At 38.8% G+C, this 69,871-nt stretch overlaps 1 protein-coding gene across 1 annotated transcript; it reads left to right on the plus strand.

Moving 5' to 3' along the window:
• The first annotated feature begins 3,768 nt into the window (after positions 1-3,768).
• On the plus strand, positions 3,769-45,810 carry ZNRF2 (zinc and ring finger 2). Its single transcript, XM_081345099.1, has 5 exons — positions 3,769-4,681; positions 28,167-28,262; positions 38,240-38,345; positions 40,450-40,531; positions 43,066-45,810. The coding sequence occupies exons 1-4, from the start codon at positions 4,207-4,209 to the stop codon at positions 40,505-40,507; spliced, it is 735 nt and encodes a 244-aa protein (XP_081201225.1). The 5' UTR covers positions 3,769-4,206; the 3' UTR covers positions 40,508-40,531; positions 43,066-45,810.
• The last annotated feature ends 24,061 nt before the right edge of the window (positions 45,811-69,871 follow it).

The raw sequence follows: 69,871 nt of genomic DNA on the forward strand, positions 1-69,871 counted from the left end.
AAAGGAGGGAAGCAAAAGGCAAGGGAGAAAAAGAAAGATACCCCCAATTGAATGCAGAATTCCAGAGAATAGCTAGAAGAGATAAGAATGCCTTCTTAAATGAACAGTGCAAAGAAATAGAAGAAAACAATAGAATAGGGAGGACCAGAGATCTCTTCCAAGAAAATTGGAGACATGAAGGGAACGTTTCATGCAAAAACAGGCATGATAAAGGACCAAAATGGCAGGGACCTAACAGAGGCAGAAGAGATTAAGAAGAGGTGGAAAAATTACACAGAAGAACTATAGAAGAACGAGCTTATATACAAGAACTATACAAGAATGAGGTGGTCACTGACCTCAATCCAGACATCCTAGAATGTGAAGTGAAGTGGGCTTTAGAAAAGCTGAGCAACAACAAAGCTAGTGGAGGTGACAGTATTCCAGCTGAGCTTTTCAAAATCTTAAAAGACGATGCAGTAAAAGTGCTACACTCAATTTGCCAGCAAATTTGGAAAACTCAACAGTGGCCACAGGATTGGAAAAGATCAGTTTACATTCCAATTCCAAAGAAAGGCAGTGCCAAAGAAAGTTCAAACTATCGCACCATTGCACTCATTTCACATGCTAGTAAAGCTATGCTTAAAATCCTACAAGCTAGACTCCAGCAGTATGTGGATCGAGAACTACTAGAAGTACAGGCAGGATTTCAAAAAGGCAGAGGAACTAGAGATCAAATTGCCAACATACGCTGGATCATGGAGAAAGCTGGGGAGTTCCAGAAAAACATCTACTTCTGCTTCATTGACTATGCTAAAGCCTTTGATTGTGTGGATCACAACAAACTGTGGCAAGTTCTTAAAGAGATGGGAGTACCAGACCATCTTATCTGTCTCTTGAGAAACCTATATGCGGGTCAAGAAGCAACAGTGAGAACTGGACACGGAACCACTGATTGGTTCAAAATTGGGAAAGGAGTCCGGCAAGGCTGTATACTGTCACCCTGCCTATTTAACTTATATGCAGAGCACATCATGAGAAAGGTAGGGCTAAATGAATCAAAAGTTGGAATTAAGATTGCTGGGAGAAATATCAACAACCTAAGATATGCAGATGATACCACTCTAATGGCAGAAATTGAAGAAGAACTAAAGAGCCTCGTGTTGCGGGTGAGGAAGGAGAGTGCAAAAGTTGGCTTGAAACTTAATATTAAGAAAACCAAGATCATGGCATCCGGCCCTCTCAAGTCCTGGCAAATAGATGGGGAAGAAATGGAGGTAGTGACAGATTTTATTTTCCTGGGCTCCAGGATCACCGCAGATGGGGACTGTAGCCAAGAAATTAAAAGACGCTTGCTCCTGGGGAGGAAAGCCATGTCAGATCTAGACAGCACAATAAAAAGCAGAGACATCACCCTGTCAACAAAAGTGCGTATAGTCAAGGCTATGGTCTTCCCAATTGCAATGTATGGCAATGAAAGTTGGACCATAAGAAAGGGTGAGCGCCAAAGATTTGAGGCCTTTGAACTATGGTGCTGGAGAAGACTCCTGCGAGTCCCTTGGACTGCAAGGCGATCAAACCGGTCAGTCCTAGAGATCAACCCTGACTGCTCTTTAGAAGGCCAGATCCTGAAGTTGAAACTCAAATACTTTGGCCACCTAATGAGAAGGAAGGACTCACTGGAGAAGAGCCTAATGCTGGGAAAGATTGAGGGCAATAGAAGAAGGGGATGACAGAGAATGAGATGGCTGGCTGGAGTCACTGAAGCAGTAGGCGTGAGCTTAAATGGACTCCAAAAGATGGTAGAGGACAGGAAGGCCTGGAGGAACGTTGTCCATGGGGTCGTGATGGGTCAGACATGACTTTGCAGCTAACAACAACAACGTAACAGAAAGATTTTGGATATGAATTTTACTTTAAGAGGGAGGAGACCCTCAAATAACATAGTACTCTCTCTCTCTTCTCTTTTCTTCTCTTATTTCTTGATATGAGTAATATAAGAGTTAGAATGGCATATATATATATATATATATATATATATATATATATATATATATATATATATATAATATATATATATATATATATATATATATATATATATATTAGATATTTAAATGTGATTGATTTTAAGAAAATTACAATGGATTGAAAAAATATTTTGAATAAGAGTTAAAATACCAGATGACTAGATTTATTAAATGGAATATTTAAATATTAAACATATTGTTAATTATGGCAAGAAAGAATGGAAAATTTTTGGAAATAAATATGTATTAGCTTAGGGGAAACATGGGACTTTCAGTAGTATACTATCTTTTTATCCCTCTTGTTCTTTTTTCCTTTTTTTAGTCTTATTTATTCCTTAAGTAAGGTAAAAGTTATGGGATGGTTTACATGAGAAAAAATAGAATCAAGTATTTAAATGTAATTAAATTTGAGAAAATCTTAACCAGTAAGAATGTCTTGAATATTGTGGGAAAAACAAATGTAAAAAGAACTGTAAACGGGATCTATGGTGAGGCAACCAGAATAACTAGATAGAAAAGAAATATTATATTTATGTGATTATTATTTGCAGAATTATTAGAACAAAAATTATATTCAATTGTTATCTATCAAAACAATAAGAATTGTATTAACTTAAGATTGGTAAAAGAGAACATTATGGGAAGAAGAGGAAATCAAGTAAAGCTATTATGTGGATTATAGACCATAGAAACCAATTGTTAGCGAATGTTTTTTAAATGTAAGCCCAGACAACCCACCGTTTACCGAATATTAAGGTGACCTATTAAAAAAAAAATCATTAAAAAAGAGAACTGTAAAACAACGATCCCCTCCACCAAAGGAAATCACAGTGAGTGACGTCACTACCCGACACATTATTGCCCTCGCTGCTTCTAAAAATTAAAAATAAAGAGAGAAGCTTCCAACTGGCAAAATATTTCCCAACAGCTTTTTTCACTCTGGGATCCTCCAGAAATATTCTAATCCTAACTTCCAACATTCCCAGGAACATGGTAACATGCCTTGGAATTCTGGGAATTGTAGGCCGATTATTTTGGAAAAACACCGGGCCAGGTAGAGCCCCGTATAAAGAAAATAAACGTGCCCTTAAACTTGTGTACCTTACATTTCACTCCTCTTGCTCACGACACCTGTTGGAACTAAACGGAGCGGAAACACCCGCTTTATTTTTCAACTTAGAACCGTGGGTATTTTTTCCCCGGGACAGAAGTTACGTGCTGTACCCTTTGCCCTCCAACCCAGGCACCCAACGTTAATCCGTTTGAACGAGTCTGAACGGATACGATTAACACCTCAAGGCTCGCGGGTGAACAGGAGAGATTGACTGACAGGTTCCTTCCGCTCTCTAACACGCTTCCAACAGAACACTGTACAGATTTGGGTTTCTTCCCCCCCCCCCCCCCGCCGCCGATAACGACCATTGCCAGGCAGAAACTGAACTACCCCTGTTCAGCACCGAGAAAAGCTTAGCCTGTTGATCGGCCGGCAGCGGCTTAAAAGCGCAAGGCCGGCGAAGGAGGGAAGGAGGCAAAGAGAAAGAGAAGCGGAAAACGCGCGAGTCGGATGGGTCGGTGCTTGCCTCATCCCGCGGGCCGCAGCACGTGTTAACCTGCTTTCCTACTCCACCCGTCGGAAAGGGCCGGGTGTGTTATCTCCGGGACTGGCAGAGGGCGGAGCAGGAGGAGGCCAGAATTTCCCCGCCTCCCGCCTCCCTCCCGCCATTACGGCGACAAGGCAGTACAAAAAGAGCGAGCGAGCGACCGCGCAGCGGTGCCGCCCCCTTGCCTCGCACTTGAGTGAGCGCTGGGGAATCGGGCCGTGAGGCAGGGAAGCGGCGTTACGGGCGAGCGGCCGGCTGCGGCCGCTTTGCTCGCTCTCCTTTCTGCAGGGAAGGATGGCGGAAACTGCGGGGCTGAGCTTTCAAGCCGCAGCTGCAGCGGCGCCGTCATTCCGCGCCGCGGTTATAACTGCTGGAGCCTTCCCCGTCGCTGCTTCTAGGGTCCCGCAGAGGTGGAAGCACATTCGCAGCCCCGGGGCCGCTAGCTGAGCCACCGTTTCCTGGTACTTCTTTGGCGCTCGGCTTAGACGGGCGAGCGGTGGATGTTTCGTTCTCTACTCCGTTTCGCCGGCGGGTCTCACTGAAAGGAGAGGCGGGAGAAGAACGAGGAAAAAGAAGGTGGTAGCGAAGGAAGGACCATGGGCGCTAAGCAGAGCGGCCCGGCAGCCACCAACGGCCGAACGCGGGCTTACTCCGGGGGAGACTTGCCGTCCGGCAGTAGCAGCGGCGGCGGCGGCATTAACGGGACGGGCGGGCGGCCGATAGGCGGAGCGATGAGGTACACACACCTGGCGCCTGGAGCGCACCACGCGGCCTCCGACTCCTCGACGAGCAGTGGGGCGGCGACGGCGGCTCCCCCTTTGGCAGCTCCCAGGAGTAGGTCTCTGGGCGGGCCAACTGTCTCCGGGACTAGAGCGGCGCATTCTGCCTTCAACATCCCCAACAGCAGCGGCCTCTATGGCTCCCAAGACTCGGTCAGCAGCACTCCCGAAGAAGGGGGGCGGGAGCGAGCCACGGCGAGTGGCGGCGCAGAAGGACCCGGCGAGACGAGCGGAGGACCCCGGCTGGTTATCGGCTCACTGCCCGCGCACCTTTCGCCTCATCTTTTTGGAGGTAAGGATTCCTGCCAGGCCATAGTGAACAGGGCCTGTGAGAGTGGGGAGTGGGGAACTATACCGTTTGGTAGGGGACAGTGGTGCTGGGGAGTCACTAGAAAAATGTGGGTAGAAGGAAAGGGCAAAATTTTCATTGTTAAATCTCCAAAATGGGCAAAATCTTTATAGCGGTTGAACAGTTTTAGGACGGGATCAGACTCTTCAAAAGTTTGATCTTGGGACTCCTAATCTCCTCCAAGTGGAAGAGCGATATATATTCCCCTTCAGAGATAACAGCAGTTTTCCTTGTGGACAGTGGAGCTGCTTGTACTATTGATTAAGCCGCGCTGTTAATAAAGTTAAGCTACACTGTGTTCAGGAGGTTAAGTCTCCTGTTTATAGCTACATAGCTTTATACACTTGACTATACAAATCTGTTCAAAGTAAGAATGTAGTCAAGTGGGAGTTACTCCCAAACAAGTCTATCTGAATACAACACAGACTTGGAGTTACATTATTAAAGGTGGTAGCCTTTATACATGCAATTTACAGCTGCTGTTGTCTTGCTCTCATAGATTACCATTGCTTATGCTACAGGAGACCACTTCCTAAGTGGTTCACTATAATACCTGACCAAAACTAATGACACCACTGGGATGTAAATGATCAACAAGTGGTTTTGTGCTAAAGAGTCCTACTTATTTCTAAACAGATTTTTTTTTCTTAAAGTGGCAAAGCCTGGATTTTAATTGCTAATATATAAGGAATGGGTAGGACATTAACTTCTGTATCAAAATCACCCAGGATACCATATTAACAATATGGTACTAGTACACAATAGCTATTGATTTCTTCAGCAGAAAAGTTCAAGTGCCAGTGTGGTCTCATAATGGCTTTAGACAAGAAACACATAGTTAAAATGAGAATATATGGAAATTATGTTAAAGTTTCTTTCAGATACTTCTGAAATCCAAATTGACCCCAGTGACTGCAAAAGTATGTGTACTTTAAGTCACTATGATCAGTCATCACAATCTGTTACTTTTCTGCTGACTAAAGAGGTCTAGAGAAATACAGTCTCTCCAATATCAATTGTTGATGCTGTCCATTCAAACATGTCATATTCTAGGTGATTCTATGGAATACTATTCTCCACGTTTTCTGATCTTGTTATGACTTTATCAATTGTTTTATGCTCTAGATGGTGTTGGCTTTGATTGTGTCTAGCCACTATGTTTTTTGGCATCCTTGTTTCCTTTTACTGCTAACCATTTCAGGCATAACTTTCTTTTCCAATGATTTTGATCACATGACATGATTAAAATAAGGAAGACAGAATTTTCCAGCACTGTGTTCAGTTTTATACATTCCAATACTTAATTGTCATCTTTGCTATCCAAAGAATGTTCTTTGGATACCTTCTTGTTGCCTTCTCCAACAAGACAACTTGAATGACTTAATTTTCCTTGTGTCAAATTTTTTCATGGTTCAACTTTTGCAAGTGTAAGCAACTATTGGAAAGCACAATACTGCAGACTAATCTGCATTTAATTGCCATGCTGATGTCCTTTTCCATAAATTCATATTCATAATTGCTGTGCAACTCAGTGTGATTTGACTCCTTTTTCTGGGCAGTGTTCACTTCTTTGATCAGTTGGTAATCTTAGGAAAGTAAATTTTATCACACATTCACTCTCTTCACTGTTAATTGTTCTTTTGGAATATTTTTATTCCATTCCTAACAGTGATCATGAATTTAGTCTTCTTGAAGTTCAGAAAGAGGTCACATTTCTCTTTCTCCTTTTGATTAAATTTTTTTCAGATCTTTTTTGGTTTCTAAGAGGAGAGTTTTGTTGCCAATTGATTGAAGAGGTTGAATAAGGAAAGTGAAAGAATGCAACCTTTCACTTCTTTTTCTGTCTTGAACCAATCAGTGTCTCTATGAGGTGTAACTTATCTTCTGCATTTGGGCATTAGGGTTTAACTTATTTTCAATTTCTGTATTTGTACATTTGTGATATTTATGTCACTGTTCACCACCCTGAGTCCTTGGGGAGAAGGGTGGTATACAAATCAAATAAATAAATAAATAAATAAATAAATAAATAAATAAATAAACTTGATCAGATATCTTCATATCCCAGGCCTTCTAGGGCTTTCCACAGCCTGTCATGATTCACACAATCAAAGTGTCAATAGATACTATTTTGATATTCTTGATTTTGCCATTATCCAGTGTAGATTTACAATATAGTTGTGAGTATCACAATCTTATCAATTACTTTTTCTAAAACTTTCTTATAAAGAAAACTTCAACTGTTTAATTGTTTCATGGTTGCATTTATTTTGTTTGCTATAAAATTGAGTAATTTTCTCTGAGCTATTGGTGCATTGGAAAAGGTATATTTCTTACAATAGTTTTATATTATTTTATACTATACATATCATATATGTAACATTTCTTATGTCCTGGCTCAGATATACTTAAGTATATTTACGGTTGAGGGAACAAGTTTGGACGACACAAGAACCCATGTATAGGGTTTATCAGTGAAAACTCCAGTTTAAGCTTACTGGTTCACTCCAGTTGGCTAGATAGAAAACATTTGTCTTTTAATTTTATGGTGCTGTGTACTTCTGGGCAGTATTAATTTTCAGCCTCAGGTGGATTCTCTGATAAACTATACTTCTGGATTATTGGGTTCTCATGGGATTGATGTCTTTAAATAGCTTTTGAGCACAAAATGAAAACAAAGTTATCATGAACAGTAGGATATGAAGAAACAATAAGAAAGTCTCCCCAGATTTTTGTGGGACAAATGTGATTGAGTTTCAGTCTTGTTAATGCATGCACAAACAATGTAAATTAAAAATTGAAATATGTGTGTACATAGCATTTATGCTATTAGTAGACACATCAACAGTGTAGAACAATCAGCGGAAAAGCTTCTCTCCAGATGTTGTGGGTGCTCCACCACTGGAGGCTTTCAAGAAGAGACTGGACGGCCACTTTTCTAGAATGGCACATTTCGAGGGTCTCCTGCTTGAGCAGGGGATTAGACTAGAAGACCTCCAAGGTCCATTTCAATCCTATTTTTCTATGTTCAATATTCTAATAGGGACCTATACTTTTCATATGTCTAGCTAGTGGAGACTTGGATACTATACTATGGTGGGTGCTTCAAGAAAAAAACTGACAAAAAATCATAGTTGCTCCAAATAAGAGGAAGAAATTGAAATTACATTTATTGTTTTAGATCAGACATGTCAAACACAAGGCCCGGGGGCCGGATCTGGCCCGCAGAGTGGTTTCATGTGGCCCGTGAAGCCATCCTGGAAACAGTGAGGGAACGGCCCCCACTGCCTTGGCCCTGGCCCAGAGACCCTCCTTCTGCCAGAGACCCTCAGATCTGTCCCACTCCTGCCCAGGCCCCCATAGGCACCCTTGATGCGAATGATGTAGAGCTGGCCACGCCCACCCAGTAGGCCATACGCACTCTAGCCACACCCACCCAGTAGGCCACACCCACCCTGGCCATACCCACCCGGCCCCTTGAGGGCAACTGCAATGCTGATGCGGCCCTCAATGAAACTGAGTTTGATACCCCTGTTTTAGATCAATGAACAAGGAACATAATTAAAGTGGCCAGCTTCCTAGCAATGAAAGAGAAAGCATTTGAACTAGTGTGCAGTTGTTTATTTTAGTTATTAATTGGCATTATTAATTTTTTAGACTATATAAGGCTCTATATCTTTTTGTAAACAATATATAACATTCCTTGATGTAATTTACAGTATAAATTGTGAATAAAAATACCAGGGAAGCAATGTTGTAGGATGAATTAATTGATCTTTTGTAATATCTGGAATTAATATACTCTTGACATTATTTTTGTTTAGGTTCTCCCATACCTGAAGATCAGCTATTGATATTCCTTCATGTGGAATTAAAATAATAATAATGTCCCCAAATGCTTTTCCAAAAGGTACTTGGACTTCCTTTGGGGGTTTTTTCCCCCCTTGAAAATATTTCACTTCTCATCCAAGAAGCTTCTTTTGAATTAGAAGTAAAATGTTTTCAAGGGTGGGGGGGGGAAACAAGAAAGTCCAGTCAACTTTTGGAAAATCACCTTTGGGACAACAATGACCTGGATAATTGAGAATCTCCATAGACAATAAAAACTAATGTAGTTCTAAGAAAGTGGTTTGGGGAAACCATTAGCCTAATTCATTCCCAAAATATTCTATGCTTTGTCTTGCCATTTGGCATAAGAGATGAACTTGGAAAGTCAGGAACCTACAAGTCCTAGCTGAGGCTGAATTATCAACTCAACATTAAATAGCTGCTTCCCTTCAGAAAGCTATGAAAAGAACAATCAAGTTTCCCTTGTCTCATAAAGTCAGGAAGGAAAGATTTGATATGTACACATAATACATAAATATAATAAAACCTATTTAATTTCAATTCTGCCAAATCATAATCCATCTAGAATGCTTTGATAGGACTTCCAAATTCCTTTTGGGTTTAAAACATTTTGTCACGTGCATATCACATAGTAATGATACCAATTGACCAGTACTCATAGAGCAACCCTCATTAAAAAAATAGGCCAAAAATAAAATAGTATTTACTGCATCTAGAAATACTTTTGTTCTCTTCATTCTAATCTGTAATTAACCGAATCGTATTTGTGAGCATTCTGTCAAGCCAATTTATGTGTGGTGGTGGGGGTCTAGAACAACTTGGCACAGGCAGCTCACCATCACCAGCTTGCCACTGCCAAGTTGGTAATGACTTACAAAGCCCCACATGGCATGGGTCCGGATTACCTACGGCAACACCTGCGGCCGGCGTCAACTTCCCTCCGTCCAGTGCGCTCCCACAGAGAGGGCCTCCTCAGGGTGCCTCCCATCAAAGAATGTCGACTGGTGGCCCCCAGGGGGAGGGCGTTCTCTGTGGGCGCGGCAGACCTGTGAAACCGCTTGCCGGTTGAGCTCCGGATGGCCCCGGACCTTCGCTCCTTCCGGCGCGATCTAAAAACTTACTTATTTGAGCAATCCGGCCTGGTTTGATGGGTTTGGGGTTGGGGTTTTAACATGTTTTTTAATTATTGTATATATCGGGCATAATATTTAATTGTTTTTTAACTTTTGTACTTTGTCTTTTAATACTTATTGCCCTGTACAACGCCCTGAGTCCTTCGGGAGAAGGGCGGTATAAAAATTTAATAAATATAATATATAGCCAATTTGCCCTAGGCAGAACTGGCTGCAGACGGCTGGAGAGAGAGCTTGGCAGGCAAGTGAATGGGTGGACAGAGGATTGACGGCTGAAGGCTTCCCATTTTCACACACACACACACACACACACACACACACACACACACACACACAACCACCGTCTCTTCAGTCCAGAGCTTGGTGTAGCAGCAGTAGTGTGTGTATAAAATGGGATGCCCTCAGCTGCTGCCCGCCATCTGCCCTACCAATTGCTGCTGCCACTGTCATCCCTAGCCTCTTCAGCCCCGAGCTCCACGGTAGCAGCAGGGTTGTGTGAAAATGAGATGCCCCCAGCTGCTGCCCCCACCCTGCCTACCAGTGCTCTGTCACTGGCCTTTTTGGCCTGGAGCTCAGCAGCAGCGGCTGTGTAGTGTATGAATATGGGATGCTGCTGCCACCATTCTACACTCTGCCCACCTGCTCATTCACCACTTTGTGGTGCATTCATAACAATCTGGAACTGAGCATGCTTAAAACTGTAGATATGAGAGTGGGTTTTAGGAGGAGCCCTTTTATTCTACTTCCTCTTATTACATACAACAGCACAATATCAGCAGTAGAAGCCGTCAGGTTTTTGGGTTCTGTAATTTCCCAGGACTTGAAATGGACACTTAACATTAGAACCATCATTAAAAAGGCACAATAAAGAATGTTCTTCCTGCATCAGTTCAGAAATTCAGACTGCCCCAAGAGCTGTTGATACAATTTTACAGAGGAATTATTGAATCTGTCATATTTACTTCTATAACTGTCTGGTTTGGTACAACAACCAAACAGGACAGGTACAGACTCCAGTGGGGTCTGCGTAGTCCTGGAATCTAGTATTTTTGCTCTTTCATGGGATTATTATCAAAGTATAAGAACTAGGAAGTTCTTCCATAATCTCACCCAGTTTTCAGAATATGATCAATTGCTCTGTGAGAGATATCCAGACGCATAGAAGCTTAAGAAAGTAATTCTAGTTCTGCAAAACATATAGCAATCAAATTATTGTCTTAAAACGTAATATAATAGGAACTTAATAGGAGGAGGAAAGTAATCATACAGAGTACACAAACATATTGGAATGGAATTTTTGAAACATTTATCTTGTAGAATCATCCTTCAAGTTTTCCAATAACTTCAGTAAGTTATAACAGAGCTGTATATAATTAACTATTGTGTTATAATATACTGCTGGAAATTGTGATACAAAATCAGGAGGAAGAATGTTATCCTGAAAGTAGTATCTTAATTGGCAATTTTACCTGTTTGCATAGACCAGGGGTAGGCAACCTTGTCTCTTTTATGACTCGTGGACTTCAACTCCCAGAATTCCTGAGCCAGCACAGTCATAAAAGAGACAAGGTTGCCTACCCCTGACATAGACCCTACTGTCTATTATGATTCAGGTTTTTCTGATTCTCTGAGCTTATGCTTTCTAAGTCACAATTTTGACTGAGGCTGCAAAATGTTCTGAGAGTGAACATGAAATTGGCTCATGATACTGCCAATTTTGTTTGTTGTTTGATTTGTTTATAGTGGTGAGGTGAGGGGGTAGGTTCCTTTCATTTTTTGCTAATGGGAAATGAATGTCAATTGCCAACAGTCTTAGTAGAATATCTGTGTTGCTATAACTGCCCAGCCTTTTTATAAATTTGTGTGTACTACTTGCAAGTATGACACCTTAACGAGTCCTACTTGTGATTGCTTTGAGTATAACCTGGAATTTCCACTTTTATGATTTTGAAAGGATAATCTGAATTTTAAACAACAGTAAACTCTATTGTGGTACAAGTTATGTAAATATAAATGTTCTCTGCTTAAGGTACAGTCACTCATGCGTACAGTCACTCATGCGCTCGTGACTTCTCGTCTAGACTACTGTAACGCTCTCCACATGGGGCTGCCCTTGAAGTTCACTCGGGGACTCCAACTGGTGCAGAATGCAGCCGCGCGAGTTGTGCTGGGAGCTTCCCAATACTCCCATGCTACACCTTTGCTCCGCGAGCTGCATTGGCTGCCGGTTGCTCTCCGGGTGAGGTTCAAGGTGTTAGTGATGACTTACAAAGCCCTACATGGCATGGGTCCGGATTACCTACGGCAACACCTGCGGCCGGCGTCAACTTCCCTCCGTCCAGTGCGCTCCCACAGAGAGGGCCTCCTCAGGGTGCCTCTGATCAAGGAATGTCGATTGGTGGCCCCCAGGGGGAGAGCGTTTTCTGTGGGTGCGCCAGACCTTTGGAACCGCTTGCCGATTGAGCTCCGAACGGCCCCCGACCTTCGCTCCTTTTGGCGCGATCTCAAAACCTTTCTTTTTGAACAAGCTGGCCTGGTCTGATGGGTTGGGGCTGGGTTTTATAATTGGTTTTAACTTTTAATATGTATTAATTTATTACGGGCATTGTAGTTTAATTACTTTTTAATTTTTGTATCCTGGTTTTTATTATGTATTGCCCTGTTCACCACCCTGAGTCCTTCGGGAGAAGGGCGGTATACAAATTAAATTATTAAATTATTAAATTAAATTATTAAATTTTTACAAGGTTTGTTCAAAATAAAATAGAAAAGTTATTTGGGTTTGGCTAAACCAGGGGTAGGCAACCTTGGCTCTTTTATGACTCGTGAACTTCAACTCCCAGAATTCCTGAGCCAGCCATGCTGAGGGGAAAAGGAGAGGTTTCCAAGCTGAGCCATGCTGAGCCATGAGTCATAAAAGAGCCAAGGTTGCCTACCCCTGGGCTAAACAAAGCTAAGAAAATATTCTATATGGTCTCTGTGCATGTATTTATTTATATTCTCTAGCAGGGCTTGAAAATAAGAGTTTGTACTAAGTATTTGAAAATATTGCTTGTCACCACAATTCAGGCTCTATCCTGCAAATATGTGCATCTGTAATTCCTATATATTTTCCTTTCATATAGATATTTGCTTTAATGTTTATTGCATATAGAAGATTGTATCTGAAAAAAGTCAGGAATAGCCACATTCCTTGTGAGTTAATCTACCTTTAGGGCAAAAAAGACCTAAGTTAATTCAAAATCTTCAGGGCTCTTTAAAGTAGTGTGAAGTCTGTGATCTGTGAAGCTATAACTTGGCAGTAGCAATGGTAAAAGGGATTCTAAGAAATAACTTAGCAGTAATTTAGTTTAGCCCTTAGGTTTATATACTTCATTCCATTATACATTTTTTTACTGGAAGCCTCTGTATAACTGAATATTACTATTCAAAAGGAGGTAACACATGAACCTTATAATGTCCCAGTAGGTTGATGTTTTGTAATTATAGGCTATAGAAATTTAGAATGTCTGTAACCATTTCGAAAATATTTCCTCTGTTTTAGAAAAGATATATGCTATACTATTCTTTATATGTTTTTACAGCATTATGAACTATTTTCACATATAATTCTATCAAATTTGGGGAAAATTTGATTTACAGGTTATTAAAATGTAGGTAGGTAATATTTATATAAATCAGTTACCAGATTATTGAAATATAAATATTGTAAAAATCTAAAAAGTTTGTCTACAAAGTGAATTTAAAATTGTTATTAATAATGGAATTAAATTTGAATTTTAAAGAAATATATGATCAGTTATATATCTAAATAAATCACTTTCAGATTAATTCTAATTGGGAAACTGCACTACTGTTTCAATTCCCAGAATAGTAATTTTTATATTAGTAATAGTTTATCATCAATAGTTCATCATCAATAGTTCATCAACTATATTTAATTATGAACCATTATGGATTATAATCCTTCAGATGGATTTGTTCTGTTTCTGAAGTTCGGGTTTCACTAAACATAAAATTTTACAATATTACAGTAGATCTTGTCTCTTTAAAATAAGAATATATCTTTTCAGATTATATAGAAATGCTAATTATTAAATGAAGATTCTTACTATATTAGTTCTCTTGATTTGAATAAAGTTTTTAAGGTGCAAAATTGATATAAGATCAATTTTTTATGAAACACTCATTTAATATTACTTCAAAAACTTTTATTCAATTTTGTACGTATAAAAGGAAATTTTATTTCCTTTTTGCTGTGTTGTTTTCTAGCTTTTCCTGCCCTTTTTACTTTTTTTTTTTAAAAAGATTGCAGTGCAGATATTCACTCCATTCATAAAACGTGCTTCCTTTATATACTGTATTTTAAAGCTTGCAAAGCAACACATTAACTTCCTCAAACTCATTCATTCACAGTATAAATCCTTAGTTTAAAGCATCCATGTATTTGCAGCTGTACACACATGTATAGTATAACTTATGTTTAAAATGGTACTTTAACTAGTAGAATAAGTCATATTAGAACAGGGGTGTCAAACTCAATTTCATTGAGGGCCGCATCAGCATTGCGGTTGCCCTCAGGGGGCCGGGTGGGTATGGCCAGGGTGGGTGTGGCCTACTGGGTGGGCATGGCTAGAGTGCATATGGCCTACTGGGTGGGCGTGGCCAGCTCTACATCGTTCGCATCAAGGGTGCCTATGGGGGCCTGGGCAGGAGTGGGACAGATCTGAGGGTCTCTGGCAGAAGGAGGGTCTCTGGGCCAGGGCCAAGGCAGTGGGGGCCGTTCCCTCACTGTTTCCAGGATGGCTTTGCGGGCCACATGAAACCACTTCGCGGGCCGGATCTGGCCCCCAGGCCTTGTGTTTGACATATCTGTATTAGAATGTTGTACAGCAGTGGCCCCCAACGTTTTGGGCACCAGGGACCAGTTCCATGGAGAGAGGTTTTTCTGTGGACTGGAAGGGATGTGGTTTCGCTTGTTGTCTGCAACCCATGGAGGAGGCTTCGCTTGTTTGCGCAGACTGGTTTCTGGCATGTCGCAGCCTGGTGCCAGTCCACGGATCTGGGGTTGGGGCCCCCTGTTGTACGATGTGCTTACATATTTATTAAATCAGTTATATGACTTAGTTATTTTATTCTAGACTGCATGCTAAAAATTATTTACATCCGAAACTTCATGAAAAAATCCTTCCTAATTATTATTTTCTGAGTCTTTATTAAGTCAAACTCTTTGTCATACTGCTTTGTATTATTAAAAACTGCACTATTACAGGTAGTCCTTGATTTACAACAGTTCATTTAGTGACCATTTTTCACACTTATGACAATTGCAGCATTCCCATGGTCAAATGATCAAAATTCAGAAACTTGGTTGACTTTTATTGATCATGCTTACAATGTCTATGGGTCTTGTTTTGCAAACTTCTGACAAGCAAAGTCAATGGGGAGGCCAGGTTCACTTAAAAACTGTGTTACTAACAATTGTGATGATTCACTTAACAACTCTAGCAATAAAGGTCATAAAATTGGGCAAAATTAATTTAATATCTGTCTCAGCAATAGAAATTTTGGGCTCAGTTGTGATCGTAATTTTGGGACTACTTGTATTTATTTGATTGACCGATATAGCTGCCCAATTTGCAAAAGCAATTCCAGATATCCTATAATTGACTAGAAACATGTAAACAAAGCTACTTGACATAAGATATAACAAACTCCCAGAACAGAAAAATAGAATAATCAAGGCTGACAACATTTCAAGGCATTTTAGGTAGCTCATTCTGTAGTATAACCCAATGCCCGGGGAAGAATCAGGTTTTCAGGGCCTTACATAAGACCAATAGATTGGGGCAGGGAGCATCTGAATCTCATTCTGTAAGGCAAGCATTGTGATAGAGAAGGCATGCCTCCTGGATCCCACTAGTTATCATTCTCCCAGATGCCATGGGCCAAGCAGATGTAATTGGAGATGGGTAATGTTAGATAACCTGTCCCTGGTGCATGATGGCTTTACAAGTGATAAATTGAATTTCACTTGGAAGCTTATAGATAGAGTGTAGCTTGCAATAGGGAGTCAATGCAGCCTGTAAAATGACAGTATTACATAGGCATATTGAGGTACTCATAGTTTTCTTAACCACTGTATACTGGATGAATTGCATCTTCTGGGCCGCTTTCAAAAATAGCTTCAGGTAGAGCATGTTGCAGTATTCTATTCTGAGCTGAAGGATTGTGAGCAAAACTGCCTGACCTGGGAAAAAGTGCAGGTGATATACAACATAGATTTGTGTCTTAGCCACAGCTACCACTAGTTCCAGGAGATGAGAGTCCAAGAGTATACCCAAATTATACAGGTGAAACTCGAAAAATTAGAATATCGTGCAAAAGTTCATTTATTTCAGTAATGCAACTTAAAAGGGGAAACTAATATATGAGATAGACTCATTACATGCAAAGCAAGATAGTTCAAGATGTGATTTGTCATAATTGTGATGATTATGGCGTACAGCTCATGAAAACTCCAAATCCACAATCTCAGAAAATTAGAATATTACATGCAATCAATAAAACAAGGAGTGTACATAGAACAATATCGGACCTCTGAAAAGTATAAGCATGCATATGTACTCAGTACTTGGTTTGGGCCCCTTTTGCAGCAATTACTTCCTCAATGCAGCATGGCCTGGAAGCTATCAGCCTGTGGCACTGCTGAGGTGTTATGGAAGACCAGGATGCTTCCATAGTGGCCTTCAGCTCTTCTGCATTGTTCAGTCTCATGTCTCTCATCTTTTTCTTGGCTATGCCCCATAGATTCTCTATGGGGTTCAGGTCAGGCGAGTTTGCTGGCCAATCAAGCACAGTAATCCCACGGTCATTGAACCAGGTTTTGGTGCTTTTGGCAGTGTGGGCAGGTGCCAAGTCCTGCTGGAAAATGAATTCAGCATCCCCATAAAGCTCATCTACGGAAGGAAGCATGAAGTGCTCCAAAATCTCCTGGTAGACGGCTGCGTTGACCCTGGAATTAATGAAGCACAGTGGACCAACACCAGCAGATGACATGGCTCCCCAAATCAACACAGACTGTGGAAACTTCACACTGGACTTCAAGCATCTTGCAGTGTGTGCCTCTCCATTCTTCCTCCAGACTCTGGGTCCTTGGTTTCCAAATGAGATGCAAAAGTTGCTCTCATCAGAAAAGAGGACTTTGGACCACTGAGCAACAGACCAGGTGTGTTTTTCTTTAGCCCAGGTAAGATGCTTCTGACGTTGTTTGTTGTTCAGGAGCTGCTTGACAAGAGGAATACGACATTTGAAGCCCATGTCCAGGATCCGTCTGTGTGTGGTGACTCTTGATGCACTGACTCCAGCCTCAGTCCACTCCTTGTGAAAGTCCCCAACACTTTTGAATGGCCTTTTCCTGACAATCCTCTCCAGGCTGCAGTCATCCCTGCTGCTTGTGCACCTTTTTCTTCCACACTTTTCCCTTCCACGTAACTTTCTATTAATGTGCTTTGATACAGCACTTTGGGAACATCCAACTTCTTCTGCAATTACCTTTTGAGGCTTTCCCTCCTTTTGGAGGGTGTCAGTGATGGTTTTCTGCACAACTGGCAGGTCAGCAGTCTTCCCCATGATTGTGATTCCTACTGAACCAGACTGAGAGACCATTTAAAGGCTCAGGAACCCTTTGCAGGTGTTATGGCTTAACTAGCTGATTAGAGTGGGACACTTTGAGCCTAGAATATTGCACCTTTTCACAATATTCTAATTTTCTGAGATTGTGGATTTGGGGTTTTCATGAGCTGTACACCATAATCATCACAATTATGACAAATCACGGCTTGAACTATCTTGCTTTGCAATGTAATGAGTCTATCTCATATATTAGTTTCCCCTTTTAAGTTACATTACTGAAATAAATGAACTTTTGCACGATATTCTAATTTTTTGAGTTTCACCTGTAGTAGTTCTGCCTGGAAGAGTGCAACCCTATCCAGTTGTAAAGATGGAGAGTCTCCTGAATTAGGGGACCCAAAACTCACAACTATTTGGTGTTATTTGGTTGAGCCATAGCTGCTTCTCCATCTGGGCCCCCATAGTTTTGAGACATTAGAAGAGAGCTTTGACAGTGGTTGGCTTAGTATAGAGTATAATAGAATATTAGTCTGATCCTATAGTGATGAATTACCTCATCCTTCATTTTCATGTGGATGTTCAGTGAAGGAAGAATTTTGAGGCCCCTATAAAGAAAGTGATTCAGAGTAGATCATTCTGTTCACCACCCTATGTACCACCTGGAATGTGGAGAAAAGAGGGAGTTTTTTCAATGCCTTTTGTACAGAACTCTACAAGCATTAACAAAGGACATCAGTAATGTTCTTTCAGCAGTTTATTTTCATAGGCATTATATGGCAGTCCTTTTCTTCTAAATATTGCTGTCTTTTAAAAAGTTTTTAATTATTGAAACTTAAAAATAGAAGGCATGGTATGTGTTAATTTTTAACAGTTTTTAAAAATGTCATCTTTAGAAAAAGCATAAGGTAGACATTGTAAAGGTACAAGATAATTCTTTTTTCTTGCTTGCTTTCCTAATGTTTTTCCCCCTTTCCATTTTTTCTAATACTTAAGACAAAAGCATTGCCCATCATTACTAGGATTTTGATACATTGATAAGGACCACTTTGATATGGCATGGTATTTTCTCTCTATACTAATGACTGCACCTCAAGGGAACCCTTTGTTAAAAGTTATGCAAGTTGCAGACAATACAACAGTTATTGGCCTAATTCGAGATGGTGATAAATCTGCATATGGACTTGAGGTTGATCAACTGGCCCTGTGGTGCAGCCATAACAATCTGGAGTGAATATGTTTAAAACTATAGAGATGAGAATGGATTTTAGGAGGAGCCCATTTATTTTATCACCTTGTACTATGTTTGACAGCACATTATCAGCAAATCTTTGGTTTCTATAATCGTCCAGGACTTGAAATGGATACTTAACATTAGAACCATCACTAAAAAGGCACAACAATGTTCTTTCTGCATCAACTCAGGAAGTTCAGGCTGCCCCAGTTTTACAGAGGAATCATTGACTGTCATATGTGCTTCTATAATTGTCTGGTTTGGTACAACAACCAAATAGGACAGGTACAGACTCTAATGGATATCTAAGACTGCAGAAGGAATATCTGCAAATCCCCTCACTTCCTCAGGACGGTGCTACAGGGCATTGCAGGCCAAAACAACTAGACATAAGGACAATATCTCCTCGGTCCATCACTCTGCTGAACACCTAAATTCTCACAGTGCTGTCTTGTGTCTATTTGTATTTATCTAACTAGTATGGCTGTAGCACTATTTTTATCCTTATTATCCTTCTTACTCCCCCCCTACTTATTGGCATTATTATAATGATGATGATTATCATCATTATGTTGCCTTGCATGTACACTGAGAGCTTCTGCACCAGAGACAAATTCCTTGTGTGTCTAATCATACTTGGCCAATTAATAAATTTATTCTGTTCCATTCCATTCCATTTATTGCTCATATGTGGGACAGAGCAAAGTTTAGAAAGCAGTAAGAGCTAACTTTATAAGTAGAATTTCTTGTTCCCAAAGGCCCAGATTTAGGACTAGTGCTATAACTTTTCTATTGCTAGGTTTATTTAGCTGATAGAATGAAGAAATTACATATGCAATATTCAGGCATACTATGGTTTAGGGAAATTGCTATACTATCAACTTTTCTTTTTGCAGTCAGGAGTTCCATTTCTTACCTACTGGTATTTATTTTAATTTGTCATTTTATGCACTTCTTTATGTACATGTCATTAATGAACAGAACAACAGAATCAAAGCAATGCTTGCACACAATTTTTCTTAAACAGAAATTTTGCTGGGCAATTTCAAAAAAGTAAAATGAACTCTGACACTGTGAAAAAAAGTAAGTGCTGACTCTTTCTACTTCTTTCTATTGAACTTGCTATATCCAAAGTCCAGTGGAGTTTACTTATCAGTAAAGAATAGTCAGAAGTTGGAAAGCCGGTCAAATAATATATTTAGACTTTAGGTTCATTTCTCCAAGTTTTTTGCATTGATGCTTTATAGCACAGGTGTCAAACTCACCATGTCATGTGACATGTCACAATGTATTGTGACTTTTTTTTTTTTTGCATTGCCGGAGCTTTGACACCCCTGCTTTATAGTAAATGATACATTATATCTTTTGTTGCTTCTTTTTCAAAATCATGCTGTTGTTTACATTTCACTTTTTATTCATAGAAATTACTACAGGATAATGAGTCACATAATGTGATACCATTGGGTTGACCATGTTTATCATTCTTGGTTGTCAATGAACCACAGTCTGGAATTGACCCTATGGACTATCCATTGTTAGCAGTACTTCCTCAAAGGTATCTCCTCCCACATATTTTCCTTTTTCCCCCTTTGATATTTTACTTAATTGTCTTCTGAAGTGTGGACGTTTTGGAAACATGTAAATGTGATTAAGTAAGCTGTGAACAGAAAGCTTAAGAAACAGACCAGATATGCTCTTAAGCTTTATTTTTTACTTAAATCTGATTAATGATTATAAAAAGACTAAAGACTTAATGATTATTTAAAAAAAGACTTTAACTTGTCGCTTAACAAATGGTTGCAAAATTGAATATTAAAATTTAGTAACTGTTCATGTTAAGCATCTAAATTTTGATAAATGATTGTTAAATTAAGCATTCTGGTCTAAAGGGAAGGGGGGGAGTTTCTTTCTAATGTATTCCAACACCTCATAGTGCTTTGTAGAGTCCTTCAATTCTTTGTCAATCTCCCCTTGAGATGGTTAGATGGAGAAGTGCTGAAGAAAGTGCAAAACAACAGGATAGTTTTGTCCCAGGAGATGAAGTTTGGAATCCTTTCCTCTCCTGCAAAATTTCTTCTCTTTTAAAGTATCACCTGGCCTATTTGACCTTTTACTACTTCTCTACAAGAGGAAAGTATATGTTATCTTATCCTCTTTCCCCTACAGTAGCTTCTTGTTTTAGCTTGTGTGAATGTTACTATCTCCAGTGTTTTGTATCAGATGCAGAATTCAAAAGAGAATGGAAATGGGTCAAAGGGAGGCATTCTATGAGGCAAATAAATATTTATACTTTTGACACAATACATTGGGCAAGTAGAGTTTTTTGGCATAACAATAGTAATTGCATAGAATTTGCTTTGGTGATTTTCTTTCAGGTTATTTCTGTTCCACAATCTTTCATAATCTAGATCTGTATCTTGTATTCTGTAAATTTGTCTGTTGGTGCAAAATATCAGACTAATTGCTTTATGTAGGGAAAGATTGGGGAAGAATTGGAAAGATTGTTAAGTCACTTTTTCGCTTGCCAAAGTGAAGGTAGGAACCAGGGTAAAACAATAGTTCTTGCAAACAAGGAAATGTATTGCTCAAAAAATGCTGCAGTGTTTCAAAGATTAGTTTTACTGTGGTTTCAGATATATCACATGATCAAAAATAAGATGTTTCATCTCAGTGTTGTGGTATAACAATATTGAGCTACTTTCACAGTGGTGCAGAATCCTTATGTAGTATTGTCCTGTCTATAAAAATAATTTCTCAAAAAACTTAAACCTTAGGAGATGTAAATTGCGTGAATATATTGACATCTGATGCTGCATATTAAATTACCTGGCTATTTGTTAAGCTTATTTAATCATTTGATTGGCTTTGTCAAATGTTGGAACTTTAGGATATCAAAAAGAAGTATCATTTATCTTTGCTAAATAAAATGCAGATAGCATGTTTAACAATGATGACTTCATCATTGATATAGTCCCACAATATTCTACTCTTCAGTTCAAGATATTTTCTTCAATAAGAAGCATCCCTTCTTCCAATTAATCAATTAAAACAATTTTTACTTATGTACAAAGTGTGATATGTTACCGTTCAAAAAGCATGTGTGGTCACTTCATGATATCAAGTTTGATTTTTGTAAGTGGTATTAATGAGATTCAAAATATATTTATTGTAAATGGCCCTTGAGTGTAGATGAGGCCCTGGATGTTTTCACTCGAGAGTTTGGTGAGTGTATTCATTATATGTAATTTATGTTCATGAATTTCTAATTTTATCTTAGTTATTCTATTTTAAATTTGCTGGTACAAAATTTTTAAATGAAAATAATAATTAAAATATCCTCTCAGATGGAAAATTGCAATGCCATGTATACTTGCGTAGCAGCCCATCCGTGGATAACTCAACATTCACATTTTTAACCAAAATACCCTGATAAATGCACCACTTACCGTATGTATAATTCCTTTGTTTATATATTTTTATATGTTTTAATTTTCACAATTGACTTATCCATGGTGGCAACATATGTGACATGTGATTATATATTCTTAATCTATCCTGTAGCTGAAAGATACTGGTGTTGTGATTGTATTCACATCATACAAACATTTTAAATTGGATTGTCAAACTTAGTTTTAATTATAAAAAGGAATATGGTTTTTATTTAGAACAAATATATCTTCTTAAAACCTGAAGTTATTGAATAAAAACCTCAGCTTTTAAGTATTGAAAATTACAAATTTAGAATTTCTGTAAATTTATCTGGTTATGCATTTCCCTAAAGACAGATGAATTTATTTAGAAGTTATGTAGAGACTCGGTATATAATATTGAGTGAGGAGATAGCTTGCTGTAGGGTAAGTTTTTTTCTAAATGAAAAAAACCTTTATCTCCATACCCAATATAGAACATTTTATCTAAAGATAAAAACAAAGCCTAAATTTCTGTAGAAATATACATGTGTAAGATCCACGTTGACCATGTTAAAAACAATAGGTCAGGTCTCATATGCCACCAATTTCATCAAAGGTAATTCTAGCTTGCTAACAATAAAAACACCAATATAAAAAATGAAAACAGTAGAGACATTACATTTGAATTAAAATTGACCACAGATAGAGAGGAAGGGAAGAGATAGAGTCTCTTCCATTAGCTGCCTCCTGAATGACAGGCCCACATTGGGACTCCAGGCCAGTTAGCAAAGCAGCGTCTTTGGGCCCTTTCAGAGGGCCAGAAGGGTGGATGTGGATCTCATCTTGGAGGGCACAATGTTCCCTGAGGTGAAAGCTCTGGCAGAAAAGATTTTTCCTGGACCCTGCCAGAATTCCTTAGAATTCTTTGACCAATGGGGTCTGGCTGCATGGTCCTTCTGCCATCATAAACATTTGAAATGTTTATTTTTACTGGCGGTTTTAAATAAAATGAAATCTGGAGAAGTTAAAATGTAAAATATATATAAACACAAACAGCAAAGATTGTATTGAATGGAATATTTTCTGCAAGTTTCTCAATATACAAAAATATAAGGCACGGATGTCTGCTTTCTCCCTTACTCTTTGTAATCCCTTTGACAGATGCAAACAATTAAAAGACTTTGGTTGCTTTTTTGAATACAAAATGAAAACTTAGATAACAGCAAAAAACTTAAGCTTTTATGAAGAAATTTTTCTGAAAAGGCAGACCATTGTAAGATAATAGACTCAGTGGAATACCTAGAGTTTCATCTAATAGGAAGCAATAAAGATATAGTTCAAAACAATCAACAAACTATCTCTGATCATTTGGATTCTCCTTTCAGAGATATTTCCTACCAGATTCCTCAATGCCTTCAACAATGAGAGACCTTCCAATGTACTGTCTTCACTGGAAATGGAAAAGTTGGGACACATTCAGAGATGAATCTGCCTTGAAAATAGCCCACATATAGGACAGTTAAACATAAATGCAGGAAATGTTTTATGACATTTTGTATGATAAAAATATATTTTTTATAAAATATTGCATAAAATTTGCCAAATTTTAATTCCACTGGTGTCTTGGGTCTCAGATTTTGTACACATTCTCTAAGTTAGCTCATTTGAGGTACCTGGGTTCAAAAATTGTTGCCTTATGATCACCATTTTGCCCAGTTAAAATGTTACAGTGAAGAATATTTTACTAGTATATAGATTATGGAAAGAAATAAAATGAGATCTTGAAGAGTGGGAGAAGTCAGAAAAGGATTTATTGCAACAATAAAGATGAATTTTATGCAAAATGAACTTTGCATTTCAAATGATGCTGATTTGAATTTCAGACAAAAATCTGCCAGATTCACAAAACAGTTAACAGATTTATATGGATTGGGGAAAAATAAGATTTTAAAAAATAAGGTTTTAAAATTCTACAGGGTTCAAAAGAAGGTAAATTAACATTCTCCAAGTTAAGACTGTACAGAGAGCAAGCTTCCTGTTATAGATAGCAGAAGAGATAAAATCTTTGAAAAGTAGAGTATTAGTGATGAACAATTATAGCTGTTGAACTTTATAGGTAGCTGTGGCAAATACAAAAGAACTTGAAAGAGTTTATAATAAGGCAAAGTTCTTTAAAATCTGGAATCTTTTAAAGAAAGAATAATTCATTATTTCTTTCCAAAATTTATCATCAGGCCTAGGGAGTCTGGAGGTGAGATTTAGTCTTTGCATTATTAATTGTTACTAGTGACTTTGTTTTCAGCTCAGCTCCTGTTTTGCTTTCTCTGTGCTTTCTCAGAGCTTGATTACTTCTTTTTTCTTTTTTTTTCTTTTTGAGAAGTAATGACCATGAAACCTACTTGAAACTTGTGATATGAAAGAGTTGTGACTTAGATTTTTTGCCTGTTGGCTGGAAGGACATTTTTGTTGTGATTATGACATGGGTATATAACATTCTCAGAAATAACTTTCAAGCAGCAATCAGTATTCTTAACCCATTTGGCAGGAAAATGTGTGAGACGGTCAAAATAAGCAGACAAAATTGATTGACAAATGAAACTTAACTTGCAAGCAAAAACTTTTTGACAAGCAAAAAAGAGCCAATTTGTTTTTCTAAGCATAAAGACTTATTTTTCCCCAATAATAACTAGGACAATTAGAACTGAATTCCTATGGATATTATGTTTTTCTTTTTGTGACTGAAATTTGTACTTGCCAATGGTATAAGCCAGTGGTGGCGAACCTTTTAGAGACTAAGTGCCCAAACTGCAACCCAAAACCCACTTATGCATTGCTAGGTGCCAGCTGGGCGTGGCCCACTGAGTGGGCGTGGCTATGGTAGTCATGGCAGCATGGGCAGATGTGGCCACCTCGGTGTTGCTCCTGAGGAGGGATGCCTGTGGGGGCCGGGCAGGGTTGGGGGAGATCCAGGGAGTCTCTGGGGGGTGAGACAGTGGGCAGGAGGCTCCTCATCTTGTTTTGGCAATAAGCCAATCAGATCACAGTAGGATTCAATTATTGTCATGTATGGAAGCTGAGAGGAAGACATTTGTCAGTGTGTTATGTGATCACTATCAAGTTGGTTGTGTTTTTTGTGTTCTTTCATTGAGTTTGTAAAATGTAATAAAATTAAAGTAATGCTGCAAAGAGTTGACTGGTTGCCCAGAAAGCGATGTATAATGGTATTATTAAGTGAACAAGGCTACAGTTATAAAGAAATTAGAAGAAAAATTGGTGGAAGCTTAACCAAAGGTGGCATTTCTACTGTACACTTTTCCCAAAAGGTTTCCACAATTTTGGCCACTACTGTACAAGGGGGGAATTAAACAATGAAAGCACAGTGTCTTGGATTTTACAGGTTGCTGGAAAAGTAATTCATTTTACCTGATGCTGAAAATAACAGAAATCTGAAGCAGAGTGCCTGTACTAGCAGATGCAACTGATATAAAATCTGAACGAAGAATGGTCAATAAAGCATTCTTGGTTGTCTATTTTATCTTTCCTAATAAGTTGTAACCAGGTTCCTCACTTAACTTTGCAAAACCTGTGGGTCCCACGCCATTCCACATACCTGCAAGAAAGCAGCTGCAATCCAAGTACTCTAACTTAGGGCTTTTCCGGTCGCCTAGCAAGGTGTCAAAAACTTGATGACCCCCCCCAAAAAGGAAAAAAAGTGATAAAGTACAGTAGTCCCTGACTTACAACAGTGATTGAAGTTACAAAGGGACTGAATAAAGTGGCTTATGACCATTTTTCACTTATGACCATTGCAGCATCCCCAGGGGTCATGTGCCTCTCTCCTTCTCATTCCCATCTTCCTTCCTTCCCCCTCCCCTCCTTCCTTGCCTGCCACCCTTTCTCATTCCCATCTCCTTCCTTCCTTCTCATTGTCTCTTCCTTCCTTCCTCCCTCCCATTGTCCCTTCCTTCCTTCCTCCTCTGTGCCCAGGAAGTGTGAATGAAGGGAGCAGAAAGCTTGGAGCAAAGGGGGGGGAGGGGCGGGAAGTGTGAATGAATACTTTCTGATTTGTACATTCCCCCCCTTAGCTCCAAGCTCTCTCTGTGGTTCCCTCCAGGCTCGTTCTCTTCTGTGCATTCACACATTCCCCCCCATTCGCTCCAAGCTTTTTCTTCTGTTCCCTCCAGGCTCGCTCTCCTCCATGCATTCGCACATTCTCCCCATTCACTCCAAGCTCTTCTGTTCCCTCCATGCTCACTCTCCTCCATGCATTCGCACATTCCCCCCATTCACTTCAAGCTCTTCCATTCCCTCCAGGCTCTTTCTCCTCCGTACATTCGCACATTCCCCCCATTCGCTCCAACCACTCTCTTCTGTTCCCTCCAGACTCTTTCTCCTCCGTACATTTGCACATTCCCCCCCCCCCCGATTTGCTCCAAGCTCTCTCTTCCGTTCCCTCCAGGCTCTCTCCGTGCATTCGCACATGCCCCCCCCATTCGCTCCAAGCTGTTCCGTTCCCTCCATGCTCTCTGTCCTCTGTGCATTCACACATTCCCTGTTTGCTCCAAGCTCTTCTGTTCCCTCCAGGCTCTTTCTCTTCCGTGCATTCACACATTCTCCCCCCATTCGCTCCAAGCTTTTTCTTCTGTTCCCTCCAGGCTCGCTCTCCTCCGTGCATTCGCACATTCCCCCCATTCACTCCAAGCTCTTCCATTCCCTCCAGGCTCTTTCTCCTCCGTACATTCGCACATTCCCCCCCATTCGCTCCAACCACTCTCTTCTGTTCCCTCCAGACTCTTTCTCCTCTGTACATTCGCACATTTCCTCCCCCCCCCCCGATTCGCTCCAAGCTCTCTCTTCCGTTCCCTCCAGGCTCTCTCCTCCGTGCATTCGCACATTCCCCCCATTCGCTCCAAGCTCTTCTGTTCCCTCCAGGCTCTTTCTCCTCCGTGCATTTGCACATTTTCCCCCCAATTCGCTCCAAGCTTTCTCTTCCCTCCAGGCTCTCTCTCTTCTGTGCATTTGCACATTCCCCCCATTCGCTCCAAGCTCTTCTGTTCTCTCAAGGCTCTTTCTCTTCCGTGCATTCACACATTTCCCCCCCCCATTCGCTCCAAGCTCTCTCTTCCATTCGCTCCAGGGTCTCTCCTCTGTGCATTTACACATTCCCCCCCCCCGTTCGCTCCAAGCTCTTCCGTTCCCTCCAGGCTCGCTCTCCGTACATTCACACATTTCCCCCGTTTTCTCCAAGCTCTCTCTTCCGTTCTCTCCAGGCTGTTTATCCTATGGGGGAGAGGGTGAGTGCTGGGCCACAGAGCCCAGACGGCCAGTAGAAGCCGGGCCATCTCCTCGCCACCACCCGGTGGCCATCCGGGGGTTCCGGGCATGGCCCACAGCGCGGTGAGTGACTGCCTGCTATGGCAGGGGGAGGGAAGATGTTTGCCCCAAGCTGCTGCACAGATCGCTGTGCCGCCGCTGTTCCCCCACCCGCCACATGGATCTCCTTTTCCCCTCCACCATTTCCCCCCCGCACGAATCACCGTGTTACCGCCACTGTTCTTCCCCACCACATGGATCTCCTTGCCACCGCCACCACCGTTTCTTTCCCCCGCACGGATCGCTGTGCCACTGCCACCATTTTCTCACCCCCACCCCCTGCATGGATCGCCCTGCCTTCCTTCCCAAGCTTGAATGCACGGCCACGGGGTGATTTTGCAACACCCCAGCAGCCCGATCCGAGCTCCAGAAGCTTGTAAAAGGCCTCTGCCGCCTGGATTGGCCATGGGGGCCCCCCTGCAAAATCGTTCTGCAGTCTTACCTGGACTCACGCTGGCAGCTGCTTCCGCCATCCAGCCCTGATCCGCCCTAGCTCTTGCACCTGCTTTGACTCAAAAGTGCAGAGAGAGAGAGAGTGCAAGCGCACGTGGAGAAACAGAGGGGAGGAGCCTGGCCCCGCCTCCTTCCGGGGTGATGGCATGCGTGCCCACAGGGATGGCTCCACATGCCACCTGTGGCACGCGTGCCATAGGTTCACCACCCTTGGTATAAGCACTCAATTCCATATGTAAACAGTATAATCTATCTACATGGCCTATTATAGCATAAAAATACAAAGAAAGAGATATAGTTAATAAAGCAAAATGGGATTATTTATGTATTTTCTTTCTTTTCAGGATTCAAATGCCCAGTTTGTTCCAAGTTTGTATCTTCAGAAGAAATGGATTTACATCTTGTGATGTGTTTGACAAAACCAAGGATAACTTACAATGGTAAGGAATAAAAGTCCATTATTAAGTCTAATAATTAAATTAATATAAACTTTGCAACTTTAATGTATTTCAGGTTATATTCTGAAAGTAAATATCTGGTTCCAATAATTAACATCAGTACAGAACATATCTAAGCTTTATGTTCAATTATCTGACATATTGTTTATTTCAGCTAATTTTCTCTTTAATGCTTCTAGATTATGTTTTTATTTTCAAGAATCATGATTAGTCTTTGAAAATTACTTAACAAAGTAAGTAAGAAATGATGAGAACATACAGTATTTGATACTGTGAATTTAAGCCAATGGCTTATCTAGTTTATTAATAGCATTAAAGAATTTGAAGTCAGTGATTTTTTTCACTTTGATATTTATGTCTTGGCTATTCTTGCAGTGAATTGAAGAATCAGAAGTGAAGATTGTAAAATATTCTATTAAGTAATGAATCTTTAATTTTTAATCTTTAATTCAAATGTGCAGAATAATCTATCTCATAGGGCATGAGATGAAAATTGATGTGGTTCAAGTTTTAATATTGTGTTTACCGTAATATTAAGTTCTTGGTTATTGTGTACACAATTTGATATGTATTTCTTAACATCTACTTTTTATCAGAGTACTCAAAATATTGTAGCAGAAACATACATACACACAAACACACTGCTAAACTGACTATTTCCAAGCTGAGTGTTATAATTTGTTTTAAACAAATAATCCAGGAGTTTTAAATGGATAAACCTCAATTTTAGGTTAGATTTGTTGGCATATTCATCCATCAAACTGAAAGTAGGTAGTGAGGCAGAAGTTGAGGGAGTCCATGATTCTGAGAACATATATTCTCTTCTATTGTAAAATTTGAAACTATTAATCGTCCTTCACAGTGTTTTGGAACTGAATAATTTATGCATTAAATGCTTCTTGGACTGTTTAAATAGAATTTCAATAGAACTTTGTCTACCCTTTTTTAAGGTACAATAACATAATATAATGTTATAATAGCTAAATATAGTTATAATAGCTAAATATTTTTTTATAAAAATATTTTATTGCCCACTTTTTCCAAAGCATATAAACATGCATCACAAGAAACTATTATTATATCGAAACATTCAAAAACTAAAATACATATTATTTGTATTTGTATCACTGGTCAATATGGTAAATAGAATTGGTTTACGAGTACAGCAGCAAAAATTACAACAAAGTAATTCTTAGGATGCACAAATAATAAAACCATTTTTATTTTTTAAAAAAATAGGAAAAACCAAATAAAGAGGGAAATATTTTATTCTATTATAGTAGCATATTTGTTATATTTATCAACAGTCACTATTCTACTAATAAATACTACTATAATATAATTGATATTATTGCAAAACATCACAAAATATCTGTTATAGAAACACATTGTGCTACTTTTTTTGATTGGTGGAAAATATTTTCTCATCCAAAACAGATTGCTGACAATCATTTTTTAACATCTGGAATAATCATTTCTCACATTTTGCAATATGATTTTTTTTTAACTACCCCCTTGTTTAATACATCCACAATTTCTGTTAAACAAACTTTGATGTACAATTCAATATCACAACATTTAAATATTTCCCCCGAAATCTACTTAAATACCTTAATATACCATTCCAAAAAGTTACCAAATGATCATGACTATATTATATGGGTTAGTGAACCCTCACATTTTTTACACTGCTTGCATAAAAAATCTTTAGTTTTTTAGAGGACATAAAATCTTAACACAAACTAATCCAGGGAGGAAGGGAGGAAGATTGGTTCTGATTTCCATTGCAGCAATTATAACTACAATTACAGAATTATTGCTTAGTCTTAATATTTTTATGTTGAAAAGATTGTAAGAAAATGACAAAGAACTTTATATACCATGCAGCATAAGGCTTAAGTAATAAGACAATTCTATTAAACAAAATTTAGTTTATTTAAAACAGTAGAAAAATGTTTTGATTCAGAATTTTAAAGGATACTCGTCATTTTTTGCAGTCTCGATTGATTGAATTCAAGAAAATCAAAAGTGTGAAAAGTAGGGTAGAAACCAGATTAGAATGGTTTAAAATCATGTTCATAATTCTGATTTGCAAAGCTGAGATGTCACCGACCATTTCAACATTGTCTTTGTCCTAGTTGAAAATGAGCTGTTCCAAGCTTACCAGAATAATATTGTAGTCATAAGTCCTATAGCAATATTCACCCTTATCAATTTTTAAAGAAGCATTGATGACATAAGATTCCATCTACTTAATTCTAAAATACAAACATCTTACACTACAAATTTATATTGCTTCTATCTACATAATCTGTATTGAGATCACTGCTAGTCTTCTACAATATATTGAAAATAATTTCTTATTTAATCTGGTTCTAGAACATTACCTAAAACTGAACATGAGAAGTCAGTTTTAGAGTTTAATAGATACACAAAATCATTTAAAAGATTAGAAATATTTGAAAAATTTTAATGGACCAATACTGATCTGTGGTTAGTGTCAATAGTAATTTTTAATTGACTTCTATCTTCTGATAAAAATAAATGATGCCGTTAGCTCCTCTTGAAGGAACAAATTCATTAGTTCAACTTCTTTAAAAGTTTTGTCCATATAAAATAATCCTTACATTGTAAAATAGATTTTTTCATATTTGGCAAATTACAGAATTGATATAATATGAGGAGCCTCTGGATAGTGGATCAGTTGAATGATTTATTTATTTGGGTTTTGGGTTTCTAAGTGAAATTATATGTGCAAACTATATTATAACAAGTATGCAGAAATGGGGTCAAATCTATCTTTTCTCTGAATCCACCACATATAATTGCATAGTATATGTATTTATGTTTATAATCCGTATTAAACTCAATGATCATAAGGAAGCAGCATTTGATTGAAAGGTGGAACCTGAATTTTCCACTTTCAAGGTCTACTATTTCATGTGGCAAAATTTGAGAATAGGATGTATGTTACTGTATTTATTTTGAGCTAACATCGAATGTTATTGCTTGACAAGAGATGAAGAAGTAGCCATTTCATATGTTAAACTTGTGTATTGCTTTAAGAGATTGGGAGGGGGGAAGAGGAGGATTATTCCTCAAGGCCATCTGAAATTAAGGTTTTCTAATGGAAGGGAAACTGATTCTTCAAATTAATAGGAGAATTTGATTAATGACAAAATTAGAAAGGTGCAGAATTATGTTTTAATATATTGTGCAAGGGGGGCGGAGATTTCAGATTCAAGCTTCCTTCGAGCAAAGCATTTGCCAGTGTATTAGGCTGAATAAAGGACTTTTAAGGTAAACAATGCCTCAGAGTCTCTTGAAAAGCCCATACGTCGGAAATCTGATGTCTACTATTTCATGTGGCAAAATTTGAGAATAGGATGTATGTTACTGTATTTATTTTGAAAAAATGGAAAATATTGTTTTTATGAACATGCAAAGATTTTAATGCATGCCCCATCGTTAAAACAGGCAGTTAAAATCTAATTGTATATATGTCCGTCTCTCTGTGAGTACAAACATGTAAATAAGTCTTTGTGTGACTGTCAATGCTGCAAACGTTGACATGTTTTGCACTGACAATATAAAAGGCAGCCCTTTGCTTTAACTGTTGGGTTTTGAATCACTAAAATGTGGGAGAAATGCAACCTAGATGTTTTGACAAGATAAGGGAGCCACGTCAAAAGGGAAGTGAAACTTTGTGTGTTGAATTAATTGGTAAATGTGATTCATGACTTGTAAATAAGGGAGGGAAATTCTGTATGATGTGGGGGGTCAAGGGGAGGAGAATTCAGATTCTGGCATCCATCCATGAGTGCCGATGCTTCATTTCATTATTATAGACTTTTTAGATAAAACAATGCCTGAATGTTGTTTTAACTGTCTCATTAATTGGAACCATGACAGTGACTGTGAGTGTTGTGCTGTGTGTTTATAAAATTTTAAAGATGAGATTGGTCATTATAAAATTACATTTGTTCAAGATAATTGTTATTTGGAGCAAAAATACTTACTGAATATATACACTAGCTACAGTTTCAAAGTTACAAAAAAGATTTTATACAGATTTACTGTCTTTTTTTTAGAATAACAGTTATTCTTTAATGATCAAAGCAGAAAGAGGCTTTGTTGCTTGTTGTAGGCCAAAACATACAAATGAGATGAAATGAAAAGCACTACAAAACTTATATTTAGAGGATTTGTAAAGTTAGTTCAATTTTTACTGAAAGAAGTGCAGTTCTCAGAGTTCTAGAAATCCCACTATTACTACTACATTTGTGTCAGAAGCACCTACCAAGGCGGTTGAAAGGATTAGCCAGTGACATCATTGTTGCCGAGGGGATGCGTGAGGTGGCTCCTTTTTTGTCCCTGGTATTTTCCGATTGAAGTGGTACCTATTTATCCACTTGCATTTACATGCTTTTGAACTGCTAGGTTGGAAAGAGCTGGGCAAATTGATGGGAACTCATTTAATCATGTGGCTTGCCTCTCGGTTTACAGCTGTCGACCTCTCAATGATTTTCTGACTCAGTGTCCTTACCACATGGGCCACCAAGCCCCCTGCCCAACACCTCTATAGTTACATTATCATGATCTGGGTGCTTGGCAACCCATTCACCACCCTACAAGTAGTTACTAAAGCCCCACAATCACTTGATCACCATTTGCAACCTTCCATGCTGGCTTCCCCAGAAAGTCAAAGGGGAAGCTAGGAGGGAAGATAAAAGTCATTGGGATAAATTTCTCCCATCCCTGTACCCTTCCTCAACCCCTTTGTCCTCATCCTTGTCTGGCCCCTCTTGCACCCTTCCCAACCCATGTGGCACTTCTTGCATATACTCTTGCGCACTCTCAATCTACACAGTACCTTAAATATCCTGTCGTAAATCCTCCCTGACATGCATGGCATGTCATGCATTTCATTGTACACATGAATCCTCCCCACATTACATGACACCTTTTCTCACCCTTGTTCATCTTCCCCGCGCCAGTCACATACACCCACACACCTTCCTCATGCAATATCTGTTTAACATTCTCTCCAACCTGCATGACATCTCTTGGCATCTGTTTCTTGCAGCACATCTCATACACCTTCCTCAACCCTACCCCATATCCTCTTCCACCCTGTTGCTGCCTACCCCATCCGTACCTGCTTGCAGACCTGGGACTACAACTTCCTGCTCCCTTTCATACTGACTTGGTTAAGGGAAGTTGACAGGAAGTTGCCTTGCCTAACAACCATGGGATTCAGTTATTGGCAGCCACTGAGACTGCAGGGATTGCCATTGTAAACAGTGTGATTGTGCTTTAAGACTGTATCACTTAGTGATGGAAATTACAGTCCATATTGCCATTTTAAGTAGAGGACTACCTGTTTATAGTTGTAAAGCATTTTCCATTCAGATTTTTTCTGTGGTGTTGAAATAAGTCAGTTCATTCTTGATATTCTAGACGGGGGCAGGGGAGATCTGGTTTGGATGCTTTCATTAAATGTTTTTTGGGAGATAGATTTTGTTTTGATTGGCTTTGCTACTTGCTTATTATGCTGTCTTGATATAAATTTAACATTATAGACATTTCAGCAGAAAACCTTGGACTTACTTTGCACTTGAGGTGGATGAAACAGACATTTCAAGGCTTGATAAAATGATCTACAGAAACTCCTAATACACTTAGTTTTCAGAATGTCTCAAAGTAATGGTAAACAGAATTTAACTACTTGGCTAATAAGTAACACATCTTAAGTTGTATCACAACAAGCAGCTGACATTTGAAGTTGAGCTAAGCAGGACCAGGTCAAAAGTTAAGAGCTTGGATAGCTGTGGTAGTTAGCAAATGCTACTACGGTATTTTCTTTTCCTCCTTCAGAATAGGTAGTGACCTTATGGCTGCTATAATAACTTCAGTTTGCTGTAATATTTTTGCATCAGTTTTTTTCTGTACTTGTTTTTCCTAGGCTTTTTTTATTATTATTTATTTATTTTTATTTATCTTAATTCCATTTATATCCCGCCCTTCTCCGAAGACTCAGGGCGGCTTTACAAACTTAGCAGTATTATATGAAGAGGAGTGAACAGAGTTGTGATTGAAATTCTGACTGGTAGTCAATCTGACGAATTATTGTTAAGCAATAAATATGTGTCAAATTATTCAGAATACAAACCTAACCTTCGTTTATCAGTAGCTTAATTCTGCTTTTGCATTACACATAAGAAATATTAACAAGTATTTGTTAATATACTTTTGTTATACAAGATAAACCTACTAGTGATAGAGAGTACTTGTACTATAGAAGTCACCTAATACAAAATTCACTAACTAGTATTTACTTGTATTTTTCTGTTCCTTGACTCAGAATTTCCAGAAATCAAAATACCTGGAAGTTAGCAGTGTTGTAAGGGGATTTGTACTAATGTTATTGCATATCATGTTCTTTACGAATATTAATGTGAATTTCACATGATTATTTTAAATAGATTTATACAGTAATAAAGTTTACTATAGAGCAAACCATTTCTGAATCAATAAAACTGGCATCGGTTTGTCTGCTGAATAGAGTTTACAGGTAGTCCTTGGTTTATGATCACAATAGAGCTCAGAATTATAGTTGTAAGTTGTGGTTGTTAAGATGCCCACACAATTGCTTCATTCAACAACCGCAATCCTATTGGGGTTGTTAAGAGAGAGTGGATTGTAGGCCCAGGTCTGCACTCTATTTCAAGTCCAGGCTTGCACTGAAGCATTCCCCCAGTTTACATGTGTGGTGTATGCTTGGCTTCCCAGAGTCTCCCGCACCCCCTGAGGCACTTTTTACCTATTTCCCACCCCACTGAATCCTATAGGGCATGGGCCTACTTCCTACCCTGCCAGACAGGGGTCCTCCCCATCTCATCACTGCTTGCACCACTTACCTCAAAGATCAATACAATGCATAGACTTCCTACAGAGACCTTCTTAGAACATTCTGGAAATGAGTGCTATTCTTTCAATCCCTGAAGGGCCTAATTTTCCAAATTTATGATTGGAAAAATCATGCCCTCCTGAGAGATTGTGAGTATGGCGCCTGCTTCCAGATGTTCCTTGTTTCCAGGAAGACATGAGCTGATCTTTATAGAAAAGATGATCTTTGGAAGAGGTCATTGGAAAAGATATGACAGAGCAGGGAGGAGAGTCAAATTCTCTGGTACAGAACAGGGGGAAATGATAGTGTAGGGGGGGTGGAGGCAGCTCCAGCATCCCTGCAGTTGGTCATAAGAGGAGGTAGATTGCCCAAAATTTCATCCGGAGACTGCAGTAACTTCAAATACAGGCCAACTGTCCCTTCATTCAGCACTGTCATAACTTTGAACAAATGGTTGAAGGTTGAGGACTATCTAGATAACTGCATAAATTGTAGTTTCATTTATGTCTTCTGTGTATTAGATTCAACATTTGTTATATATATACGAGATTGGGAGAAATAGGTTAATGTGCATATGTTCCATATGGTCTTTCCTTATTTCAGTAGAGCAGGCATAGTAAAGTGTGAAAGTATCTTTATAAAAAAGTAAAATAATATGTAACGAGATGTAAATGTTTACAGTGTTTTGTCAACTGGAGATTTATAGGTGATCTGAATTTCTTGCATTGTGTTTACTACTGTTGGACATAGTTTTTTCACTTTTCTTCACATTTTATGATAATTTCATTAGCTGGTGATTACAATATAGTAAAAATATTAAAGTATTTTGTGACAGAATTAATTCACTAAGGAACCAACAAGTTGGAATGATGTTTATTAGTCCAAATTAGCAGATTATAGTAAATAATTGTTCTTATTTCCAGGCAGGACAAAAGCAAAAATTGTTATGCTATATTGATATGTCTAGTTAAATGAAAAAAAGGAGTAGACCAGGGGTCAGCAACCTGATACAGTGAAAGAGCCACTCGGAACTGGTTCCCTCACAAAAGGAAAAACTGGGAGCCGCAAAAATGTGTGCGCATGTGTGTACATGCGCGCATGTGCAGAACAGGGTTTGACTGAAGAGTGGAGCCAAGGCGAGATACGCACCTACCCTGCATATTTGAATTGATTGGTTGAACTTTTTTAGTCCCACTTTTTTTTGGGGGGGACTGCACATGGCAGAGGACTGGGAGCTGCATGAGGCTCTGGAGCCGCGGGTTGCAGACCTGTGGACTAGACGTAACATGATAGCAGTGTTCCAGTAGCTCAGGGGCTGCCACAAAGAAGAGGGAGTCAACCTTTTTTTCCTAAACTGTTGTAATTTAGGAATGAATTGTAAAAGGACTACCTATACTGTTCATTGTAAATGAATTGTAAGTCAAGGACTACTTATACTGTTATAATTGTAAAAGGACCTTAAGGAGATGTTTTCTCATCCTCTATATTGTTTCATGTCTAGATCAGCTATGATGAGAAGAAACTATATTAACATAGGACAAACCAATAGATAAAATACAAAGTAACATGACTTCTAGGGAATAATAATAAAAAGAGTTGTATCTACTGAACAGAGTTTATATATACACAAGTTGTTACTTCAGTTATATCTTCTCTATATAATAAATTCAACGATTTCTTGATCAACTTCTTTTTGTGGAACTTGTGTAGTCAAACTAATCATTCCCACAAAGAAAATGAGAAGAAACCCTTAATAGGGCAATATCTCCTATGAAATTGAACATAATCATGACAGTGGAATACAGTTTTTTTGCTGCTGAAATAGAATGAAATGTCCTGGAAGAAGATATGGTGGATTAACTAAACAAGAGTGTTCCATTCATAAAATCATCTTGCGGATGTCTGTATTATTCTTTTAACAGCCACAAGCATGTGAAACATTATGTTTTTGAATGAATGAACCTTTATTGTCAAAATACAACCATGTATACATTGAGATTGGCTGAGCCTCCCTTCATGCCCCCCACCACCACAACTCACAGTGACAACAAACCCACCATCTTGTGATACTATGTGAGCTGATTGCACAACATACCGGCCTCGCAAGTCAATCATACATAAAATTATAAAATTATTTCCCGTTCAAGAGCCTGACAGCCCGTGGATAGAAGCTGTTCTTCAGCCTGTTGGTACGGCTGGCTATACTCCTGTATCTCCTACCCGATGGTAGGAGAGTAAAGAGGTAACGACCAGGGTGTGAATCGTCCCTGAGAATTTTCCTCACTCTTCCAAGGCAGCGAGCCCTGGCGATGTCGTCCAGTGGTGTCAGGGGACAGCCCACAATGTTTTGTGCTGTGCTCACCACCCTCTGTAATGTTTTCCTATCCTTGGCTGTCAGGCCAGCATACCAAACCACAATACAGTGCGAGAGGACTCTCTCTATAGTAGACTGGTAAAAGAAGGTCATTAGTTGTTGTTCTACCCTGTTCTTCTGCAAGACCCTGAGGAAGTGGAGTCTCTGTTGGGCCTTTCTGGCCACCTGGATCGTATTCACTTTCCAAGTAAGATCTTCACAGAGGTAGACTCACAGGAATTTAAAGGAGGAAACTCTCCACACAGCGCCCCCCCCCGATGTAAAGTGGGGCAGGTTCCTCTCTTTTCCTCCAGAAGTCTAGCAACATCTCTTTTGTCATACTGATGTTCAGGTGCAAGTTGTTCTCTAAATACCATATGGATAGTTTTTGTACCTCCCCCCTGTACGCTGTTTTATCTCTACCTGTAATAAGACCCACTATCATTTGCGAACTTAATTATCGTAGTAAATGGGTCAGACTATACACAATTGTATGTATACAATGAGTACAGGTAGGAGCTAAGCACGCAGCCCTGTGGCGAGTCAGTGCAAAGCTTCATGGGGGTGGATAAAACCAAATTGCAATATAACTTTGTGAATAACATCATTAGGTTTAAAACATGAAGCATTTAATTTTTAAAAAACAAAGTATTAAAAAAATAACTATTGTGTCTGTTAATTTATCTGTTTCCATAGAGGATGTCCTGAGTAAAGATGCTGGAGAATGTGCAATATGCTTGGAGGAACTGCAGCAAGGGGATACAATAGCACGATTGCCTTGTTTATGCATATATCATAAAGGGTGAGTGGATACAAAACATAATTCAAGAACTAACTATTGGACTATATTTAGAGGCATGTAGGCAGAATCCATCATACCTACCATGTCTTTCCTGCTACTAAATGAACTGTCAAAATTAAATCCAATTATGATCATGTTGCATTGGTATATTTAATGTTTCAGTTCAAACATAATTATGTCATTTTTGATATCTGATAATATAATGCAGAAAGATAAAAGCTTTAAAGGTTTACCTATGTAAATATTGACACATTTATTTTTTAAAAATTGTCCTGTTGGGCAATTATTTTTTAAAAATTGTCCTGTTCTCTTGGAGACCATATATATTTGAAACAATTTAGAGTATTTATCCAGGGATCTGGTGTCTATTCTCTCCTGCTCTCCCTCCCTCTTTGTCCCCCTATCCCTCTCGCTCTCGCACAGACTTTTTAAAGTACTTAATACAGGTCTTAAGGGAGAAGACACTTGCTTTCTCATTACATTGCATTAGTAGCTTTAAAATATTGGTTGCTGCATATACAACACATATGTCTGAAGGATGGGCAACATCTCAGTGGGTGAAGTATTTAGTTGAGTGCTTAGGCCTTAGGCCAAGGAACACAGTGAACAAAATTTTGATGCAATCACTTCACCAGGTGAAAGTGGATTCTGGGTGGTGAATAGATTGCAGGGCTCACCTTGCCCTTCTTTGCACTTAATTCTCAACTTTAAGACTGGTTATCAGACTCAAAAAGAAGTCTTCAAATTTCTGATTGCCATACCATTCCCACAATCACGTGTTAATATTTTGGTGGTTGGCAATGGGCTTGCAGTTGTAGTGACCGCGTAGTCATATGATTACTTTTTGTGACTTTTTTTTTACCATTTTACCATTTATTGGATAAGTTGAATTCAGATTTACGACCACTTGAAAATAATAGGAGGAAGGTGTATTGGATATGTTTGCCGCCTTGAATTACCGTATTTTTCGGACCATAAGACGCACCGAACCATAAGACGCACCCAGTTTTTAGAGCAGGAAAACAAGAAAAAAAATCTTTCTCCTTCTCTCTCTCTTTCTCTCTCTCTCTCTTTCTCTCCCTCCCTCTCCCATAGTCCCTTCCTTCCTTCCTTCCTTCCTTCTTTCCCTCCCTCCCTCTTTGTCCTTCCCTCTCTGCATTAGAGCAGTACCCGCGGAGGCGGCCCTGCAGCCCGGCTTTCTCTTGGAGAAAGCAAGCTGAAATGGAGTGAGGGAGATTGCCAGAAATGCGAATCGGCCGATCTTGCGCTCCTGCAAACTCCCTCGCTCGGTTTCAGCTTCCCTTGCTACAAGAGAAAGCAGGCTGAAACGAGGCCGATTGCAGCAGCGCGAGATCAGCCGATTCGCATTCCAGGCAATCTCCCTCACTCCGTTTCAGCTTGCTTTCTCTTGTAGCAAGGGAAGCTGAAACCGAGCAAGGGAGAGTGCAGGAGCGTGAGATCGGCGTTTCTCAGCACATGCCGATTCGTGATCCTCACAATCTCCCTTGCTTTCCACTTGCGGAGGTTGGGGCTGGCCATACGGATCACCTTCGGACCATAAGACGCACCCTCGTTTCCCCACACACACACACACACACTTTTGGGGGGAAAAAGTGCGTCTTATGGTCTGAAAAATACGGTATTTAAAAAATAATGAAGATGGGATATAAATAAATATATAAATAACCAGGTGATTTGCTTAAAGACGATCATAAAACTTCATAATATTGTTCAGTCACACGATGACTCAACTTTACTACAGTGACTTAGGAACAAATTTCCATTCCCAGTTGTGGTTGTAAATTAAGGACTACTTCAATTTGATTAGGCGTTAAGGCCCACAAAGCTTGTTCAGTGAAACATAGCTATTTATGAATGCGTGAAACACAACATATTGTTTCATTTATTTCTTTAAAACCAATTAACTTTTGAAAAGTCATTTACTTATGTAGTTTTTCTAATGATACCTAACAGTAGCAAAAATATTTATTTGAAAATCAGTGCCTTATAATTGGCATTTTTAATTGTCAATTTTAACAAAATTTAAAATATAATTTGTTCTCATATTTAAGCCTGAATTTTTCTCCTTTTTGTCATTCCTTAGATGCATAGATGAATGGTTTGAAGTAAATAGATCTTGTCCTGAGCATCCTTCAGATTAATCGCCAAGTTTGCTGCTTTTAAAGGTAAGAGTTGTTAGTTTCTTACTCTTTTTAATGTCAACTAATAATTGAGTTACTATTAGCTCTCTTTTGATTTACAAGTAGTCCTCAATTTACAACCACAGTTGAACCCAAAATTTCTGTTGCTAAGTGAAACATTTGTTAAGTGAGTTTTGCCCCATTTTATAACCTTTCTTGTCACCGTTGTTAAGTGAATCTGGCTTCCCCATTGACTCTGCTTATCAGAATGTTGGAAAAGGTGAACACATGGTTTTGGAACACTGTAACTCTCATAAATATGAGTCAGTTCGCAAGCCTCTATATTTTGTTCATGTGACTATGGGAATGCTGCAATGGTTGTAAGTGTGAAAAATAGTCATAAGTCACTTTTTTCAGTGCTGTTGCAACTTCAAACAGTCACTAAATGAACTGTTGTTAAGTTGAGGCCTACCTGTATATTGTTGTGTTTGTAATGGTACACAAGGTGTATATAACAATAGGGTCTACTGTATTTCATTGTCATGAATTCCATATGCCAGTTCGTTTTTAAAGAATATTTTGAAGTAGGGATGCTATCTGAGCAATGTCAATTAGCCTATTCAGAACTGATTTGTAATCCCTAAGATCTTTGCCATGATTTAATCATTTTTTTCTTGTTGGGATCACTGTCATATTGTAAGGAAATTTCTCTTTTTTTTTTTAAATCCAAAAACTTACAATCTGAAGGAAGAAAGCAGCATGTTTGAAATGAGAAATTCCTATTTTGAATGCCTGCTGCTGTTTCTGGTATAATATTTATATTTAAAAAATTTGAATTCAGATACAATACAAGTTATTTTAGGTTAACATCTCTTTTAATTGTGGGCACTTTAATTATATTGTGTATCTCCTAGATAGTGGATATAAAAGAAGCCACATATGTATCACATGGATGTTTTGATTGCCATGGTTTAAGCTTTAGAATCAGAATAGAGCTGGAAGGGATCTTGGAAGTCTTTAGTCCCAACTCTCTGCTCAGGCAGGAGACCCTAGCATTTCACACAGGTGGCTGTCCAGTCTTTTCTTAAAAACATCCGGTGATGAAGCACCCACAACTGGTTAATTGTCCTCACTGATAGGAAGTTTCTCCTTAATTCCAGGTTGCTTCTCTCCTTCATTAATTTTCATCCATTGTTTCTTGTCTTGCCTTCTGGTACTTTGGAAAATAATTTGATCCCCTCTTCTTTGTGGCAGCCCATCAAATACCAGAATACTGCTATCTTGCCACTCCTAATCCTTCTTTTCTTTAGTCTAGCCATACCCCAATTCCTGTTTTTGCCTCCAGGCCTTTGATCATCTTAAGTTACTCTTCTTTGCATTTTTCCCCAAAAGAGAAAGGGAAAAAAAAACCTCTTGCTTCACTGATATAGCTTTCGTATCCAATTGCAACAAAAAGCATAGAGTTAGAGATGTAAACTATTGATGCTGCCACAAAAAAGAGCTGATTTGGTCTACTGGTTAAGGCGTCAGCTAGAAACCAGGAGCCTTAAGCACAAAAGCCATCTGAAGGTGATTTTGAGCCAGTCACTCTCTCAGCCAACTCATTTCACAGGGTTGTTGTAGGTAAAACAGGAGAAGGGAATATTAGGTATGAATACCACCTTGACTAATTTATAAACATAAAAAAGACAGGAAATAAGCAAACTAGCTTGAAGGAATTTTCTACTATTGATATTTTAATGATATATTGTATTGTTGCTGCATTGTAATATTGTATTAGCAGTATATTTTTTAAAAATATGGTGGCAGTCCTAACTAATGTACTGCAGATTACCTGTAACCAGTGCCTGTTCTTTGCCTAGTTATGGTAGAATTATCTACCCTTAAATATAGAAATGATAGATATTGAATAAAGAGCTATATTCGGTCAGTTTCTCTTATTCAGTCAAAGGTTGTGATTGCAATTAAGACAGCCATAAGTTTCACTAAATAAACAAATTTACTTCACAGAGTTGTAACAACCAAATTACCAGAACTTTCTATACAACCTTGAAAAATATACATATCCCCAAAGTGTTCCAGTACTTATAGTCCAAAAAGCCATAACTGATTCAGAAGTAGAAGGTTTCTATCTTAATCTTCATGCTTAGGAATTCCTTCTTAATGGAGACCAGATCTGTTCTTTTCTTCCTGGTTTCAGAAGTGCAGTTAAGATCTAGTTATTTCATTTAACATAGGAGTAGAACATGACTGAGCAAAGGGTGGGTTCATGACTTTATTTTCTTTATATTACATGTGGAGCTATCTTATACTGATCTTGATTGTTATCTGTCCAGACCAGAGCCTTCAGGAATAGACCACATACAAATAAAGAAGCTATGCTAAAAGATATTAGCCATACGCTGAAGTGAAAGTAATTATTTCTCAAAACTATTAATATTAAAGAATAAGTTCAAGAAAATTAATTATAATTATTTTTAAATACCTGAATATCAGATGTCCTGATAGATACTACTGTGATTTAGAAAATGTATTTTACTCTCAAGAAATATAATTGTATGTTTGTTAATCTTTTGTAGTCTCTTACACTGCTTACCAGAAGTAATAGATGTGAAGTTCCATCATTAGAAGTCAATCTAAAAGTGAACTTGTGTTCGTTTTGGAGTGGGAAAGAAGAAGATGGAACAAGCATGGGACAAATGGTGCAAAGCTGGATCCTCAGTGTACCAAATGCTCATCTAAAGGCATCACAGGGATTTTGAAAATGCTGCACATCCTGGAAAAATTCTCTCCCACAAACTTCATTGATATTTTATATTTACAGGCCAAAGTTACTTTCATTTTTTTTAAAAGCAGTGTACAGAAACAGAATGTTCTGACATAATTCCTTGAACAGAAGCTGTATGCTCTACATCAGACTGGAACATTTTACAAGGAAGATGCCATTTTTTCTTTGGGAATCCCCTATTCTTTTTTCTCACAGTAAAGGAGACAAACTATGAGAATCAAAGATTCTTCACTCAATATGCTGTTCACATTTTTATGGAAAATAATGCAATGTTCTTTCTTTGAATCTTTGAAAATTTTGAAAAGTAAAGCTTTTGTCACAAAGCAGCCCAAAAAAAACAAAATGCAATCAAGGCTAATTCTGAATTAATATTCTTGATCCAATTAGAGTTATTGAAATCCATAATCTCTTCTCATTTCTGTATAATAAAGTACATTGTAAATTGTAAATATCAATGCAGCAATTTTTTTTTGAAAATGCATAATCTAACAGCTATGCAATATTTTTTAAAAAAAACTTATAGGGACATGGCAAATAACATCTTTCAGAATGCTGCCAGTCAAGCTAATTTAACGGGTATTATATTTTTAATGTTTCAGGTAGTTATTTTCTTATACTATCACAGTTACCAGTCCACCTTTCCTTAGATTCAGTAGTCACAAAGGTAGGAAAGATGAAATGTTTCATTGGGATAATATCCGGCCTTTTTAAAACTTTTGTATTGGAGATTACTGTATCTCAATGGCTGGTCATAGCAGATTACAATAATTTGCATCAATGTCATTGATACATTAGCTGTAATCCTACACCCAGTCCCATGTGCTTCTTGTTGATATAATCAGGCTTACATACTTTCTGGGTATATTGCCTGTATTCTTGAATCTATAATACTTTACTACACAATTGTGTCTTATCATAAATTGTAAAATGGGCTTTCTCTGATAGGGTAGAGAAGAAGCTGATCAAATAAAATTATGAGCTGTTAATATATTTGAGGATGTTTTTAGAAGCAGTTAAAATATAAAGTTTGTGACAACATGAAAAACTATTTAATAAAGGTGATGGAAAACTTGAAACTTGAAATGAGAAAAATAAGTTGTGTAATCAGATTATTTCATTATATTTATGTATTCTGTTCCCCTAAGATCATTTTAAAAAGATTATTCTGTTGACTTATTGTTATTAATGACTTGTTACATTGCACGTAATTCATGTGCTTATAGAAATATTTCGTACATTTGCTGTACATTCACAACTCTTAAAATTTTAAACCAAATATTAAATTCATGAAGAATGTCTTTTGCAGTGTACATATGTATTAAATGCTATAGCCAGCAAACTTTACTTTACTTCAGAAAGAAAAAAATATTGTATTTTCTTTCTCTGGTTCAATATTACATAATGGTCAGAAGTTGATGTTCAGCAAGCATGAAATTCCCAAACCACATTTGCTTGCAATGTGCAAAAAACAAACAACAACACAAGAAGGGGTATTTACAGGAAAGAAGTCATGAGGGACAAGTGGCAAGAACCTGAGTCTTTTCCCATTCGCTGGTTTTTCTCTAAAGGGTTTCTTTCATTTTTCAACACTAAATTCGTAAAAAAAAAACATAATATGAAAGATATTTCTTTTATTCAGAACATCTAAGACAACTTTAATTAAAACATAATATTGGCTGTGTAGCGTGGGAATGAGAGAACTTTGCGATTTGTTTTTTTAATTGGATCAACTGTTTAAGAACCAGGTGCAAAATACTGAGATCAGCCAGAGCCAAGTGTAAAGGACATGTAACTAGAAATAAAACAAACTTTTGGATACAAAATACTTTTGAGAATCAGATATTTGTTTGAGTTTTCCTAATTATCTCATCCCTTCATTTTATTTATTTGAAATAATTTATTTTTTTTATTTATGCAACTCTCAAATTGAGCCTGGTCCCCAAACCAATACCTTATAAGGGAAGAGAGTTCCTTTCCCTATTATTTTAACTGCCACTACTTATGTAATAGGGATAGCCTTCCTCAGATATTCTGGGTTTTTTGAACAAATCCTACAAAGAAATGTGAAAGTTAAAGAGTTTGTGCATGTTGCTCTGCTTACTAGACTGAAAAGTCAGAAGCCATTGTTCTAAATTAATTCACTAATAAAATGAATTTGAGATTTCAGGCCTAGGGTAAAACCATGTAAGTTAGAAGTTCAGGCCTGCTGTAAACCACAGTCCACTGGGTAAACTGTGGTAACTGTAGTGATAACCACTTAGCAATCAAAAGGTACGTTCTTTAATGAGAAAGTTGCCAGAAGCCACATCTGGCTGAGTTGATGCCAAATTCCAAGTGGTAGATACTACTTTTATTATTTCCTCCTTTTCATTATCACTTCTTCACACACTACTCATCTATTCATTGAAACAAACGTGCACACACATATAGTCCTGGTCGGACATGAGGACCAGAAAACGGCTCCTTTTCCTGCAGCAGTGCATTGAGAGTCCCAAAGGTGCTTTTTCCAAAAGGCAACTGGACTGTCTTGGTTTTTTTCCTTTGAAAATATTTCATTTCTCATTCAAGAAACCTCTTCAGAAGTGAAACGTTTTCAAAGGAAAAAACTCCAGTTGCCTTTTGGAAAAAGCATCTCTGGGACATCCATTGTCTGGATGATTGGGAATCTCCATAGGGTATAGTATAAAGGTCGAAAGGTGTTAGAAGTAAAACCATAAGAGGGCAGCATTATTTAAAAAATGGGTTATGTTATTTTCAGTCATTGTTCTCTCTGGTTGGGATATATACATGAGTCAGCCTGCTTTTCTTTTCTCTGCATGATGATGGGAATACATAGGAGACTGAAATCTACATGTAGACTAGTTAATGCCTTTGTTTTGAAAGTTAAAACTTTCAACCTGGTATAGTACTAGCACATCTGAGAGTAACACTCTTAAATTCTCAATCACTATCCCAACCAAGTGTTAGTTGTTCCAGCACACTTGGAGCCATAAGGTTGGAAAAGGTTGCTATGAACAAATGCAAAACAGCAGTATTTATTTAGGCTGCTGGTTTGTATATTTGAAAAATTGATGCAACAAAATGTCCAGCAGAGGTTATTCCATGAGATAACATTAATACTGTGCAATAATTATTTGCAGAAGTTATCAGCCCAAAGGTATTTTTAAGCTATCAGGTCTTGCATTGCTTCAGCATGATTATTTTAAATCTAAAAAGTCTAGGTGATAGAATTTTAATTATTTTATCAACTAAAATATTGATCAGTGGAAACTTTAAGGAGGCATTAATTAATGCAGCTAGTTAGATTTGCTTAATTTTGAAACACTAGAATGTCCTTGAAAAAAGATAAAAAATAGTTCTAATTTGTGAACTATTTATTAAATTGTAGAGTACCATGGATTGCCTTTAATATCCTAAATGCAATTATATTGAGGTGTTAACAAGGCAGAAATTTAAAAAAAATATTTTAATTGATTTCATAGATTAATTTATCTAAAAGTGCCAATCAATTGTTGATTGTTCTGTTTACAAGCTCTATAAAGTGCATTCTGACTCAACACTTTTCCATGTTTTGACACCTTGATTCTTAAACACTGGCAACAATTTCAACAGATTGTTTACATAAACTGCAAAGATGGTTTTGGAAAAATTATATAATCTTTGGTTTCCAAATCTGATTTTCAGATAACCTTTTTTCATGTTGACCTTGTTTTTTCATATTGACCTTGTTTATTGCTTACCAATGAGCCACTGGGTTGCAGAGAATTTAGAAATGTGTCCTTAATTCATTTGAACTATTGGCCACTTCACTGTACACATTGGTGTAGCTGAAAGTGGTATGCATTCTACTAAGCATGATTTCTTTGGGATTTGCATGCTGTGTCAATTCAAACATTGTGATTTGCACACTATGACTTAAGAATCATTGTAATGTTTGAGACCAGCCAAATACGATTTATTTAAAAACATGGTTAAACAAATCACAATGTGTATCTGGTATGTCTGATAATATAGCCAGAATTTAAATGCTAATATGTATTGTAGGCAAGGATTTGTAACAGTAGACAAAATTAGGAAAGCTGTCTTTTTTATCTTCTCATTGTGAAACTCCTAAAAAGCTTCCAATGTTTTCTCGAAACTGTGGGAACTGTGAATGCCTTATATAGGCACTCATTAAAGTAGGATTGAAATGTGATTTTGGTTTAACAAGAACTCTAATGTCATCTCCCTACTAGTCTTAAATACACATAATAATTTGAAAAATAATACAAAGATATTAGAATATACATTTGAAGAAACTAAATTGCCAAACCAACTTTTAAATGTGAGTGGATGGTTAAGGAATAACTAGACTGGTGAAGAGTACGAACTTTTTAACCCTCCCTGGAGCTATTTGGATGGTTGAAAGAACCCACTGAAAATCAGCAGTTCAAATTAAGTATTTCCACAAAATGGGAAATGAAACTTTGAGGATGAACAATTTAATGAGGAACGTTATAATACTTGGTGATGACAATAAGCAAGAAATCTTCCTTCATTATTCTGTTGATAAAAGTATAATAAGTAACATTGAATGTAAAATACGTTTTTTTAAATGAGTTATATGATTGGGAAAAATTACTTGAAATTTTTTTTAGGTACATCTAATTAGTCTGGAAGTATACAATTATGATTTTTATTTTACTGATCAAGGCTGTACATTTTAAGTAACATTCCATTTGTTTAAAATATGTACATGTTAATAAATTTTTGAAGCATACTTTATGATTGGGTGTCTTTTTAAGTTTTATTTAAACATATACAGGAAGCTGACCTCAGTAATTATAACAACTTCAAAGTACATTTTGCTTCTTATGGATTTTTATTCAGTTTGTCATTTTTGTTATGAAGAAAATGAATGCAGTATATTTTAAATGTGTGGTGCTTCACTCTTATTTCTATTCAGCTGCTGGCGTAGAAGAGTGAACTGCGTGGATTATCCACAATATGCAATATTAATCTAGATAGAATATTCTAGAATATTCTGTCTTCTACATGCCAAGAGTTAGCAAGGACCCAATACATTTGTGATTCAGAAGAAGACCATCTCTTCAATACAGTCTCATCATTCATCATTTTAGCCATTGTCTATCCATTGTAGGATGAAGGCCTCTTCCGCATGTTTCCAACCAATACGGTCCTGAGCTTTCTTTTGCTAATTAGGCCCGCAATACTTGCTGATGTCATTGCTCCATCTTGTTTTAGGTCTCTTTTGTGGAGATGCATTTTATCAAGTGGAATCCATTCTATGACTGCCTTAGTACACCTGCCATCAGTTGTTCTTGCTATGTGACCAGTCCATTTCCATTTCCATTCTTTTACTCTCTTGATGATATCATATACTTTTGTTTGTTTTCTAATCCATGTGCAGGTCTTTCTACCTTGTCTTGTAATGCTGAGCATGTAATCTTTCCATGGGTCTTTGCGCCACTCCTAGCTTTTGTATTGATTGTGAGGTTAGTGTCCATGTTTCACTGGCATATGTTAGAGCAGGTAGTACACACTGATTGAAAACTTTTCTCCTCATGCATGGGGACAGGTTGTTCTTGAAAATTGTGCTTAACTTACCAAATGCCTGCCAACCACATTTAACACATTTAACGGGTTGCTCCTCTTTCCTAGTCCTATTAGACCTCTCAGCGGCTTTTGATACCATCGACCATGGTATCTTACTGCGGCGTCTTTGGGGGTGGGAGTGGGAGGCACCGTTTTACGGTGGTTCTCCTCCTACATCCTGGGACGTTCGCAGTCGGTGTTGGCAGAAGGGCAGAGGTCGGCCTCGAGGCCTCTTGTTTGTGGAGTGCCTCAGGGGTCAGTCCTCTCGCCTCTCCTGTTCAACATCTATATGAAGCCGCTGGGTGAGATCATTTGTGGTTTGGGGGTTGGGTATCATCAATATGCTGATGATACCCAGCTTTTTATCTCCACCCCAAACCACCCCAGTGATGCCCTCTCCGTGATGTCCCGTTGCCTGGAGGCGGTCCGGGTCTGGATGGGGAGGAACAGGCTTCGGCTCAACCCTGACAAGACTGAGTGGCTGTGTGTGCCGGCGTCTTGGGAAATTCAGAATATTCCACCGTTAATTATGGGGGGTGAGATATTGCCCCCCGTAGATAGGGCTCGTAACTTGGGTGTCCTCCTAGATTCACAGCTCTCCTTGGATGATCATAGAGGAGCTGTGACTAGGGGGGCCTTGGCTCAGGGTCGCCTGGTGCGTCAGTTGCGGCCCTATCTAGACCGGGATGCCTTGCGCACAGTCACTCATGCACTCGTGACCTCCCGTTTGGACTACTGCAATGCTCTCTACATGGGGCTGCCCTTGAGGACTACTCGGAGGCTCCAGCTGGTGCAGAATGCAGCCGTGCGAGTGGTGGTGGGAGTTTCCCGATACTCCCATGTAACACCTCTACTCCGTGAGCTGCATTGGCTTCCAGTTGTCCTCCGGGTAAGATTCAAGGTGCTGGTTATGACCTATAAAGCCCTAAATGGCATGGGTCCGGGTTACTTACGGGAACATCTGCTGCCGGCCTCAACTTCCCTTCGTCCAGTGCGCTCCCACAGAGAGGGCCTCCTTAGGGTGCCGTCGGTGAAAGAGTGTCGACTGGCGGCCCCCAGGGGGAGGGCATTCTCTGTGGGCGCGCCAGACCTGTGGAACCGTTTACCGGTGGAGCTCCGGATGACTCCCGACCTTCGCTCCTTCCGACGTGACCTAAAAACATATTTATTTGAACAAGCCGGCCTGGTCTGATGGGTTTAGGGGTATTTTAACGTTTTGTAATTTATTAAAATGGGCTATTGTATTTAATATTTTTTTAATTTTTATATATTGTATTTTATTGTATTGCCCTGTACACCGCCCTGAGTCCTTCGGGAGAAGGGCGGTATAAAAATTAAATTAAATAAATAAATAAATAAATAAATAAACACACCATTCAATTTCCTTTATTGTATCACCTTCCACGGAGATCCGTTGGCCAAGGTATATGCTCTGTAGTAAATGTATTTAGGATAGCTACTTTTTCCTGCATTAAAGCATAGTCTATTTATGATCTTAAATAATATTCTGAGACACAATTTGCACTGTTGCCAATTTTGAATAGACCAGTAGTAGGCAACCTGATATCTTTAGGATTATTTAGATTGCAACTTTATATAACCCAGCCAATAATATAATCCAATGAAATCTTTTGCTTCCATTAGAAACTATCATACGGATGTCTTCTACTTTCCAGATATTACGATTGATTTTATGATTGCGGCTAGATGAAAACCTTCAAAACTTTTATAAATTTCAAGAGGCACTTTTTGACTTTGCAGTACAATAATAAATTGAATGAAAATTACCCCAGTCTAGTTAAGTGCAGTTCATGTGTAGAATTTAAATGAACACCTGTTAACTCTTATTGCAGCTGATTTAGGTTTCACTGCAGTGTATTCTAGAATTGCCTTCACTTATCAGAGTTGTGCCGCATTGCCTTAAGTTAGTGTAACGTATGTGTCAGATTTGCACTGACATTCCAAACTAATTAATAGAATTCAAAGTCATTTCCACCAGTGTCAGAATTCTTACAAGACACTTGCAAAGTGTTCATTTTGTACTAAAATGGAGTGCAGTAAGATCCTCAGCCTTTGCTCTTTGTGCTAATTAATTTGGGAGAACAATTAGCCTCTTATTTGTTCTTTCAGTTTTCTTTGGATTTCACAGAAACATTTTTTGCTAAGTAGCATACATAGATTGGACAAAACTCATTCATACAAAGATTTGCCATAATTTTTTTCATATGTTACTACTGGCGAGTTAGAACACACTGAAAAGTAATGAAGTCCTGTATTAAATAATTTCTAATGTGTAATTCTTCAATTTCATACTAAATAATATGCATCAAGAGATACTAAATATAGGCAAAAAGCTTGGCTCCAGAATTGCCTTTTGATTTTGTGCCAAAGTAGCAGAGGGAGAATATGGTAGTCTTTGCTGAGCTTGTGATCTTAAAAGGCATGATTTCAGTGCCTGCTCAAAAGGGTGAACCATCAAGCTGCAAGAACTGCTGGCTTGGAATATGTGTCAGAGAGACATGAATGCAGAGTTTTATTTTCTTCATTTCCTTCTCTCTAGAGCAGTGTTTCTCAATCTCAACAGTTTTAGGATGTGCAGACTTCAATTCCTAACATGCTGCCCAGAGAGTTGAAGTCTGTGCATGTTAAAGCTGTTAAGGTTGAGAAACACTGCTCCAGAGCAAAGCTCCTTTTGTTCTTCAAATAACAAAGGAGTGTGGGATACATCTATCTCCGCAGGTTCTTTCTTCCCTTTGTGCAAATCAGGGTACTTTTTATCAAATGCTCTGTCTCACTGTTGTTCTGGTGCTTTTGACCCCTCCCTCCCCTTATTCAACACACCCACCACCTCCTGTCAGCTGTCCAGCTGTTTCCAAGGAAATCTGTATCTGTCAGTCCTGAAGAAACAGGCACATAATACTAGTCTAACCTATGCTGACAGAATTTCTTGAATATGCTTTTTCACAAGTACTATAATCCTCCCTGCTTTCAGAGATATTGTTCTTGACACCATTGCTCTGGTTATATACAGACCAAGTCACTTTCAAGCATAACAGATGTTCCCTCTTCAGTCCTAGCAAATGTACAACTGTTACATTATATGTAGGCCTTGACAATTTCCTACAAAACCATATTTCCTGTCTGGGTAAAATTCTTGTATGCTTTTCCTTTCTAGCACTTAATGGCTCTGCAACAAGGAGTAACTCCGATGTCAGCTCAGTAATATTCTTAATTTGCCAGCAAATGTGAAAGCCTGATTTGGAAACTACAATATTATCTTGAAATGACTGTCCCTCACATCAGAAATAAAGGATTTCAAACTGTATGGAGAAATAAATGTAATACTTGTCTGCAACTATTTATTCATTTATTTGCTTGATTGTTTGCATCTCCCTTTTATTATTTTTACAAACTACTCAAGGTGGTGAACATATCCAACACACCTTCCTCCCATGTTCCCCATAACAAACAACACTGTGAAGTGAGGTGGGGTGAGAGAGAATAACTGCTCCAAGATCACCCAGCTGGTTTTCATGGCTAAGGTGGGACTAAATTCATGATCTCTTGCTTTCTAGCCTAGTGCCTTTAAAGCATTTACATCTTTTCCTAATAAAGTGACAAATAAGAGCTACATTTGCAAACATGCAAATGGTGATGGTGCTGATGATGACCTATAAAGCCCTAAATGGCGAGGGTCCGGGATATCTGAGGGAACACCTGCTGCCAGCATCAAGCTCCCTTCGTCCACTGCACTCCCACAGGGAGGGTCTTCTCAGGGTGCCGCTGGTTAAAGATTGCCAGCGGGTAACACCCAGGGGTAGGGCCTTCCCAGTGGGTGCGCCTACCCTTTGGAACCAGCTGCCCGCGGAGCTTAGGACTGCCCCCGATCTCCGTTCATTCCGCCGGGACCTGAAGACCTGGCTCTTCAAGCTCTCTGGCCCAGGCTGAGAATTATTAATTTTAAATTTTAACGGGTTTTTATTTTCTCTCAGGATTTCATTTAATCTTTTTAAATTGTTTTAACTTTTGTATTGATTTTCTTTTAAATATCCTGTAAACTGCCCTGAGTCCTTCGGGAAAGGGCGGTATATAAATCTAAATAATAATAATAATTAATAATAATAATTAATAATAATAATAATAATAATAATAATAATAATAATAATAATAATAATAATAATAATAATATGCCAATATTAATTCTCCTAAGCTCTGTAGATGATAGAATATTGTAGAATATTGTACTCAAGGCATCTGTATCAATTATTACATCTGACGACATTATATCTAATGGCATTGAATTTGCTTGGAAAAATGAGTGCTGTAGGCCAATGAAGAGCATCAAGGTAAGACGTCTGTAAATTGAGAACAAGTTCTGTCCTGTCTTTCTTGAATTGTCAGAACTGATACTTACAAATAGGCTGTCAATTATTAAAAATGGTGGATAGCATTCTTTCTTGGGTCAGTGAACCACTGAAGCCATTTTGTTTTTCAGAAACCACTGAAAACAAGTTGCATATTAAAAATGTGCAATTTCAGTGGTCTTGAAAGCATTCTGCAATGTCACTGGTTCATTGGTTCAAGGAAAGGAAGTTTGAAAGCTGTAGGTTTTCAGAACTGCAATTTCCAAGAGCCTCAACCAACATGGCCAATTGTGAGGGTTGCTGGGAGCTGTTTTTCAGTGAATATATGGAGGATCAAGGGCCAAAAATTTCCCATAGTATTTTATCTATTTGTTTTTTAAAAGTATTTCAGATTTAGATTTAAAATAGTTTTCAAATTTAAAATTCTGAGAACTTAAAGGTGTATTCAGATATCATATTAAACCATAAATCCTGCTTTAGTAAACTGGAAAAAATATTAACAATGGGATGAAGCATGCAACAGTCTTCTCCCTCTAACTGAAATACCATTTCAGTGTCTGGATTAAGCATACATTTCAGACCTTGGCTCCTCTGTCCTAGTTGATAAAATACAGACTGCTTAATCTTGGATTAAAAGATGTCTCATTTTGTTTTTTTAAAGCCTTGCTGGGCTCAGTATCAATGCTTGGCTCAAGGTAAAAGTTTGCATTATCACATGCCAATGGGAAAAAGTACAAATGTTAGTACAAAGATCTTACATGATTACATTCTTTTTTCAGTGTCTCAAGATTGTATTTCCTTGGCTTAGGTTATTCTGACTTCTGAATTTCTAGAAATTTAAAAAGGTTACTGTCATATTTATTTATTTATTTATTTTTATTTTAATCCCATTTATATCCCGCCCTTCTCCGAAGACTCAGGGCGGCTTACACTCTAAGCACAAATCAATGTGCTTAGCAATAGCCTTCATTCTATGTATATGCCTGCTTATTAGGGCTTTCGCCCCCCCCCCAAGCGGCATTATTACAAAGTCAGCTTATTGCCCCCAACAATCTGGGTCCTCATTTTACCTACCTCAGAAGGATGGAAGGCTGAGTCAACCTTGAGCCTGGTGGGACTCGAACCTGCACTAATTGCAGGCAGCTGGTGTTACTTAAGGAGGCATTAGCCCACTGCTCCACCAAGGCTGGTATATACTGGACTGAAGTATGAAAGAATCTAGCTGTGTCTATTGGATTCTCTAAAGTCCAATATGCATTCAATATATAGATTCTTGACTGATTGTAAAGTAGTTCAGATTGAGTTGTAAAACGTAATGTGCTGTTTTGGATTGCAACTCACTACTTCACTCCAAGCTCAGAATTTTCATCTGTGGCATAATCTTTACACCTTACTCAGCAAATTAAGAAAACCACTCCCTTTAGGAAGCCCAATCAATGAAGAGGACTTTGAAAGAGGGATCGCAGCTGCATCCAGAAGAGAAAATCTCTTTTTTTCCCCTTTAACTTTGCCCTTCTCTTAACTTGACAATACACACATAACTGCTTTGGAGCTTTTTGGACTTTTGGTTTCTTTCATCTACTTTTGTCTATTTCAGATAGTAATGAAATCTCAACATTTAAGGATATTTGCAATCCTGCATTCTCAATTTTGATGAACTGATGTAGCCATGATTTTACCCTTTCACACCACAGAGTTCATTGAGAGCAAAATATAAGAATTATTTGTTTCTTTCTCTTGATGTCATGTCCCCTCTAATAAAGTTAATGTAGCTGAAATGGCTCTTCTTTTACTCCCCACAAACCCCCTGAGATTCAAACCTCAAAATCAAACTGGAAAGAAAATATTTTGTTAAATCAATGTATCCTATTTATCCCCTTCACATATTACTGCCTTGTCGTGACAAAGGGGCTTGCGTAACTCAATGAAGCTATGAGCTATGCCATGCAGGGCCACCCAAGATGGACAGGTCATAGCAGAGAGTTCTGACAAAACGTGATCCACTGGAGAAGGAAATGGCAACCCACTCCAGTATCTTTGCCATGAAAACCCTATGGACAGTACCAAAAGGCAAAAAGATATGACGCTGGAAGATGAGCCCCTCAGGTCGGAAGGCGTCCAATATGCTTTTGGGGAAGAGCAGAGGGCTAGTACTGGTAGCACCAGAAAGAATGAAGCGACTGGGCCAAAGCCGAAAGGATGCTCAGTTGTGGATGTATCTGGTGATGAAAGGAAAGTCCAATGCTGTAAAGATTTTTTCTCCATAGGAACCTGGAATGTAAGATCTATGAATCAAGGAAAGCTGGACGTGGTTAAACAAGAGATGACAAGACTGAACATCGACATCTTAGGAATCAGCGAACTAAAATGGACAGGAATGGGTGAATTTAATTCAGATGACCATCAGGTATACTACTGCGGGCAAGAATCCCTCAGAAGAAATGGAGTAGCCTTCATAGTCAATAAAAGAGTAGGAAAAGCAATACTGGGATACAATCCACAAAATCACTGAATGATCTCAGTTCGAATCCAAGGCAAACCATTCAATATCACAGTAGTCCAAGTCTATGCCACAACCACCAGTGCTGAAGAGGATGAAATTAACCGGTTCTATGAAACGTTCCCTTCATCTCTCCAATTTTCTTGAAGAGATATCTGGTCCTCCCTATTCTATTGTTTTCTTCTATTTCTTTGCATTCTTATCTCTTCTAGCTATTCTCTGGAATTCTGCATTCAATTGGGTCTATCTTTCTTTTTCTCCCTTGCCTTTCGCTTCCCTCCTTTCCTCAGCTATTTGCAAAGCTTCCTCAGACAGCCATTTTGCTTTCTTGCATATTTTTTTCTTTGGGATGGTTTTAGTTGCTACCTCTTGTACAATGTTGCGAACCTCTGTCCATAGTTCTTCAGGCACTCTGTCTATCAGATCTAATTCCTTAAATCTATTTGTCACCTCTACTGTATATTCGTGAGGGATATGATTTAGTTCATACCTGAGTGGCCTAGTGCTTTCCCCTCCTTTTTCAGTTTAAGCCTAAATTTTGTAATGAGAAGCTCATGGTCTGAGCCACAGTCAGCTCTTGGTCTTGTCACCCTGCCTATTTAACTTATATGCAGAGCACATCATGAGAAAGGCAGGGCTAAATGAATCAAAAGCTGGAATTAAGATTGGCAGGAGAAATACCAACAACTTAAGATATGCAGATGATATGACTCTAATGGCAGAACTAAAGAGCCTCTTGTTGCGGGTGAAGAAGGAGAGTGCAAAAGTTGGCTTGAAACTTAACATTAAGAAAACCAAGAACATGCTATCCGGCCTTCTCAATTCCTGGCAAATAGATGGGGAAGAAATGGAGGTAGTGACAGATTTTATTTTCCTGGGCTCCTAGATCACTGCAGGTGGGGACTGCAGCCAAGAAATTAAAAGACACTTACTCCTGGGGAGGAAAGCCATGACAAATCTAGACAGCACACTAAAAAGCAGAGACATCACCCTGTCAACAAAAGTGTGTATAGTCAAGGCTATGGTCTTCCCATTTGCAATGTATGGCAGTGAAAGTTGGACCATAAGAAAGGCCGAGCACCAAAGAATTGAGGCCTTTGAACTATGGTAATGGAGAAGACTCCTGCGAGTCCCTTGGACTGCAAGGCGATCAAACCGGTCAGTCCTAGAGGAGATCAACCCTGACTGCTCTTTAGAAGGCCAGATCCTGAAGTTGAAACTCAAATACTTTGGCCACCTAATGAGAAGGAAGGACTCACTGGAGAAGAGCCTAATGCTGGGAAAGATTGAGGGCAATAGAAGAAGGGGACGACAGAGAATGAAGTGGCTGGATGGAGTCACTGAAGCAGTAGGCGTGAGCTTAAATGGACTCCAGAAGATGGTAGAGGACAGGAAGGCCTGGAGGAACGTTGTCCATAGGGTCGCGATGGGTTGGACACGACTTCGCAGCTAACAACAACAACAACATCCTATTTATGTGTTTACACTTTATCTATTTGGATGTTTTTTTAAAAAAAATCTGGCCCCAATGATGAAGAAATGTATTGACCTAATTTGTGATGTCAAAGGCTACAGTGAGCTCCTTCCTGCCTGTGATGTAGTTCAACTTAATGGTCTTTATTGGTAGCTGTGCATGAAATTAATTCAGAACTAACTTTTTTAATGAGTGTCAGGATAACACCTGGTAGGTCAGTTGATTGAGTTCACCTTCTGCAATGCACACTAATTAAGTTGTCACCTAATCAACAGAAATGCTGCAATTGGTACAAAGGCTATATGTACTTTCAAAGGCTCTTTGCTAGCAGGATTTTTATTACTAGATAGTTGGAGTCTAGCATTTCATTCATATAATTGGAATTTATTTCCAGAAAGGATGGGACTTTATTAGAGCATCAAATTCTAATACCTTAAAACCTGATGGGAATGTGGTCAGAACAGTGTAAGTGATTAGAATTTGACTCACTTTCCTCAATATGGAACATGTGAATGCTGATTTGAATGTTTTGAATCTAATTTAGATTCAAAGAATTGAGCTCTTCTACAAGTTAACGGGAACCTTTGATTAATGGTTCTGTTGCTGACGATTCAGTTAACTAAAAATTGAATTAGAATACCGTAAAGCAGGTTCCCTTTTGCTCAAGTTATCTACTTAATATCTATGTCCAACTTAATGTTCTCCAGATATTCTGGGTTATAAGTTACACAATGATTAGCTAGCTGGCTGGAGTAATGTCTGATTCATCTGAATACAACTAATTTGGGGAAAACTCATGCATATAGTAAACATATGTAATTTTATGATTTGCCTAACTAGTTTGGACTTTAGATCATTCAGTATTAAATTTGGTAACATACTTGTTCAAGGGACTTTCCTGACTGCTTTGGAGAACTTGTGCCACACTACCATGAAAGTCTAGAATTTGTGATTTAGCCTGCAATTCTAGTGCCTGGTTTGAAATGGAAAAAGGAAAATGGTAAAATAACAACAACAACAAAAAAACAACACTGTCCCAGATACTGTCTTGATCAAGATGGTTGATTGGCTGCACTTTGTAATCAGTCTTCCAAACATTTCATCATTATCTCCTAAATGAGAGACAGAAGATACTTGGGGTTTGTTATTATTTTCTTACTGAGAAACTAAACTCCTTCAAGAATATGACATACTGAATGTTTTTAAGATTGTAAGTGTACTAGGTTGTTATGTCCTGATATCAGTTATCTGGTGAAAAAACAGGCCACATTATGTGGTATCCTTGACTAGTGTTCTTCAGGTTCAGATTGTTATTTAGCAGACAAAACAAAAAGAACAACTTTCCTTTGAATTTTCAAAGGCCCACTTGCCTAAAGGTATTGCTTGTTGCCATAGGCAACAAAGCAAGTACTTATTTGCATATTTCAAATAATAATAGGGTGTTAGGCTAATTACTTTGAGTAATATGAATCTGAAAAACTAAGGAAACAGTTTCCCTGCCAGTCTTACAATCCCTTGTTCTGTCCCTGCTTTACCTGCCTGCTGGTAAGGTGCAAAGGCAAAAAGCCGCACAGGCAAGAATTCTGATCCTCCCAGATTCCCACAAGGAAACTCAGTGGGAGAGCCAGCAGAAATATGGAAGTTGTGTTTATTTCCACTGTTTTTTTGCTCAGCTTGGTCATTTTGTTTCTCTGTTTAGGCATCTCTGAAATGATGACCGAATGGGGCATTGTTTGTCTGATAAGTATTATCTCTCAACCAGCATGGTTACTATTTCAGCATGTCTGGAGGATAGGGAGATTTTTTTTTAAAAAAAGGAATAGGTTATTATTTTTAATCCTATTTCCAGTTTACATATTTTATCTTGTATTCAACATGCAGAATGGAACCTCACAAAGCCTAATTTTGATTTATTATGCCCTGGCACAGAAAACACTATGAGCTTGTACCCCTGTGATGATGGGGTTCTTTTCTGCAGGCTTCCCCACTTGGATTTCTGAAGTCTAAACAGGCACACTGCTTTACTTCCTGAACTTCTGCTCTGAACTTCCACTCTCCCAAAGAAGATTCTTCATGTGATCCGATTTCCATAGAGAGAGAGAGGGAGGGAGGGAGGGAGGGAGAGAGAGACTATAAATATGTAAAGACAGTGTTCTGAAATGCTTTGTAGAGAATTCTGTCTTGTCTATAATCACTTTTAAAAATGGAACATTTATATGTGAAAAAAGAGGAAAATCGCAGAAGCATATATTACTTCTATACTAGCTAGCCTTGCACACTTATCTATACATCCATGTCAAACACATTACAGGTAATCCCTGTTACAAGGGTTCACTTAGCGCCCGTTCGAAGTTACGTGAAAAGCACCCCCTAATTCTTATGAGCAAGTCCCCAAATTATGAATCTTGCAGCACCACGGCAGTTGTTCGCCCTTACGAACTACTGCAGAGGCTCTGCAACATTCACTGTATTCCCCCCCTCCTCACAACTGCTTCCTGCTGCACCGGACTCACTTACCTTGCAAAAATCCTCTCTGCCATGGTTTCTTTCCCTTTGAGGGAGAGGAGAGTCAGCTTGGAAATGCTTTTCGTGCCGAGAATAGAAGTTTCCGGAGTCCGTGATCTTGCACAAGTGTTTGAAGTTACGCCAAATCACGGACCTCAAAAACTTTCATTCTCTATGCAAAAGGAGTTTGCGGTGCCTGTTTCCTGTTCTGTCCCAACTCCTTTCTGCCTGAGGGCAGGTCCAAAGCCTTTAACTGAGAGAGAAGGCCAGGCCCCTCGCACCTGCATCTGGCCCACCAGAGCTGACCACACTGGGGGAGGAAGTGACCCCATTGTCCCTGGAGCCTTGGAAGCCTCCTCCAAGCTGCCTGGAAATGAGGCTGGGGGAGGCTTATTTGTGCCTCTGAAAGTCAGATCCAGGCCTCAGAGACCTGCTCTGTTACCACCCAGAACGGGGGTTGGGAGAGGCTTCTACATGCCTCTGCAAGTCTGTTCCGGGTGGCAGAGCTTGGAGCAGGCCTCTGAGGCCTGGATCCGACCTCCAGAGGCACACAGAAGCCTCTCCCAGCCTCTGTTCCGGGGGTGGCGGCTGTGTGGCTCTGGAGTTGGAGGGAAGCCGGAGGCAAGTACCGCAAACAGCGTGAGAGTTCAGGCACCCATTCTCTGCAAAAGAGGATTGATACATGAACTCATGCGATATTACGGCACCCAGGAGCTTCCATCTCCTGTCCCTCAAAAACAGGAATCGCGGCAGAGAGGAGACAGAGCTTTTCAAGATAAGTGAGTCCGATATGGCAGGAAGGGAGGGTGAAGCATGAAGTTTCTTAGTGGTTCAGGGAGGCCTTGGGGGCCTGTCCCATCACTAGGCCCCCCCATAGCCTTCCCTACCCTAAGATACCTCATGTGCACTTAACGAGCCGTGTGCATCTTAACGAGCAGGGTGTGATCTCGTTCGAGGTATGAGATTCATTCCCATGAATTTTTGAGTTACAAATTGAATGGGCAGGCTCCATTCTATTCGTAACACGAGGACTACCTGTATTAGCATTTAAAGGCTTTTTACAGCAGTGATAAAATGTTCATTCAAATATAGAAAAAGAGGTCAATTCCTCCTACCACCATAGCTAATGGACAATGAGTATATTTCAGTCACTCCTTGCTTTTTCTCAGGATGCTGTTTAGAAGACCCAAGACTACCATGGGTGATTCATGAGTTTCATGAATTCCAGTTTTTAGGACTCGGAGTCTCCAAGATTGTCATTTTAATGAAATGAAATGAAATGAACCTTTATTGTCAAAGTACAACTATGTGTACATTGAGATTAGCTGAGCCTCCCCTTGTGCTCCCACCCCCCAACACACAGTGACAACAAACCCTCCATCTTACTACACCATGTGAACCAACTACACCACACACCGGCCTTCCAAGTCAATTCTGCATAAAATTCACAAAAGTTATTTTGTGAATGTTTTAGCAGAAAATCAACAAAATTGGTATGTTAATTCTCCAATAGACTTAGCATACCTACAAAAGAGCCCAACAGGGAAGAATTTGGGCTAAAAGCTTTCTCTTTCTCTCTTTTGATGTTTTTAGGTGACGCTTTCACACTCTGCAGCTTTCAATAACAGTAAAAAAAACTGCGTGGCTCTCAATTTTAACTCAAGATAGTTGATAGTTGGATCTGGGAATACAGTATCTCTTTGGGTGTGTTCTACGGCTCCCCTTCCTCGGGTGACATCTCCTGGATTTATTATCATTTGTTCACACTTGCTAGATCATTGAACATTAGTCTAAATCATTTGGAACTTGGAGAACTTGGTGAATTGTGTTGTTCTAGAGTTACAAGTTAAGACTATACTTTTTGAATTTACCAGCCAGTTTTATTCTGGTTTAATAATGGTCACAATGCAACTGTTAGCATTTTATGCTGGACTGTTTCAGTGTTTTCTTTAATTTTAATGCTAATTTAAATATTTTGTTGTTGTTTTGATGTCATCTTGCTGGATGATATTGATAGATCTTGAAAATTAAATGCTTTGAGACGAAGCAACACAACCCTCCATTTCATTACGGAAAATGTTCATTCCCACATTATGGCTGAACAGAAAATAAGCAAGCTTTTTAAATGCACTTTGTAATATGCTACTTTGCAAATGCATAATTTTAAAACAATATATCTAAGGCCATTTCCTATTTCCACACAAGACTACGCTGCCCTCAGTAATGGCTATACTTTTCCCATAGTCTCAGCTTGGCCAGTGAGGAGCATACTGGGAATTGTAGTTCCTTATCTCTGTCTATCAATAAAGTCTCTTTGTCTGACAGATGAACTTGCTATTAATCGTTAGATCATCTTACATCACTTCTCATGTCTGTTGGCTTTGCGCTATTTTTTAATCTCTGACTCAACAACACGTGTTGGTGAGCCAATTGATGAAAATAGTCCTTAGCAGCTCTTTGTTGGAAAAGTTCAGCTCTGACTGAACAAAATGCATCAGAGGGCAGAACCCACAAGTATTTCTATGTTTGCAGAGAATATCACATGTAAATTGTAGCAGATCCCAAGAAAGCCCCTTTGCCCTTTGAAAATGCTTCTGATTTGCAATAGTGGAAAGAAAAGACTGATTCATTTATAATACAGAGCTCAGTACAGGTCATAGTTCAAGCCATGTGGGTGGCTGTAAGTGGAGCTTTCCCCTTAAATTTTGATTCCAACACCCAGCTTCCACTTGAATTTCAGAACATTGTGTGAAGTCACCATGCTTGCAGCAGGATCCACATGGGTATCAAAAAAGTCAAAATGGCAGCTTCGATCCTTTATTTATTTATTAAATTTTTATGACACCCATCTTCCTTATAAAATGACTCTGGATGGCTTACAAATTAAAAAAACCCAAGCATTTACATGGTTACAGCTGGGGTCTTGACTTTTTTTTTGATGCCGGCTCCCTCAAGGGCACCCCTTAGTATTTGATATACCAACTGAGTGGCAGTTTCAGGAAGAAAATATCTGATAGTAAGAACATTAAACCTTTTTTCACCAATTTGATTTTAGTACAAATTACCATGTCCAAATGGCAAATAGGAAAGGATCCTATAAAGGCCCGGGATATTTGCAGGACCGTCTGCTGCCGGGGACGACTTCCCATCGCCCGGTGTGCTCACACAGAGAGGGCCACCTCAGGGTGCCATTGGCTAGACAATGTCGGCTGGCGACCCCCAGGGGGAGGGCCTTCGCTGTGGGAGCACCAGCCCTGTGGAACCAACTCCCCCTTGAGCTCCAGATGGCCCCGGATCTCCGGTCCTTTCGCCGCGGCCTCAAAACACTCCTTTTTCATCAAGCTGACCTGGATTGACGACGTGTTTTAAAATTGTTTTAATGTTTAATTGTTTAGCTAATTTATTTTGGGGCTGTTTGTTTAATTCTTTTTTAACTTTTGTATTGTTGTTTTTATTGTTGTTAGCCACCCTGAGTCCTTCGGGAGATAGGGCGGCATATAAGTCCCAAAAATAAATAAATAAATAAATCCTTACATAAATAGTTTGTGCCTGCGTCATCTGCAGTTTGCTGAGTCACTTTTTCTTTCCTGGTAAGCCAAGGAGTTTTGGAGTGGTGTTTTTCACCTCTCATGGCAGATTGTCATTTGGGATGTGTAATTATTTAAGGGGATGTATCTTTCCCCAAAAGCACTGAAGCACTGTAATGTACTTCTGCTTTCTTCCACTCCTCTCCATTAGCATATTGGCACTGCATCTTTTTTTATAGACAAGTTTTATTATTTTTTTAATATTTACATATACATGTATTTGTGAAACAATATGATGGGTGGGTAGTTAAAATAAGAAAGGCCACACCTAGAATACTGCATCCAGTTTTGGTCACCACAATATAAAAAAGATGTTGAGACTGTAGAAAGGGTACAGAGAAGAGCAACAAAGAAGATTGGGGAACTGGAGGCTAAAACATATAGGGAACGGTTGCTGGAATTGGGTATGTCTAGTTTAATGAAGAGAAGGACGAGGGGTGACATGATAGCAGTGTTCCAATATCTCAGGGGCTGCCACAAAGAAGAGGGTATCAAGCTATTCTCCAAAGCACCTGAAAGCAGGACAAGAAGCAACGGATGGAAACTAGTCAAGGAGAGAAGCAACCTAGAACTAAGGAGAAACTTCCTGATAGTTAGAACAATTAACCAGTGGAACAACCTGCCTCCAGAAGTGGTGAATGCTCCAATACTGGAGGTTTTTAAGAAGAGACTGGACAGCCATTTGCCTGAAATGGTATAGGGTTTCCTACCTGAGCAGGGGGTTGGACTAGATGACCTCCAAGGTCCCTTCCAACTTCTTCTTCCTCCTCCTCCTCCTCCTCTTCTTCTTCTACTTCTACTTCTACTTCTACTTCTTCTTCTTCTTCTTCTTCTTTTTCTTTCTTTTTCTTTTTCTTTTTCTTTTTCTTTTTCTTTTTCTTTTTCTTCTTCTTCTTCTTCTTCTTCTTCTTCTTATTATTATTATTATTATTATTATTATTATTATTATTATTATTATTATTATTATTATTATTATTATTATTATTATTAAATAACCAGTTGTAAATAGTTCAGGTTACATCAACAGAGATGCCCTCTCTACTTCCCTTGGTTATTACATAGTCAAAATAGGCAAGTTAGTACATTTCTAGTTGTAACCTAGTCAATCAACAAAACTTAAAATACATTTTCATTAATACATATCAATATCCTGTTTTTAAATTTTATCTGATTGCAATAGGATATTCTAAAGTGGCCCATAATATATAGGAAAAAGCTTAAGTTTTGGGTAACCCACAATTCCCTATTTCAATAAAGAATAATTCTTTTGTCTACAAAACTTATATTGTTCATTACAAAGCATTCTTATGTTTTACCATTAAAATCTAATTTTCATCTTAACAAATCACCAGTTATTAGAAATATGTTTTTTGCCTTAACCATTCAACAATTATTAAAATACTATCTTTTATATATAAAATTCTAGGTTCTATACCAGTGATGGCAAACCTTTTAGAGACCGAGTGCCCAAACTGCAACCCAAAACCCACTTACGTATCGTTGGGTGCTGGGTGGGCATGGCCCATTGGGCAGGTGTGCCCCATTGGGTGGGCGTGCCCCATTGGGTGGGCGTGGCTGCAGTGGTAACGGCAGACTGGCTGGGACTAAAAAGTTCAATCAATCAATTCCAACTTTGCGAGATCTTTTTTCCCCCCGCAGAAGTTGAAATTGATTGATTGAACCTTTTTTTTTGCACACAGCGGTGGAGGCCTAAAGCAAAAAGAGTTTATAAAACCCAGCTGAAGGCCTAGGACTGGGGTGATGGTGTGCGTGCCCACAGAGAGGGCTCTGCATGCCACCTGTGGCACCCGTGCCATAGGTTCGCCACCACTGTTCTATACTATGATTCAAATGTAACCACTGAATAGTCTATAAGTCATCTTGACTGTACATCAATTATTAAAATATTATCTTTTGATATGTCATTCCAAGTGCTAAGATATAGTTCGGAGTTATATTCTAAACGCTTACATTTGTTTACCTTTACAGATCTAAAATCTAAATGTAAAATCAGTTATATTTTTTAGAGATTCCCCTTAATCCATAAAAAAGATTTTTATAGTCTAAGTCTCAAAAGAGAAACAAGCTCAGTTTTTTTTAAATCTAACTCTTGCCTTCCTTTTGTGCCAATCATGCTTCCCTCTTGGCATCTTTAAAATCTCAAATGTATCTTCCTTTCTTCCTATACCCCTTATTTGAATCCAAGGAGCGTATCCAAATGTCAGTTTTGCAAGGAAGATGTCCCCTTTGTAACCATTGTATTTTTGCTTTGATAATTCAGTTTTTGATGGTTGATATAATATAGTTGTCATTAAATCAGTCAAATCTTTTTTTCCTTCCAATTCTATCTGGGTTAGGTAGAAAGTAGTAGCTGATATTATGATTGTCCTTTGATTAATTGAATTCTCAATATATTGTATTTGAAGGCCTTTAGTGTCTTCACTCTTGGTGTTGTTTTCTTCAGGTGCTGCTGCTTTTTGGGTTGCAAGTTTTGTAGTTGCCATTAAATTTTGGACTTTAATGTCTTCTGTAGGTTGCTTTTGTTGTTCTTTGAAATCTCCTATTTTAGTATTAGTTTCCACTTCTATTTGATTTTGGGTTATCTTTTCCTCATTTAAAATCAAAATTTGATTTGGTGGCTTTAAGTTGTCAGATTTTTCTTGCAATTTGGCTTTAATTTGCTCTGTCATTGCCAAAATCGTGTCCAATATCAGTTTATAATCAAGTGGTGGGATGTATTCATCCCTTTTGTTGTTGTTTGCAGTTAAATCTTCCATGGAGGCTGTTTTAATAATAGTCATAGATTTTCCACCTCCTGAAGAGTTGTATTCAGTGCCAGGTGTTCTCACCCTTATCTTAGTCTCAAGGATAGCTCTGTTATTCAGTGAGCTCTCACAACAAAAAAAGGAAATTTACTTGCTGTACCAGGTTTCGCCACAAGATGTCATCAGTAACATATAACATGCAATGTAGAAATTTTCTTTTCTTTTTCCAAATTAATATAGAACTTTTGTAGGATTGGTCCAAATTTTTTCTTAATTCACAGCTTAGAGAAAAGATAGGGTAGTGGATTCCCAGCAACAAATAGAAGCTTTTTTTAGTAAATACAGATGAAATTACTTAATTTCTTTGCTGAATTAATTAAAGTTCTTTTGCAGCTTTGAGGTTTTAAGATTTGTTCCCAGAGTAGATATTCGCCGTTTTCTCAAAAAATGGGGAAGGAGGTTTTCAGGAAAGTCCCACAGGAAGATGGTTAGGGAATAAGAAAGGCAAAAGCTCACCCAGGTGCTAGGTAATGCTTTGGCTTTCAGCAGGGAGCGGCTTAATGATCGGCCATCTTTATGGCCGGTCTCTTCTTCTTCAGGCCAAAGGAGATGATTCCGGATTCCAGTGGAGGGCTGCCACCCTTCCACGATCACAGGAAAGTCCTCCTCTTGGTAATCGCCCCTCCAGGGCGATTTTTGACCCTTTCAGGTCCTCCAAAAAAAAGAAACGGACGGCAGGAAGCAGGCTGTTCCTGCACATCCGGAAGCGCCACATGCACAAACCGAAAGCCCAGCTCTGCATCTTTTTTGAGCATGACAATTCCTAGTGATTTAATAGGTAATGTCATGAAGTTATCCTGGCAACAGTGCAGAACTTGTTTGCTCTTGCTTTCTTCCAGAATATATTTCAAGTTTCCAGCCTGCATCTTGGAATTCTTTTGTTACTCTAACCTAGTGTTTTCCAAACTTTTAATTTTAAGATTTATGGAATTCCCCAGACAGCTTGAAGTCTACACTTATTAAAGAGCCTTGGTGGAGCAGTGGGCTGATGCCTCCTTAAGTAACACCAGCTGCCTGCAATTAGTGCAGGTTCGCATCCCACCAGGCTCAAGGTTGACTCAGCCTTCCATCCTTCCGAGGTAGGTAAAATGAGGACCCAGATTGTTGGGGGCAATAAGCTGACTTTGTAATAATGCCGCTTGGGGTGTGTGTGAAAGCCCTAACAAGCAGGCATATACATAGAATGAAGGCTACTGCTAAGCTTGTAAGCCGCCCTGAGTCTTTGGAGAAGGGCAGGATATAAATGTAATAAATAAATAAATAAATAAATAAATAAATAAATAAATAAATAAATAAATAAATAAATAAATAAATAAAGTCAACAAGGGTGAGAAACCTTGATCCAACCAAATACTAATCAAGACTGATCTAGTTTAGTACAGAAAGGAACTGGTTTCCCCTATTTCCAAAGGCATCTAAAGCTGTTGATGTTAAACTTACTAAACAAACTGATTAGCTTATTCCTACAGTTCTTAAAAGACAAATTTATTACAATAATGGAAAAGGCTCCAAATAAAAACCATTTACCTCCAAGGGAACTATATTAAGCACAAGGCTTCTGTAAAGTTTTGGTCTCCTAACTTGTAACACAAGTCTATTTTTATTTTCAGGGACCTTAGTTCTGCTGAACAACAACTCCATTATGAGCTGCCAACTCATTGGAAAGAGCCCATTTGCCAATGTACCTGGCAGTTGAAAATGTGTTTTCTAAGAAACCTAGTGAAACAGAGTGGATTTCTTATTTATTCATTCTGTAGATGCATTTGGCCATCAAAATGACCCTTTTGACTTAGTGATTCCAAGAACAAAGAGCTGTTTTACAGTTTGTTGGAATTATTATTTTTTGCTGAGATGGCAGTGAAGGGGAGAGAATGGCTGATATCTCTCTTGCCATGATGTGATTTACTTTAAAGCTCTGTATGAAATTAGTGATTCAGTAAGCCATGTTCTATGTTGGTGCTGAAACTGTGGCCCTACATCTGCAGGGGATGCCGAGATCATCCCTTAAAATTCTTAGTGAATTGTCACAGAAGGAGAAAATTTTAAGTGTGCAGATAGTATTTGCATTGTGTCAGATTCCATTTATATTTCATTTCTAACTCTCTTTCTGTGCAAACCCAAATCTCACCCCCCCCTTGGATTCTGCCATTCCCAAGGAGGAAAGGGAATAAACATGGGAGTTTATTGCCTCCATTTCCTCTCCTTAGATGTAACTTTTTGTTTATCTAGTCTGCCTGTTACCCATCACAATAAGATCGATGAGAGGCATTCTCTCTCTGATCTTACGAGCAACTAAGAAAGAGGGTGGGGGGATTCTGGTTTGTGGGGGGATTCTTAGTTATGTGCCCCTCTTTCCACTTTTTATAGTTGCCCTTTTTGTCCTTCAATTTATCAGAGTTCTTTTTGCAGCCATGCTGGTTTGAGAGCTGTTATTTTTCTTCTTCGTTGGTATTGTGCTAGACTGGACTTTTATAATCTCACTTTTCAAAATTTCCCAAGCTTCTTGAGTTTTTCCCCCTTCAGTATTCTCATCCATGGAATCCTTCCCAAGCTCCAGTTTGTTGAAATTAGCTCTCTTAAAGTCAAAGACTCTAATTTGACTGTGTTCTATTGTTGTGTCTTGCATAATGTTTAGTTCCAATATTGCATGATCACTCCCCTCAAGGTTCCTATGGTTTCAACACCTTCTATCATTTCATTTCTGTTAGTGAGAATTAAGTCCAATATGGCTGATCCCCTAGTTCCCTTCTCTACTTTTTGGGAGACAAAGTTTCTGCTAGGTTCGTCAGGAATCTGTTTGATCTTCCACTTGGTACAGAATTTGTCTCCCAGTTGATGTCAGGGTAATTAAAGTCCCCCATTACTATTGTGATGTGCTTCTTACATACCTTAGTTAACTGACTAGCAAGAAGTTCATCTATTACAATGATGGCAAACTTTTTAGAGACTGAGTGCCCAAACCGCAACCCAAAACACACTTATTTATCTCAAAGTGCCAGGGCCGCATCAGCATTGTGGTGTCCTCAGGGGGAGCAGGGAGGCACCTCTGAGTGCTGCCTCTGGCATGCAAAAACTCGGGGCGCAAAAATGGGCCACCATACTGCAAGACACAAAAACGCCCACCGCCACACTGCAGGATGCAGATACAAGGCACTGCACCACGCAAGAATGGGGCACGGCTAGTATCACATCACGCAGGCACTCGCCCTGCCCCATTTCCAGCATGTGCGTGCTCACAGCCCTGTGTGCGCATACACACATGTAAAATGCTTTCCCCTCCCTTTTCTTCCAGTCCACCAATTGACAACAGTTGGTGATCTCTGCTTTACCACCTCTACTCAAGCTTGCTAGTCAGCCGCTTCATCTCCTTTGTGCTGGGCGGGGCTCCTGCTCCGGGCAGCGGCGGCGACCTGATGGATCTGTTGCTGGTGGCGGTGGCATGCATGCCAATAGAGAGGGCTCTGAGTGCCGTCTCTGGCACGCGTGCCATAGGTTCGCCACCACTGATCTATTATCTCTATTTGATTGGGTGGCCTATAGTATACACCTATGACAATGTCATTTCCCCCCCTTTTATATTGATCCAAATGCATTCAAGACAGTTTTCATCAATGTTATGCTCTATTTCTGTAGAGATGTAATTATTTCTTATAGAGAGAGCAATTCCACCTCCTCTTTTAGTTTCTTTTAAATAATTTAAATCCCTCTAGCTATGTGTTCCATTTGTGGGTTTCATCTCACCAAGTT

Source organism: Vipera berus, assembly GCF_964194415.1.
Source record: "Vipera berus genome assembly, chromosome: Z".
NCBI classification, from domain to species: Eukaryota; Metazoa; Chordata; class Lepidosauria; order Squamata; family Viperidae; genus Vipera; species Vipera berus.

What these genes read in the sequence shown, in the direction of transcription:
- ZNRF2 (XM_081345099.1), top strand. Translation starts at nt 4,207, where the DNA reads ATGGGCGCTAAGCAGAGCGGCCCGGCAGCCACCAACGGCCGAACGCGG. An exon ending in TTCGCCTCATCTTTTTGGAG is followed by an intron (nt 4,682 to 28,166) that starts GTAAGGATTCCT and finishes CTTTCTTTTCAG; the next exon opens with GATTCAAATGCCCAGTTTGT. An exon ending in ACCAAGGATAACTTACAATG is followed by an intron (nt 28,263 to 38,239) that starts GTAAGGAATAAA and finishes CTGTTTCCATAG; the next exon opens with AGGATGTCCTGAGTAAAGAT.